Here is a 72,089-nt window from a genome sequence, read left to right as displayed (position 1 = left end):
TAGCTGTGTAGAGCGGAGAGGATGGGAATGGATGAGATATGAGGTAAGAGGCAAAATAACCAGGAGCTAGACTCACCATCTCGAGCATATTCAATTGAGCTATACGCTATTCCCAATGGATAACAGATTAGGTAGAAAACGCATTTCCAATGAATGTGGAGACAGAGCAGTAGAGTTTCAAGAGGCAGTATAGACAGCCTTGTGGAAAAGCCTGGAACTGTGTAGACCTAAAGCCTCAATTTTAATTACTCTGTCATTTACTAGCTCCATCACCTTTGGAAAGTTACCTACTCTATCAGTTTTCTCACTGGTAAGATAGGATAGAGAATACCTCGACCAGAGAGTTATTGTATAGATTATGTAAGCTATTGTTTGTAAAACCCTTAGCCTAATGCTTTGCATTTAGTAAATACAATAGTAAATGGTTATTATTATTGTTATTATTGTTAATAATATTATTTTTTAGAGAACCTTACGGTAGTCATAAATTAGTGAATACATTATAAAACAGAATGATATAGAGAAAAGAGCTTGAGAGATCAATTGCAAGAGGAGAAATAAAAAGAATTTGATGAAACTTGTGATAAATTGAAAATAAATACATCTGATCATTGTTCTTTTTAATAGTGTTAATTTTGGTGCACCAAAAGATATTTTTAATATCTTTGATATTAAAATATTAAAATCAAAATATTAAATAACATTAATATTAAAGTCAACATTAAATCAAAATATTATATAACAAATATTGATTTTTAATATTTGCGATTTATGGTATTAAATGGACTATTAAATTGACCAAAATGTTTAAATATTTTGGTCACTTTAAAAAATATCTTGCTATATTTTTTTAACTCACATTGATTTTAACCATTATTCTACTGTGTGCACTGTATAAGACTGAAAATTTGAAACATCTAAACTTTCAACAAAACTTAATTCTTTGGAGCAAGCTGAATATCCAAAAATGTGTGGACTGCTTATACAAAATATGGAACAGTACAAAACAATGTGTACAGAATAATCCAATTTTGTTGAAGACCAGCATATATACATCCTGTCTGTCCTTCTGTTCTGGCACTGTCAGTCTGTCCATCTTTCTTAGATATCACCCATATACACAGAGAAAGGAGGTGGGTGGGATTTGGGGTATTTTCATGTTCTACTTTTGTGTGTATATATTAACATTTTTTCCTATAAACATTATTTATCTGTTTCAAAAAGCAAAATCTTAAGCCATTAAAATGTCTTTTTAAACAAAAATTGTAATGATTGTTTAATAGCCCATTCTATGAATGTTTCATAATGTCAGTAAATATTTCCCCTGTTGAAGGCCGTTAGGTTGTGCTTTGTTTTTTTGACAACTCTATTTATTATCTCTATCAGTTCTCTAATTTGGAGTCTTTTTGTATCCTTTCCTCTTTTATTTACTGTATTAGTTTTCCAATGTCATAATTTACTAGGCCAGGTTCAACATAAGCCAGGAACACTCATTGTCTGCTAGTGAAGGAATTAACATCTAATGAATACGAAATCCCAGTACAGACCCTGAGGGCACCATTAAGAGACAGCGCTTCAATAATAGCTTCAGTAAGTCCATGTTATATAAAGATCAAGTTGGACTAATGTCCGTAAACAGCAAAGAGCATTAATTTGAGTCCCATTTGTACTTACTACAAAGAATAAGCATTTATCAGCTTAAGTAAAAGAGTCTGGGACTTGCCAACTACTTTCTTTGTGTGAATACATTAAATATGGCAGACCCTTGAAATAGCTACAGAAAAAGAGGGAACAATTCATTTAACACGAATTTCAAAACCTCTACTTAGCATTTCTTTAAACAAAGCCCCGGCCTTAGTGAAGAGGAGATAAAGAAACAAATGAACAAGACATAGTCTCTAGTTTTAAGAGGCTCTTTGTCTAGCAAAGGAGACAGTCAACTAAACAACATGCTGTAAAAAAATGCATTAGTGGAGACCTAGTACCTATCAGGCGTTGTTCTATGTGCTAAGGAAACACAAGCATGTTCAATTTAACACGGGACCCCATTCTCAATGAGAAACCAAACATGTAGATACATAGCTACAAGTTAACATGGTACCCCTGACAAGGCATGATGAGAAGACTCTTCACCTCCGTGGTATTCTTTTCAAAAAACCATAACCCCAGTCTAATCATGAAAAAACCACCAATGAGGAAAGACAAACCCAAATTGAAAGACAATCTAAACAATAACCCATCATTGCTCTTTGAAAGTATCAAGGTCATGTAAAACAAGGAAAATTCTGAGAAATTATCATAGTCCAGATGAGACCAAGGAAACGTGATAACTAGATGCAATACAGGATCCTGAAAAGAAAAAAAATGCATTATTAGATAATGTGATGAAGTCAGAATAAAATAATAAAACTAAAAGGTTTAGTTAATAGTAAAGTACTAATGTTGGTTTCTTAGATTTGAAAAATGCACAACAATAAAGCAAGTTAATAACATCAGAGGAAGCTGAAAACAAGTGAGAGTTATGAAGGAACCTTCTGTATCTTTGCGGTTTTGCAGTAAACTGAAAATTATTCCAAAATAAAATGTGTATCAAAAAACAGATGTGGTAAGTGATAATATAAGGTATTTATAATTATAAAGTTGCTAGGTTTCTCTTCAGTTCTACAAAGTTATATACAAAGAGCCAAGGGAACATCTTGGTGTGACTAACTCTACCGGGAAATTCAGGAAAAAGTTCACCAAAGAGAGAAAATTTGGATGAGTCTCCACGGCTGACCAGGAATTTGCCGCCCACTGAGGAGGGTGCAAGGCTTTTCAAGCACGAAAAGCAGATTAGTGAAAGAAGATTGCATGTTTGAGAGACCTGGTGGTAATCATATTGGCTGCAGCTCTAAGAGTCAGGGTGTTCAGAGCCACCTTACCCATTAGGCCCAGATCACAGAGCCAAGGGCCCACCATACTTTTAGAGACCCACAAAATGTCAATTTCTTTTAAAATTAGAAGAAAACAAAACACATTTTAGGTCTATGAAAACATTTTAATATATATTTTTAACATAATTATCTTTATAACAACATAGTAGTAAAATATTTTAATTTTAATTTTTCTTTTTTTAGATAGAAGGGGCCCAGGAAATTTATGATGTGTCCTGGTGGTATTTATTTGTATCATTTTGTACTGAGAGGCTGCCTTTTTCCAGAAGAAAAAAGTGAACTTTTAGGTCACTGAAAATATTTTAATATATAATTTTAACACATTGATCTTCATGTTAATAGTCATAAAATATAATTTTTAATATTTTTTGGAGGAAGGTGCCTACAAAGGTGAGAGTTCCAAGGGCCTGTGAAAGTCAGAATGTGTCCCTGATAATATCTTATAGGTGTCAGCTTTTATTGAGAGGCCAGCCTGGTAATAACAAATTAAGATTGAACTAACTCAACGTACTCTAAGGAGATATTTTTAGATGTTACCTGAAATATAAATCAATGCAATTAAATATAAATCAATGCAATTAAATAATTTGTTAACTGTTAGCTACTGAGGGAAATTAGAAACATAACAAACATCAAATATATATACATATGATCATTCTGAGAAAAAAAAAAGCCATGCATTTCAAGGAACTTCTCCCTATTTATTCTCTGTATCATCTCCTTTTTTCTTCGACTACTCTTCTAGTCCTCATTTTATTTATTCTATGCCTTAATCTTTACATCACTGCCTTAAAAATAAGGAAGTAGTTAAGGATTTAAAATCAAATGAATATGTGAGTAATTTGCTTGATTTAAATTACCTTGTGTCTCATTTATTTATCAGTAAACACTAACATACCTAAATATGCATAACGGTTAAAAGAAGAATCTAAATTAGTTTACATAATATAATCGTTCAATTTACTTATTAACACGCAGAAAGCTGATACTAACACCAGTTTATATAACTTCCTTCTCTAAGAAAAGCAAAGATTATACATTCTGTGTTAACCACACATGCCCTTAAATTGTGGTCTGAAAACATTGACACCTCCAAAATGTACATGTGAAGTGGAGAATTTCACCATACACTTACTGGTTTCTGTGCTATATAGAGCAGATTTCATTATTTTTAAATAAATTTCCTTATTTTTACCAGACTTAGAATCTCTACCTATCCTTGTCTTTCAACAGTGAAACCAAAACAGCACCTCAGAGCCGGTCCTAAGAATAGAGTGAGTAGATAAAAATGTCTATGGAAGGTTCAATGGCTCCCTCCACCACCTCTAAACACTTCACACACACACATGCACACGTGCACACATACACTCCTTTGCTAAGACATTGTCTCCAATTAAAATGAAAATACTACTATAAAGGGGAAAATATTCAGCCTCAATATTTATATGCCCACCTTCCAGTATACATATATTTACAATACCTTTTCTTGTAAAAATGAGAAAAGAATAAAGAGAGACTGATGTTACCGATCCTGAAGGGTTTCCTATAAAGAAGAACTGGCTCAAAAATAAGGAATAGTAGGAAAGCTGATTCCTATTCAAAGTTTCCTTGTGACTGGCCAGAAGACAATGTCAGCTATTAAAGGATGAGCTGCACATTACCGAGGAAGGAGCACCGACTTCAAGCTCGGTGCACGAGAATTTGAACCCCGGCTCAGCCACTTAGTAGATTGGGCCACCTTCAGACAGACCACTTGGCCTCTCTAAGCCTCAATCTCCACCTCTGAAAATGAACATGACTATAATTCCTACCTCAAGAGAGTCTTACAAGGGTTAAATAAACAAGTAATACATGTAGAAAGCCCTTTGGAAACAATATTCACAGGTAATTATTTCCATTATATCTATGATGTGTGTATGTGTATGTGTGATGTGTATATATGTAGTGTATATGCATGTATACACATATAATCCATGAATATTCATTGAATATATGTCTATATATTACTTACATCTTGATCACACGTTATAAAACATATACAACAAAACCAAGCCCACTCACACAGAACAATCACCGCCTGGAGTGTGACTGCCCCTCTAATGGACTCTCCATTACCAAGTAGGCAGCAGTAAGGGAAGAAAATGAAAAGACCTTGGAGCCAGCAGATGTTTGTGCTTTGGCCAGACGCCTGCTGATTCTCCACTGTGCTCGGTCCTTGCTCTTTTCACTGCTCGTTAGCACTCCAGTCCACGGGAAGAGCGGGCTTTTCCAAGGCTTGCGTTAACCTCACCGTCTCCAAATTGTTTGCACACTTTCCTGCTTTGATACGATCCAAAATCTATTTCTCTCTGAAAACTCTGCTGGGCAAAGCACAACTGTAACTCAGAGTCTAGTTTTTAAAGCTCGACTCTCAGCATTAACCCTTCCTTCCGCTGTAGTTGGAGTGGACTTTGGATTCTATCTAAATGTTCAGTCGGCATACACACTAGCCAAAAGGAAGCGCCAAGGAGGCTTCATATTCTTGCCCACATCAGTTAAGAGTTCTTTCTCATACTCCTTCAGTAACTGTGTGCCGTGTTAGCACGAATCCTATTCTATGATGACCGCACTTATTTTTGTTTCATTCGCAGTGTTTGGAACCATTTATGCAAGTGTTATTATATCTACTGAATAACAAGCAAATGTTATAGACTGAATGTTTGTGTCCCCCCAAAATTTATATTTTGAAATCCTAATGCCCAATGTGATGGTCTAAGGAGGTGGAGCCTTTGGGAGGTGCTTAGGTCACGAGAGCAAAGCCCTCATGAATGAGATTAGTGCTCTTATAGAAGAGACCTCAGAGAGATTCCTTGCCCCTTCCACCATGCCAGGACAAAACAAAAAGAGGGCCATCTATGAATCAGGACACTGGGCCTCTCCAGATGCTGAATCTGCCCGTGCCTTGATGTTGGACTTCCTAGCCTCCAAAACTGTCAGAAATATACATTTGTTGTTTATAAGCCACCCAGTCTATGGTGTTTTTGTTATAGCAGACCAAACTGACCAAGACAGCAGAGTTCACATTTATCTAGAGTTGATACTGAGCTTCTGAAATACTTTAATCCTTTGACTATCATTTTTTCCCCTGGCCTTTCACTTTTTACATTTTTTCTGGCCCATTCAGTATCCCAAGACAGAAAAATGGAGGAGGAAGGAAGGGACAGCTTTTCCATTCTCCAGCAGAGGGAGTGAATGAGACAATGACATGAGTACTCAAAATGACAACACTCCTATTTTCTGATCTAGAACTTCTCAAACTTGCCTGATTATTTGAATCATCTGTGACCATTGTTGTCAGCTGACTCCCAGCCTTCTCCCCCCCAAAATAACCTAATATCATAACCTGCTGGGGATGAGCCTGGACTTCTGTGTTTTGTTTTAGTTTTTAGATTTTTAACAAGTATCCTAGGTGATTCTTTAATCAGGCAAATTTTGGAAATGGCTCTAGTCTAAAGGAGGAAAGGTTGATCAGACTTTTTCCCTGTGATGAATAACTTTGAATGTATTGAATATGTATTTTTTGCTAACCTAGCGCTAACAAATACAGTTCTATTTGTATTTCTAATTTTGTAGGGAGGGAGATTGGAGAAAGAGGAGTGATTTATCCAGGAATATCGCTTAAACTCAAGTTCCTGAGTTCTATGGACAGAGACCCAGGGAAAAACAGCGGGAGCTTTTCTTGATACCTGAGTTTAGACAGTGACAGAGAGAAATGATGGACTCCACATATTATGGTCTGTAAAGAGCTACCCTGGAGAGCATGAGAGGTCACCCTCCACCAAAGCTGAATGAAGGAGAGATTGGAATGTGGCTGTGTGTTGTGCTATGATACTCATTGCTTCCTCTGTAGCATTTTGGGGAACTTAAAAGAATTTTCTTGAGAGGTAAGAGATTGAAAAAATAACTTACCTTTGATAAAGCCAGAGCTACCCTCAAGGAATGCTGAACTATGCTGATTTAATGTAGCAACAAGCTTTGTGAGGAGGGGAGTAATCCTGGATGGACACCAGAAACACCATACGTGTATACTAAGAATATCTTGGAACTGTCACCATTATCAGCCCAAGATATTCTAGGAAGCTGCTGCCATAGAAGTGAGATGAACTGCTGAGAGGATCCCCCTGGGCTGCTGAGCAACTGCTAAGGGAGGGGTCTCTCGAAGCTTCCAGTATGTTGTACTTCTGAGCCACTGGCAGGAGCCCTTGTAGAGTGGAGCTGCAGTTGGAAGTCACACGAAAAACATCAGATCAAGAGGGTACTAACTGGTATTATCTGGTCTCTCCCATGTCATCCCAACTAATTATGGACACCCTGGAGGAAATGAAAAGTTCAAGATAAACCTTACGTAAGTGCATAATTCCACCCATTCTTCAGTCATCAAATATTTATAGAGCCCCTGGATGTTGCCAGAACATTTTCTGGGTGCCAGAGGTAAAGTGGTAGGAAGGAAGTGGATAGCTACATTTTTACCAAGATGGAGCTTCTTCCAGATAAGTACAAGAGAGAGGAGGAAGGAGTACTTGTAAGTATGGACTACATACCTTAAAGTGGATGAGGGTGAAGGTGCGGACCAGTGGTGTAACAAATGATCAGGAAAAAAAGTGTTATGAGCAATAAACTGAAGGTCTATTGGAATGAGGACATTAGACAGAGCCGAATGGATAGAAGGTGGTGGGAGGAGGATTCTTAAAATCAAGGTCTAGAAGTCGTGAATTTATTGTGATGAACAAGGATGTAAGCACAGTTGAGGGAGGCAGAATGTGGAAAAATAATTTACTGAAAGTGAAGAGGTCAAAGAATAAAGAGACCAGAATCCCAGCTATATTGTTCATATGGATACTAAATATGGCTTAATTAAGCAAGCTAAGTGGGTCTGAGGGTTCTGGAACTCTCAGTTACAGTCTTGAACCAGGCAAAGATATTCTGTCTCCAGAGGACTTGCTACAAAGTAAATAGTTTTCTAACACAGGAAAAATGTTAGAACACTAACGTCCATAGGTTTTTAAGTCATGACAACTTAACAGATTGACTACTTGTCTCTTAGTCTGGAGCAAGACTCAAGAACATGAAGTAACTGGAAAAACAAAGAGCAGAAGCACGGGGTAAAAAGGCTAGCTAAGAATGGCAGCTTACCCTTGGGAGTCCAGAGCTTATCCTTGGTACTCCTGAGGAGTACCCACTACCTACAGGGTAGAAAGAAGCTTTGGGAAACAAACAGCAAAGTGTAGCTGGGAGTGCATGGATCATTTGTAAAATGGAGCTAATATCTCTCTTGGAGTATGAAGTTCAGTGTGAAATAACATATGTCAAATATCTGGTGCACGTTTGGTGGTCAGTAAATATCAGCTCTCTTCCTCACCTTCTCTTCTTAAATAGAATGCATATTTGTGTTCCAAGATGATTTTACCAGCAAACACACACACACACACAAATGTTACTCTGAAAACACAGACAAGACAATCCGTTATCATTCTATTTCCATGCATTCTTACGTAACCATTCGTTTGACTGGGTCTTCAGAGTTAAATATATTAATGGTCTGGCTTCCTTTTAAAGGCCCCTTTGGCTTCAAATAAGATTTTGCAACAACGTGTTGAAGGAAAGGAGCCTTACACAAACGAGAAAATAGTGCATGATTCCGTTTATACAAACTTATAAAACAAGTTAAACCAATCCATCATGGAACATATCAGAATAGCAGTTGCTTTTGAGGTGGAGGTCGAGAATGAATGGAAAAGAGCACAGGGGAACTTTCTGAGATGATGATAATGTTCTCTATCTTGGTAGGGGTCTGGGTCACAAAATTCAGTCAATGCACATTTGAGATTTGTGAATTTCATTGTATATAAATCAAAAGAGAATCTGTAAACAAATATCCAACTAGTGATATACGTGCTGAAGTATTTAGGAGGAAACTAATATTCGCAATTTACTTTGAAATGCCTCAAAAAAAGATGGATTGATGAATGGATAGAAGGGTATATAGATATGTGATAAAATAATTATAGTAAAAATTTACTAGTAAAGTCCAGGTGGTGGGTATAAAAGTGTCCACTGTAAAATTCTTTCAACTTTTCTGTATACTTGAACATTTTCATAATAAAATAGCAAAAAATGTAAGATATTCTCTCACTTGTCCGTTCCTGGTATATATCCCATTTTTTGAACAAAATGTTGAAATTCTTACTGATGAACATTTCAGAAATGGCTACATCTAAGGTTGGAACGAATGCATTTTCATCAACAGAGAAACAAATGTTCAGCCCTTAGGTAGTGCATGTGAAAACACACAATATTGCAGGGCTTCTTGTCACTTCTCAGTAGTTGTCAGCCTTTCAACTCCACATCCCAGGTGCTCAGCAAACTGTAATTTCTAGAGCTCTCTGACTGAGGGCACAGAGAGCCACACAGCTGACCTCACAGAAACGTTATAGACATCTGCCTTCCATAAAAAGGACAGAACAAACTAAATGGATCCAAAAAGACCAATATTTTAGTTGTTCAGGTGGTCAGGTTTCACGGCTCCTGCAAATGCAACACATTTTTATAAATACAAACACACCCTCCCCAAACCAGTTTGTAGACCAAGGAGTCTTGTGTTGCAGATATGCAAAATATTCTATGTAGTAATATCAGTTCCCCAAAGATGTTTTTAATTGAGCACCCTAACTTTTAAAAGTAAAAGAGGAAAGAAATGATGTGTGACACTGGTGAGGAATTTATAACTCCTTCCTCCTAGAAACATACTTTTCACTCCACCCTCTCCTGTTTTTCCCCCTTACTTCTTCTGATCTCTTACTTTGAGAATGCTCCAAGGCTCAGTTTGGGGCCTGTGCCTTTTCCTATTTACATTCACACTTAAGGTGATCACATATAGTTTCCTAACATCTTAAATGTCTTTTAAGAGCTGATGATCAAAATACATCTTTTCAGCCCAGACCTCTTGCATGACTTCCAGACATGTGTACTCAATTGTCTATTTGGAACATCCAATTGCATGTCTAATAGTCACATCACACTTAATATGTTAAAACTAAGCTCCTGATCTTCCCCCAAATCTGCTTCTCCTAAGGTCTCTTCTCCATTTGTGTTAACAGCAATTCCATCCTTCCGGATGCTCAGGCAAAACTTGGGATTCATCTTTTCGTCCTTTCTTTCTCACACACCCCATATCTTATCTCTCAACCAAAACTGACAAATCTACTTTTTCAATATATCTAGAGCCCAACCACTCCTCACACCCTACATTGATTGCCACTACCTCCATCTGAACTACCATTATTTCCCATGGGAATTATCTCAGCCTCCTCAACTGATCTGCCTGCTTCTGCCCTTTCTCCCCTTCCATCTATCTCACTCCAACAACTGGAAGGATCTGGTTGGCTATGAGTTGAAGTATCTTACTCTTCTGTTCAAAATAGTCCAGTGGGTTCCTTTTTCACATAAAATAGAATCCAATGTCATTGAAAGAGCCTACAAGAGTCCCAGACAATTTAGTCCCCCATTCCAACCTAACATCCTACTCCCCTCCCCTTCATTCCCTCATCTCCACTTATCCTGGACTTCTTGCCATTGAACACTCCTCCTTAGTGCCTTCATTTCACATTGGTCATTTCCTCTGCCTGGGGCTCTCTCATTCACAAGGCTTGTTCTCTCACTTCCTTGGGGTCTTTGCTCAAAAAAGTCAATGTAGCAGTTGGTCTTCCCTGACTGTCCTATTTAAAACTGTCTGTGTCTACTCCTCCCCCAGTGCTTCCTACCATCTTCTTTGTTTTATTTTCCTCTGTAGCACTTATCACCATCTAATACATTATGTATGTATGTATCTCTTTTCTGCCTTCACTGCCACATTAGAATATAAAGAAGTTCATGAGGGCAAGACTTTTTGCCTATTTCATTCCCTGCTGTAACCCAGCCCCCGGAAAACTAGGTGTAAACACTTACTTTAAATGTTAGATATTAAATATTTAAATATTTTTAAATGAATGAATAGATCAAGAACTTAAACTTACAAACACCACACCATTTAAATCAATCAAGAATAATCAAGAATAGCATACAAGACCACAAATCTCATCTCCTTCTGTTTCCGTCTAGTCATATCTGTTCTAACAACTTAATTCAGTCCCACTCCTACTCTGAATAAGAGATCTGGAGAAGAAGGTTATTCACACACATTCCTTAACTCCATATCTTTCTTTATCTTTTTTTATTATTGATACAATTGATAACAGTTTGTCTTACTTATCTATCCAAGGAAATATCTAGCCTCTATTTCCCTTGATTCTAATCTCAGGTGATCATATGCAACTCTAAATTCTCCAGATAATTTGTTTGACTTTGTCACTGTCTTAAATAGTCCTAACCCAATTTGATGGTCAGAACTTTTGGTAAATATCGGTAGCCTTCAGGAGATAAAGGTAATTCATAGCAATACATCTCATTCTTACATCATTGCTAACAGATGGTGCTTGGCAATGAAAGCAAGTCTCGTGCAAAATATTCATGCTGTATATTGGTAATAACACCAATATGAAGACTTTTATTAGCAAGTAGGCACAGACCGGTAACCTGTTTGCAGTTCAGAAAAGGTGTCTTTTTGTGCTTTTTGACACATCAACTAGCACCTTGTATGAAGGTTGGTTCAAAACTGGGCACTGCCATGTTCTTAGACAAGATGAGCAAGACTTGCAGTTGGATGGAGAACCAGGGTCCTCTTGGCAGGGGAGCTGTACAGCACCAGCAAGTTCTTGACCTCAAAGGCTGAACCAACAGAACAGAGTAAGGGCTGTTGAGCTTGCTGATTTTTATACAGTATTCATCAAGGGCAGTAGGTCTGTTGTTTAACTCCTCACAGATCACATCTCCTGTCTGACAACACCTCTAATTCTATCAATCAAAAGGTAAATAGACAACATTGTTAACTTTTTCAGTATATTTACACATCATACTACTTAACTAGAATATTCTAAATAAATCGGCACAAATACAATATAACACTCAGCGCAGATGTATTCCAAGATTTAATCAAGCTTGATAAAATATCACCATTCAAAACATCTCCTTTAAATTTTTAACTCCCACAACTTTATTTATACCAAAGGCACCCAAAAGGCTACTTGGAACTTGGCATACATTTTGATAAAGGAAAAAGGACTAAGGTAAATCATAGATGTATGGGAATTTTAGAATTGAGGAAAATTAGGAGACTTTCCCATCCAGACCGTTATAACTATAGCTGAAGAAATAGACCGAAGATGCTAAGAAATGTGTCCTAATTCGCAAATTGACTTGAAGTGTAACCGGACTGAAGAGTCCGATTGCCCAGGTTCCTGGTCAGCGTAAGAGAGGAATTCAGACAATAACACAACAGCAACAGCAAGCAAGTAAAGATTTATTAGAGGAAAGGTCAAATACTCTCCAAGTGAGGAGCAGGCAGTGCCAGAGAACGCATCTGCTCTGTCTTGGGTTAGTCTTAGTTTTATTTGAGCTGTTTAGAGGGAATTAGCATTAGCTGGTTATCCGCCAATAACGGTTTTCCTCCACCCACACATCAGGAGGAGGAGTTTTTGACCTTTTAGGGAAATCTCTGGAACTGTCATGGCAGTCATCGCCCATGGAAGGGGAGCTAATGCATATGGAATTTTTATGTAAATTCAAGAAAGGTCAATGTCCTCTAGAGGTGTATAACAGAAATCTTTGTACGTATTGTTTTTGTACTTGTTATCCTTGTCTTTGTGGTGGAAGGTCTCAGACTCCAATGTTATCTGTATCTTGTGGATGCCAGCAAGATGCTTCTTTGATGTAGCGAGGTCTCCAGCTGTGATTCCCCTGCTCATGTTTGGGTGCCAGTAAGACGCTCCATTGATGGAGCAAAGTCTTCACTATGATCCCCCGCTCATGTCTACCTAGCTACCTATCTCAGAAGAAGAACACAATCTAGAATCCAGGACTTTGATTCCAAGTCTGCTGGGTTTTTTCCAAAATCCTGCAGAACGTTGACATATTTTCAGAAATGCTGAGAAAAACCCTTGGTCAAAAAGAAATCTATTAATTCTACTATTCGTTAATTTATTTTTCAAACACTCACTCACCCATTCTACCTTTGAAGACTTGCAAATGCCTGCATCTGATCAGATCAAGTATATTAAAATCCACCCACTAGAAAAAGAGAGACAGTAAGTGGTCAGTGAACGTGTTGTATCATTTACTCAGTGCTAAGTTTTCCTTTGTCAGACGATTTCCTGAACATCTGGGCAAGACAGGTCGCTTGGGGGCCATTAGATGGAGGACTGTAAGATGGGAAATTGCATTGAAAAGGAGGACTGGAGTGTACACAGAGAGAAACCCACCTTCCATCAGTGGTAAGCCCAGCCAGTGTGCAAATTCATCCCCAGATATCAACTTTCATGTGCAGGGGCTGCAAAGGGCTGCAGACTGAATTTGACATATAGAGATTATTTTATTGGACCAGCACAACATCAGAAAAATGTACAAAGTGAATTAGAAGCACCACACTGCTGACTTTTATCTTTATTTTACACATATCTGTCTTATCTGACTAGCCCTTGCAGGCATTTGAGTCTGTAGCTTTTGCGCACAGCATCATGATTAAAAGCATGTAGAGAATTCTGAGTGAGAATCTCAGCCCCTCCAAATGCTCTTTCTGTGACCTTGGGCCAGTTCTTAACCTCTCTCTGGTCCAGTTTCCTCACTGATGACATAGCAAAAATGGTAATAGCACCTACCTCAATGTATTATTGTGAGGACTACCTGAGGTAAAGCACTTGGAATGTTCTCAGTTATGTTAACGTCTGTTGAGCTTTTACCATGTGCCAGGCACAACATTAAGCAATTTATATGCATTATCTCATTTATAAGATGAATATTATTATCATCTCCATTATATGCATAAGGAAATGAAGGCTTAAAATTTGTATTATTCTTCTGAAGCTTACACAATTAGTAAGACGTGGAGCCAGGATTTGAACCAAAACAGCCTGACATTCAGAGCTCAATTCTTAACCAGTAAGGTATGCTGAGCCCTCAGTTAATTTCACTTAACTTTAACATACTTGCATGTCATTATCATTCAATCCCTCCTGTATTTCCCAGACAACATGTGGCTTTGAATCTCGAATGTTTCTCTATGATGAGCAATAGCTGCATTTTTATATGAGTCAACCTGCAAAGCTATTCTTTTTCTCTCACTCTTTGCTCCACGCACAACAACTGATGACCAAAAAATTTCATCTGAGCCTCAAAAGTCATCATTTTTTCTGCATGATTTCCTTATTTAAGAGTTATCTAGGTATGTGCATTTAGGTGCAAGAAACATTAAGGCACAATATTTTCATTATAGTCTTCAGATGTATAAAGTTTTCTTCTACAGAACATGTCAACTACCTCTTGCTCAAGTCACTTAAATAAAGATCCTAGGAAACAAACATACTGGGTCATACAGAATTTGAGCTCAAAAGGAGGAAAAATATCTTGCTAAGGAAAGTTGTTATTAGACAAAAGTCTGGAAAGTCTTTCAGTAGTGCAGAGCTACTACTTCGTAAAAAGTAAGAAGAAAATTTTGAAATAAGATGAATATTGTACCCTGCACTAGCTTGAAAACTTAATCAACTTCTACTTCATAACGCTTTGATTTATAACTTCTTTTCTAGCTTAGCAGATTCTGTGGTCTCATTATTTAAGGAGTTTATAGTTATCTTTGTCATCTCCAAATTTTAAAAGATTTCTTACTTATATAGTCTAAATAAAACATTTACCAGCAATTTCCACCTTTGTAATAACTTTATATCTGGAAGGACAAAATTTTTCATTTTGTTTTTAAACCCGATCATTTGTAAATCAGAGCTTTCACATTGCATGTTCTCTGTAAAGCTGAAGAATTGTTTTCCATCTAACTTAGAACCATTCAACTTGCCTAGTAGAATAAGTATCTTTTGCTTTCTAGTGAGAGCTTCAGAGTTTCCTTGGTAGAATCCATCTGTAAGGCTTTTGTCAGCTTCTTTCCTGTTTGCAGATTTCAGGCTAGCATATCATAAACCCATGCTGGCAGTAAGAACTCCCACTGTGTTACAAAATAGCTTTCCATGTGATTTTTTCTCTTCCAGCATCTAGGTCTTTAGGAATTCTCTGGGAATCAAAAGGATGGCACAGAGGTATACCCTCCACATGTAAAACATGTTATATTTGATTGCTCCCAGATATTAAAGGTAACTCAACAACGAAACAGGGGAATATGAACAGCAAATGTTCCATGTCTTCTAAATTAGGAAATTTCTAGTCCTTCAGCCTAGGAAAATTTAAACAAAAAGGTAGAATCACAGAGCAAAGCAACAAAGACACTGCAGGAGATTCTCTGATGTGCTGTCCTTCAGTTGATCAAAACCCTTCCCTTGAAACCCAAGGGATTAACCAGCCTGTTGAAGGTTTTATGGGCAGTACATAGTCAAGGCAAATTTGAACCTGCGTCTCCTGACTCTTAACATAGAATTCTCTTCTCCCTCCACATCATGCCCATGTGACAGATTCCACATAGCTCTAGCATATGGTCTCTCCAAAGCGAGATAAATTAACCACTTACAGTAGCTCTCCCTGTGTCAGCAATGTTAGTAAACCCTGGACTCCACAATAAAGTACCGACACTTTTTCTGCCTTTAATTGGCAATGAGTTCCAACCATTTATGGGCACTTCCAAGAAAAATCTTTCTGTTGCTGCTCTACAAAATAACATAGGTTTAAAATATGTTTTATTGCTAAAACATTTTTGAAACTGTCAACATTTAAAAAATAATTTCAGGGTGTTTGGAAGACAAAACTCCATGATCCACAAGGAATGGCTCTCAAAGCTTATGAAGCTCTTTAAATAGCTGAGACCTCCCACTGTTTGTATTTTGTTTGTGATCCTGGAGACAGATTTGTTTCTTCTCTTCAGCCAGCTTATTGCTGTTCTATGTTTGACATACAGGGGATATATACTACTATCTTCCTCCCCAGTGAAATATATGGGAGGTGCATACTTATAAAATCTTGCAATATATACTTTGATTTTCATCAAGGGGTTTTATTATTGTTGTGATGGCGATGATGATGATAATGATGTTTGGGAGTTCTTTGTAACTAGTAACAGAGTACACACAGAAATCCGAGAAACCAAAACCAAAAAGAGGATATATTTTTATATTTCAGAAAATAAAGCCTTCTACTGTTAGACAAAGTGCCTTGGGCCACTTTTGTGTATTTTTTGCTTTGTTTCTTTTTACTATGTGTATTTCTGCTTTTTAGACATAACCTAAGATCCTTCTTTATTTTCAAAATCTGAGTGTTTTAAAATACTTCCATTTATGCTTATTTTTATTGAGCATCTAAAATCCATGCCATCCACTTTAGTTTTCTATATAGAAGTTATACTCATGGAAAAGCTGTCTGTACATTATTTGTTGCTTTAAATATTTCTCCTTTTTATTATAGTTTTTGATTAATTCTTAGTATTTGACTCAGAATGCTTAATATTCTGCTTTGACCCTGCTCTTTATGAGTTCAAACAAATATGTGATTATTCTATTTTTAAAAGTATGTTTTGCACTATCCAGAAGAAAGCACAATTACAATGATAAAAGTCCTGAACTTTCACTTCAATTTAATAGTCAAAATCCCTTTGTGACATCCTGACACATTTGAACAAATAAAAGTTAAAAATACTCGTGAATACCCAACAATAACCTCCCACACATCATGGGAAAATGAAACATTGAAGGCCTCAGAGTCAGGAAGCTATTGATCCAATCATTGTTGAGGTTTTATATCCTCTTAATATTTATTTTGAAAATCTCAAAACCACTCATGGTCTCTGTTTTCTTACGTATTACATGTTGATGGTAATGCTTTCATTATCTCCTCAAAGAACTGTAAATGCAATTTATTAAGTAGCACTCCTTTTCCTGATATACCAAACCATTCTTTACATTCATTCAAATATATATTAATCAAAATCAGGTTTTGTTATCTCTACCTTATAGAGGAAGAGACAAAGGTTCAGAGAAGTTAAATAGTCCTAGTGGTAAGTGGCAGAATCAGGGTTTATCTTGATAGTCTGATGGTATGCTCTGATCCAGCATGTAGTGAGTTAGGGGAAAAAATCCCAAGTGTCTTTTGCTTTTATTTTGCTTTATCTTTTTTCGTCTAATCTATATCTTACCAAAAAATAAAGTTTCCTGAATGTTGATAAGAATTTTCCAAAAGTATTCCTGATACACTGAAATACATTGGCCCGTATTTAAACATCAGTAGGCATTTCTTATGCTACAGTTTGATGTTCTTTCATAAGTTCAAAGGATCAAAATTCACCATACAATCAAGAGGGCATGGCAAAACACGAATCTTCTCAAGGAAGAATTTCTGCTCAATATTCATTCATTATTCACTAAATGTTTACTTAATACCTACTATGTGCAATGAATTCTAGAGCTATTTAAAACATGGTGATAAGATATAAAGTTTGAGAATTGGAATGTTCCATTGTAATCATTTAGTTGAATGAAACGATTAGTTTCATTCAACAAATGACAAACTGTTTTTTAAAAAAAATCAAGGCATTCATTCAAAGTCACCTAGATTCTAAGATTCTTACATCTAGATCAAGAGTGCTGCCACAGGAAAGGTCTACCTGTTTTCATAATATTTGTTGTTTAATACTTCTCCTTTATAACATTTAATGCCAGCAGGCCATCACATCACATGTTCAATTTAAACTCAGCCAGATGATTTCTCATGTATGAAGACAACAAAGAGGCATTTGCAGACACTAAAGGATAGAATGAACATTTTCTCGAAACATAACTTTCTTGATACAAATGCATGAAGATATTAGTAAATCTAAGAATACACAAATGACCACTCTGCTTTTAATTTTATTTATTTATGCCCATATTATTTTATTTCCCTTAGTATTTTAAAAAATATGAATCACACATGCTTCACATTCCTTATGCTTCACAGGGAAACATTCTCTATTGAGGTGCTCTACTTACACATTGCTGAGTCGGCCTCCTTCGCTGTTCCCAGGACATCCACAATCTACCCCATGGACTGTGGCTCTGGATTTGAACTGCCTTAAATGTTCAAGGCAGTCTAGTCTCATATTCTTATCATATGTAATAAAATATAATCACACAATGCCCATAAATAATAAGGTGTCAGCTTCTTGTCAAAAACGCATAGGGAATAAAATTAGTTTTCTGTCCTATACAAAAGCTTATTTCTTAGACTTATTGATGAAATATCAAACTTTTGTTAAAAAGTCAAATTATTCTCTGGGAAAAGTTTCTTTATTGTTTGAAAGTCAAATAAAATTCTTTAAAAATTAAAGGTAGTCATCACAAGATATTTTTTGTGTGTTCTTTTGAGTTTTGTTTTTGTATCTTACATTTAAAGACAGCACCCAAAAAATTAGTACTAGCTTTGAAACATACTGTTACTCCTTTATGTTTTAGCATTTTACTTATCACTCATTAAATCCCACTTCTGTTATGCTTAATCCTTTCATGCATATGGCTCTATTATGACCAAGGCAATTTCATTCTTTCCACTTCCTTGAAATGTAGAGCTACATGTATTAGATATCCCCCTTTTTAAAGAAATGAGACAATCTGGAATAATTAAATGACTGATAGAAATTTAAAAATTTTATTACTGGCAAAGTTCACATCAGACTGAATTCTCTTGCTTCCATATTAATATCTCACCTGTTCATGGAATGGGCTTTTTATTCCCCTTAATTTCCATCCAATCTTAAATCTTCCTTTTTACAGAAAATCTTATTTGGGTCATTATCTTTGTCTTACCTTTATCATGGATCCTGATTTTTCTGGGGAGAGCGGAAGTATAACTTTCAAAAAGAGAAAATCCTCTCTCTCATTCAAAAGTACAAAATGATCACACATAAAAATATTTTACTTAATTCATTTATTGATAGAGAGACAGGAAATGTTATGATTGATTCAGACAGCATTTTAATATCTGGAATATTTATGGGATGGTAAAATTCCTGGATTAGATGCAAAACTAGTATGTGTCCCACGGGGCCATAAACTTTGGGCTGATCTGTTCCATCAGAGACAAATTATTTGTATCATCTCCCCTTGACAAAATTTTGTAAGTTAATATTCAGCTGCACTAAGTCTGGGGCCTTTGGTCAAAAACAAACAGCTGGTCAAACTGTCTAGACAATCCTTGGGCAGCGTTTGCCTCCCTGTGACGTTTAAAGTACATGCCACCCATCCCTTTTGTCTTATTTTCCACTTTCACATATTTTTTCTTAAACTTTTTTTTTTTTATAATTTTATTTATTTATTTTTTCCCCCAAAGCCCCAGTAGATAGTTGTATGTCATAGCTGCAGATCCTTCCAGCCGCTGTATGTGGGACACGGCCTCAGCATGGCTGTAGAAGCGTGCGTTCGTGCACACCCGGGATCCGAACCCGGGCCACCAGCAGTGGAGTGCACGCACCCAACCGCTAAGCCGCGGGCCGTCCCTCACATATTTTTTCTGCCAGAAGTAATCTCAAAGCCATGCAGGTTCTCTCAAAATTTAGGAACAATTTTTTATGTGTGGTCAAAAATGTATAGGTTTCTTCCTGAAACTAATGCTATGCATTTCCAGCTCAGATTCTTCATCCTTTTCAGCAATTACACTCAGAATCTATAAAAATAGCAGAGGTGAACTGATTGAAGAAAGATATTTATTGGATTTCACAGGCTTGTCATTGAAATGAACTTAAAACCATGCACAGCTGATAAGTCACAATTTCTCTCTAAAATACTTAGAAGAAAAGCAGACAAGAAGTGAAAGAGTTTGTGTTTGTGAACAAGAAGTACTTCCTTTAGAAAGCCCACAGGTGAATCAGCAGTCATAACGTGAATACTTCCGATAGGAGTCCGGTTTCTTTAAAGGCCATAAGATGGCTTAAGACTGTTTATAATCATTTGTATTTCTCTGATAAAACTCAACTCCGAGAAAACTTAGAGGTAATTGCTTTCACATCCGAAATTTGGGTAATGAATTGCTGATTGAAATTCAATGACTTGCACATCTGATTTTTTTCCCATGCCAGTTTCTTTGAAGATGTATTGATGTTGAGAAAACGATTCAAAGCTTGGAATGCAATTCGACATAGTATATGAAATTTTCAGTTCATTGAAGTAGAATGGAGCTCAAATATGTGATTGGTATTTATTATCTATAGGCAGGGGAATGTCTTCCCTTCTCTTTTAGGTTTTAATGTACAAAGTATTTTGACTACTTAGATACATTTCTTTTAATTAACTTTGAAGATAAATTAAATCAAAAATATTTGCTAAAATTATTGGAAACTTTTTTTAACTACATTTGATAAAGAACTTGACTTCCTAATGGACATCACCATAGTAATAGAGAATACTATTATTTCTTGCGGAAAAAGTTGAAAATGTATTTGCAAACAATCACTCCTCATAGTTTAAAATATATTTAAAAGTATATACGCGAGTTTTATTCCTAATAAAAATAGTCTAGGAGAAAACTCTAAATGATTTTTCTACTCTTACAGAGAAATGCCAGTGAGTGGGCCGGCAGGAGAGACATGAATGCTATACAGTGAAGCATCATTAAAAACACAAGCCCCATCACTACCCCTCTCATGGGGATGGTTGTTAGTCCCCAAAATTCTTCTTCCCACTCCCAAATTCCACCTCTTGAACTCCCCAAAACATTGAACTTCACTTTGCTCGTCTGCCAATCTTCCTGGATCTTTCTGTTTCTTCTTCTAACATCTCTCAACACTCTTGTTACCCCCCAACACACACCGAGGCTAGGAGCTGGAAGGAGGGGAATTCCAGGTGGGCAATGTCAGGACACCCCTTACAGAGAAGAGAAGAGGCGAATTATCATTATATATACTTTTATATTATATTATGTTATGTTATATTATATTATATTATGTTATATATTACATTATATTACATATTATTTTTCTCCCTGATACCCATGGAATCATTTCAAGTGTATTTTTTTTTCTCCATGGCCATTAAGACAGAAAAAAGCAGAAAATTGGCATTATTTCCCTGCAGCCTTCCTGCTCTAGTAATCACGAGTTCTCTTTAACTTCCTCCATGTTGCATTGCCTTGTGGCCTTTTTATATTTGTTCACACTACTTCTTGTGCCTAGAAAATCTTTCTACTATTTTTCTTTCATCTAGCTAACTCTCATTCTTTAAGCCTCTACCAAGTCACTTCCTCTGTGCCAGCCATGCTGAGTGCCCATTCTGGATGCTCCCATAGTTAAGTAGGTTAAGATCCATGGTTGATTAAAAGTATGGCCAATGGTCCTTAAAAAATAAACAATAGCTCTTTTAAAAGATAAAGAAATGACAATGCAAATACTATATATCTGACATTGCCAGTTATGGCCAAAGGTTAAAAAAAAAAAGGTATGTGCATTCTGAACATTATACAAAACAAAAGCAAAAACAGTACGATAGAGAAAAGAACGCGGACCATGGGCCTAGTCCCGACTTTCACTCTGAGCTCCATCATTTCCCCACTGTGTGATATTAAGCAGCATATTGACCACCGTTACAGTGTTTTTCAACCTTTAAACGCGGAAAATAGCGCACACCTTACATAATTGCCATAAAGAGTAAATGAGACATTGCCTATAAGGCAACTTGCTCATTTCATTTCCTGACACATGCTGAGTATAAAATAAATGATTGCTTCCCCACCCTTACCCTAAGGTTAGGAGGAGTTTCCTTTTGGGCTCTTATTTCTTCAATAGCTGTCTATATTGTGCTACAGGAATAGTTCCATTTAGACAAATATTTCCCCAATTAAGATTTAAAAAAACACATATCAGTTATATGTCATTGTTTAGAGAAAAAGTCTAGTTATCATACTGAATGTTTTCCTTTTCTAACCATTTGTATATTATTCTGTGGACACCACTGCTGTGACAATCGAGTGGTTATTACTGACCTACAGTTATATGTACATACCTTCTTCAGCAAGATGCTAAAAAAGTGAAAGCAAAAATGTTATTTTCTTCTAAGGGACCTAATTTCAATAAAAATATGGGTTGAGTTTTATATCTGCATCTCAACATCCGCAATCGCCATTACTTCCTTAACTGCTGCCTGGAGTGCCCTCAGCCGTCCCCATGGTGCCATAGCATTTCCTTTCTGGCCTACACAAGGGACCTTTATTTCTGAATCACTCATCAAGGAGTTAAGTGAATAAAACCCAATGTGTTTGTGACACTTTGAAGCAAATGTTTATTCTGCTATACGCCAGCTGTCCAAGCAGATATTTGCCTCAAATTAATTTCAATGACAATGTTAGGTTTAGATTTATGTTATTTTTACTGGAATTTACTTATATAATTCAATATTTATTAGACTGAAAAGTAGAGTGACCAAACTACTTATTTTTCTTCTAGAAGTCTCTCAATCTCCTTCAAAGATAAAAATCCTCTCATTCATTCTTCTGTAAATATTCTGATTGAAATTTTTATTGGCAAGAAAATTTTCCAGGCAACTTTCTTATTAATCTATTAATGAATATGGTTCTGACAGATGAAGCTTTTCTTGCAATTAATATTTTTTTGCCTACAAATAATATCAACTCTTTTCTCAAAAGGAAATGTTCTTGTTGCCAACTCAAGCTAATACTCCCTTGACTTCATTTCCCCACTGGATTTCTTAGAAGAGAACTCTCTGGTCTCTTCCTTGCCCTTGGATCCAGTCTTTAGTCTAAATATACTTCATCTTCAACTGGGTTGGCTGTGCACTGGGTCCAGAAGGATTTGCAGAGTTAAGAAAAAGGCTTTCAATTGCTTTACCCGCAAACAATAACACATTTCGAGTAGAAACAGGAGTGTGGCTCTACCCCAACCATGGAAAGTTCCTGCTGTGAGTTGGGTGCGTCGCATACCACACTTTGTACAAATGTAGCACAGAAGCCTCCGGAAGGTTCTCCCAGCAGCAGTGAGCACCAAATAAATAAGGAGAAACATATTCTTTTCTTTTCTCCTTCTCATTTTCCTTGTGCAACATTTCAAGCATACAGAAAATATAAACATAAAATAAGCACCCAAGTGCTTATAATCCAGCTTTATTAAATCTGAACATTATTCCATCTTTTGTTTTTCAAGAAAATAACACATTGGATATAGATGAAGCCCTCCATGTGCCCTTACCAGATGCCACTTCCCTCTCTCCTACCCCTATGATCTGGTTCCTGACTTTAGTGAGTATTTTAGCTTCCATGTTTCAAGTGTATGTAATATAAATACAACTATATACACTTATTTTACATGTTTTAAAACTTTATATAAACTGTATGATTCTATACGTATCATTTTGCAACACAAGTTTTTTTTGGTTAGCATTATATAGTTTTAGATTTATCCATAAAGCTCATTTTAAATGATGTGCAGTATTTCGTGGTACGAAAACACCAAAATTAAGATGCCCATTCTCCTGCTGCTGGGGATTTTAGAAACTTCAGATTTCTTTTATACTAACAATGCTGCTATGAACTTTTTTGTGCATGTCTCCATGTGTGCGGCATGCGAGGATTTCTCTGTGTTATATTCCTAGGAGGGAAATTGTTACCATGCGTTATGTACAACTACAGTCTCCAAAAACTAGAGAATTCTTGAAAGCAGTTGTGTAAATCTCCCCCAGTCCCCAGCAGTGTTTGATTTCTAGGGTTCCTCCACCACAGTTATGAGTGTCAGATTTTTTTGTGTTTTTTTTCAATTTTATGTTTATGATCTAGTAGGTCATTGTATTTGTAATTATCATTCTTCTAATTATAAATGAAGTCCAGTATCTTTACTAGCAATTGATTTGAATTTTCTTTCATATCTTTTGTCCATTTTTCTATAGATTTTTTTAATATTGATTTTAGGATTTCTTGATATGTTCTGTATGCAAATTCTAGTCTGAGGATCTTTTGCTTTTCTCTTACCCTTGGGAAAACCACCACTATTGGAAGTGCCAACAAAAATAGTACATTTCGTCCTATTTTCCTAGTTCCTCCTCACTATTTCTGCTATTGCTTTTTCAAGAAAAGTGGACAAGAAGGAGAGAAGATGATTAGAATAAAATCCCCCAGCTGCATTTGCTAGTCTTTTCGTTACCTTCCTTCTGACTCATGAAAGTTAAGAATATTTCCAAGGCCTTCGTTACAACCTTTTGGCTGAATATAGTGATTACAGATGACTGAAAATCTCCCAGAAGCACAAACAAACTCTATTTCTCCCACTACACCATGGAATCAGAAAATAATATAGCAAGAAAGGACCTTCGAGTTCATTTAGGCTGAATATTCTATTACATAAGCGAGCCCCTAAGACCCAGGGGTGAGGTTCAATAAACCCAAACTCCGATCTGCTACTTCCTTCACTCTCCACCACTTTTCTCTGCTTGTTTTTCTTTGTAGTGGTTATAGCTATAATTATCCAAAATTTACTAATTATTTTAATACATACTAAATCACATTGGCTATTTTCTGCCTCCCCCACTGTCATGTAAGCTTCCTGATGACAAGGACACTGTCTTGTTTTGTGCAATTCTCCAACACCAGGAATATTAGTAGGTGCTTATATGTTCATTTAATGTATCTAGTGCCTACCTTGTGCCAGCTATTGTGTTAGAACCTGAGACTATATAAATTAGTAAGAAAAAATTCTTGCCCTTAAGGAATTATTGGTAACTTGTCTGCATTCACAGTTAGTTAACTAGAGTTTCAGGACAGGAATTTGGTTCCCCTGTCCCCTGGTCTAGTGAATGTACCCACATTTCAGAGAGGTGCCACAATGGAGGAGCAAAGGAAAGAATCTATACATGGCAGCAGGTTGGGCGAGTAGGATGAAGTGTTAAATGTTTTAAATTTATTCAGAAAATAACAACGTGGAGACATTCAAGGTCAGAATTTATGGATTGCACTAGTCAGAATAAAGGTAGGAATGGATTTACCATGTAGTTAATGAAGTTTAAGCTTCAGAGCCCCTCACCTACTGGAGTCCCTTCCTAGGCCCCCTGGGGTGAGCCCAAGAGATGGATTCACACAGTAATTGGTGTATAATTTGCAGAAGTCATCAGTTCAGACCAATGAACTAAACTTTCTGTCACACTTTCCTTCCTGCTGGGGAAACTGGTAGAAGACACAGGGATTTTTGGAATCTACTAAGGGGATGTTGAGTTCTGGGTTTTTTAGTTTGGAACTCATGCAATATTTTTATGCAGTTTGTAGTCACTTTAGTGTATAGTTAAATGATTGCTAGCTGCTCTGAGGTAGTAGGAAAGACTTCCAGGAATACAGTGAGCTGTGCAGACCTTCCCAGCATCGTGACCTAAGGTACAGCAGCCACACTAGAACTCATAGTGGAACACATAATAGCCCCACAATGAGAATTTTCGTGAGTCTCATCATTTCAATCAAGATTTAAAATCGATCCCTGAACAAAAAAACTTGGAATGCCTGAAATCTTACAGCTTATATGTAAAAGAAACGTGATAGATATTTTCCTAAATGTGATATCAATCTTAAAAATGGGCATGGCAATACCAATAGGAGTTGTGAAGCTAAAACAAATTTTTTGAAACCATTGAAAATAAAAATTAAAAAACACATAACTCAATCAACTATTCTAGAAAAAATACTTAATTTTCTTTCTATTCTCTTTATAGAAAATGATACCAGAGAAGCATTGTCGTATGAAGCCACAGAAATCAATCAGCTGAAAAAATGTACATAAAGGTATATGAGTGTTTCAGGGAGATAGATAAAATATGATGCTGATTTTCTGGTTTCGTGATGTTTGTTATACTTTTTTTTAATTTGTAATTTGTTGAAACTTTTCATGCTAATCAAATATTTACCTTTTATCTAATTCTGTATTTGTGATTTTGTATTCTTTTTTCTTAAAGAAGACTCCTCCCCATCTTGAGGCTCTGCCATCCCTGAGGTCCAGGTGGTCATCTGCATGGTCTGGGATGTGTCCACTACATTCTGGCTCCAGTCTGAGGGAAGAGAATGTGCTGGCTTAGGATGACAACCTGAAAGTGGCATATATTACTTCTAACGTCATGCCATTGTCAAGAAATTCCTCCAAGTGGTTCTGGGAATGTAGTCTTCTCCATAAAACCATATTCTCAGCTATGACTCTATTACCATGAAAAGAAGAGATTTTGAGGGATGACTGACAGCCCCGCCATATATGACTCATTAGAAAGGGATCGTAGAGACCATTTCCTTGTTGTCTTACCCACCTCTCCTGCCACATCCTGCATCCTGCACAGGGATGCTCCTAAAAGAGTCAGACAAGTGGTCATCTAACCTTCCCTGGTTATGAAAGATTCACTAATCCTCAAGAAAACCTCCTTCATCTATCAGATCTAATTGTGAAAAAATTATCCCTCATATTTGTGCTGAAATCTGTTTGTCTATAATATCCAAACATAGACTATGTTCCTAGGTATTTGGGAAATACAAAATACACTCTACCCTCTTTCATATGTAAATCCTTTTCATATGTAGTGTAATACCATGAAACTTGCTCCCTGACCAAATTCTACTTCTTTGAGTTTAGACATATCAAGTGTTTTCAAATATTTCTCATGAAATAGCTCCAGAATTGTTACTCCCAGGGAGATTCAACTCCTTTCCGAATAGAATTCATTCTTTCAACTCCCCTTTTAAAATGTGGATGAGATCTGATAGTATACATACAGAGGGACAGCTACTCCCCTGCTGGATACTCTAATTCTCTTTATATTGCCCCAGAAGTGTGTTCCTTTTTTTGTCAGCTCTCATTGTAGTAGGCTCCTTCTAAGATTGTAGAAGAAATCAAAATGCTATGATCTTTTTCGCAAAAAATACTGGTGAGTTAGCATCACTACCATATAGATGTGCTATTGCAATTAGCCCAAGTACAGCATTTCATATGTACCCTTGTTAAATTTCATCTTACCAGATTTGGTCCATTGTTTCTTCTTCTTAATATATTTTCATATCATGAATCTGAAACCAATGACATTAAATCTCAGCTTTGTATCAACACTAAATTTCACAACCATGCTTTCTCATTGATAAACAAGTTGAGTGAGAAAGGATTAATATGAGAGCATTAAGAAATATTATTATTATTATTATTTTTGTGTGTGAGGAATATCAGCCCTGAGCTAACATCCATGCTAATCTTCCTCCTTTTGCTGAGGAAGACTGGCTCTGAGCTAACATATATTGCCAATCCTCCTCCTTTTTTTTTTTTCCCCAAAGCCCCAGTAGATAGTTGTATGTCATAGTTGCACATCCTTCTAGTTGCTGTATGTGGGACGTGGTGTCAGCATGGCTGCAGAAGCAGTGCCTCGGTGCGCGCCCGGGATCCAAACCTGGGCCGCCAGTAGCGGAGTGCAGGCACTTAACCACTAAGCCATGGGGCCGGCCCAGAAATATTATTTTAAAAAACTTCCTTCCTTGCTGACTAATGAGTTATGTAAAAGGAGATGAAAACATGTATTTACCACTTACCGTGTATCAAAGGTTTTGAATATGTTGTATCATGTAGTCTCCACAAAAAGAAATCTAAAATACAGGGATTATTTTATACTCTACAAATAAGGAAGATTGGACTCAGAAAGTTCAAGTAAATTTCCCAGAATCATAAAACTAGAAAATAGCAGACGTGTCATCTGTATTATCTCAGTTTGGTGAGGTTTTCAAAAAAAGGAATCAGCCTCAGTTTAAAGTTTGTAAGGGTTCCTCAAGTATGTTAATATCTTAATCTACTAATATCTACTAGTCAGACAGGAGTGGAGGTAAGGAAAATAACAACTCTGAGTGGTTGTTTTGTCAAAAATTCTTCCAAATTGTATCCACAGAAGAGGAAAGATATTATGGCACTGAACTACCTCCATATTCTGACTTCACAGTGTTGCCTACCCTAGCATATACCATCAGTGCTCCGCTCACATGTCTACACATCCACAATGAAATAGAAGACCTGAACAATACTATAAACGAACTAGACCTAACAGATACCTATAAAACACTCCACCCAAAAACATACTCTTCTCAAGTGGACATGAAACGTTCTCCAGGAAAGATCACTTATTAGGCAATAAAATAAGTCTCAATGAATTTAAAATAATTGAAGTCATACAAAGTATATTCTCTGACCACACAAAAATAAAACTAGAAATCAACAATAAGAGGAAATTTAGGAAATTCACAAATATGTGGAAGTTAAACAACAGGTTCCTAAATAACTAATAATCAAAGAAGAAAAATCATAGAGTAAATTAGAAAATACTTTTAGATGAATGAAAACAATAACACAACACACCAAAACTTACGGGACACAGTGAAAGCCATGCTTAAAAGGGAATTTATAGCTGTAATGCCAATGCTAAAAAAGAAAAAAAATCCCTCAAATCAATAACCTAACATTCCATCTTAAGAAACTAGAAAAAGAAGAGCAAACTAAATATGAAGAAAGCAGAGGGAAGTAAGCAATGAAGATTAGAGTGGAAATTAATGAAATAGAGAACAAAAAAATAGAGAAAACTCAACAAAACCAAAAGCTGAGTCTTTGAAAAGATTAGCAAAAATGACAAACATTTAGCTAGACTGATAAAGAGAAAGAAAGAGAAGGCTCAAATTACTAACATCAAGAATGAAACATGAAGCATTACTATTGACCATATAGAAATGAAAAAGATTACAAGGAAATCGTATAAACAATTGTATGCCAACAAATTAGATAACCTATGTAAAAGGACAAGTTCCTAGAAAGACACAAACTGTTAAAACTCAAGAAGAAGTAGAGTATCTGAATAGACCTATCACAAATAAAGTGATTGAAGTAGTGTCAGGAGAGAGGGAGAATCTCCCTCTGCCCTTTTCCTTAAGGTTCTTATGGCTGGCCAAATAATTAATAAGACAGGTTAGCAGGAGAAAATAATACCAAGTTTAATAACATGTACACATGGGAGAAAGCAGGGACACTGCATTTCTCAACACAATAGCAGAAATTCTCATCTTAAATACCATGTTCAGCCAATGACAAAGGAGGATGTTGGGGATGGGGGGAGTCAGTTACAGGAGATTACCACTACAGCACAGTAAACAAGAGTAAGGTTATTATGCAGATTTAAGGGCTCACTTTTTACATTGATAAGTTTCTAGAAATGAGGTCATTCCCCCTCTTCCCAATACAGAGAGAGAGATACCTTTCAAATGGAGATTTCCCTTATAAATGTACATGTTTGTCTGGCAACTCCTTGCAGGGCCATCCAGAGAATGTGGCCAGAGAGACATAAGATGGGCTTGTTGATGGCTTTTCTATTGTAACATCTATTTTACATTATATCACAGACATCAGATAGAAGATCTGTTCCAGGAAGGAGTTACTATGTCAAATTTTTTAGGCAGTTAGCAGGCAGGTTAAATGTCCCTAGAGAAAACAAGCAAGGTAAAGAGATAGATTTCAGGGTGGCCAAATCTTGATCTCCCACAACATCATGACCAAATTGGATTTATCTCAGGAATGCAAGGATCCTTCAGCATATAAAAATCATTCAATGTTACACAACATTTTAATAGAATAAAGGACAAAAACTACAAAATCATGTCAACAGATGGAGAAAAAGCATTTGACAAAATCTAACACCCTTTCATGATTTAAAATAACAACGACAAATTAGGAAGAAAAGGGAAATTCTCCAAACTGATAAAAGACATCTACAAAAGTCCTCCAGCTAAATTATACTTAATGTTGAAAGACTGAAAGCTCTACCCCTAAGATGAAGAACAAGACTAGGATGCCTGCTTTCACCAATGCTCATCAACATGGGGTGATGTAGGTCAAAGGGCACAAATTTTTGGTTATAAGAAGAATATGTTCTGAGGATCTCACATACAACATAGTGCCTACACCTACTAATATAGTATTGTATACTTGGCAGTTGCTGAGAGTAGATCTTAAGCATTCTCACCACATGCACACACACATGCACATACACACACACAGTTAACTATATGAAGTGATAGATATTTTAATTTTGATTTTGATAATCATTCCACAATGCATATGTCTAGTAAATCATCATATTGTATACCTTAAATATGTACAATTATATTTGTCAATTGTTCCTCAATAATGTTTTTTAAAAACATTTTTTTAAAAACTCACATTGTATTCCAAGTTCTAGCCACAGAAGAAAAAAAATAAAATAAAAGATATCAAGATTGAAAACAAAGTAAAACTCTCTTGATTTGTAGATGACATAATCATGTATTTAGGAAATCCTAAGAAATCTATAAAAAATCTTAGAACAAATACTTGAGTTCAGTAAAGTTAGTGGGTACAATATCAAAGAAAAATAAGTTGTATCTCTATGCATTAGCAATGAAACATACAAAAACAAAATTAAGAAAACACACCAATGGTTTCTTAATGAACTACTTATGACTGTAGGGCTCACTTGTTGCAGAAATGTGTTTGGCCCACAGGAAGAGCAAGTTAAAAGTCTGAAGATGTTAGGTCCCTGAGAGCAACCCATAACTAATAATGGAGGGAAACTGGTGAATAAGTAATTCAGCATCCTTGCCCCTGAGGTGGACCAATTCTGAGGCAGGTTCACAGTTTCCCAGTACTGTTTTGCACCCAATTCCGAAATGCGGGTTGTTTTTCCCCACACCAGGTAATTCTCCAACACCTGGTGTGTCATACAATTCAAGTCAACTTTGACACTATCTGCCTGGAGATAGTGTCAGATGCCACAGGTTAAGGGCTCAGTCCCTCAAAACTATCCCCCCACCCCACTTCAGACACCAGTGACAAGCCCAGGTTATCTCCTGTGCTTCTGATCTACAGGCCATAGATGGGAAGTTCCAAAGACCTCCTCCTTGGGTTCGATTAATTTGCTATAGCAGCTCACAGAACTCAGAGAAACATTTTGCTTACTAGATTACCTGTTTATTATAAAGGGATATAACTCAGGAACAGCCAAATGGAAGATGCACAGAGCAAGGTATGGGGAAAGGGCTTGGACTATCCATGCCTCTTCCAATCGAGCCACTCTCCTCAAATCTCCAATTGTTCACCAACTCAGAAGATCTCCAAACCCCATCCTTTTGGGTTTTTTGATTAAATCATTGGCTGTTGGTGATTCATTCAACCTCCAGCCCCTCTCTCCTCCCTGAAAGTCGGGAGAGGGGGTAGGACTGAAAGTTCCAATCCTCTAATTACAAGGTTTGTTCTCCTGGCAACTAGCCCCCATCCTTAGATGAGGTCCACAAGTCATCTCATTAATATAACAAAAGTCACCTTTGTGCTCTCATCACTTAGGAAATTTCAAGGGTTTTAGGAGCTCTGTGCCAGAAACGAGGATGAAGACCAAATATATATTTCTTATTATAAATCATAATATCACACCCAGAAGTCTCCAGGGGGATTAATCCCTAGTTTCCCATATGGTAACCTACTCACTAACACACATTGTGTTAGGCAGAAATTGTGTCGGGCAGAAAAGGGCTTTTCTTTCATAGGGAGTAGTAAATAAGGCTAGAAATAAATGGGTGTGGGGAAGACGGATGAAGGAGATGAAAATGTGGTGTGAGCTGACTATAGATCAGAGAATGTTCTACCCTGGGGTCAGCCTATTTCTGGGATGGGACCTTAAGGAGGGAGGGGCTGTAAACAAGCACAGGTTCAGGGTGGGTAAAGTTAAAGGACCTGGGGGAAAGAGAGCAGCTTAACCAAAGTTTGCTTAACAAGCATTTTATTCCAATTGATCATGGGAACAAAATGGTTCAGCCAATTATTCAAGAGGCAAAGAATGGGAACTGGGAGGGTTTGTGTCTGACCTTGTCATAGGTAAGCAAGAGTGGCATCCACGAGTCCTATCTAAGTCATATGTGCAATGCTGGTTTCTTGCACTTAGTGGATTCTTGAACACAAAGCTTTGTTGTTTTCCAGGATCACAGGACTCAGGTCAATTTCAACGTTGTCCTCACTTTATCCCTTTTCAGCCTTAGTTCATCCACCTGCAAAACAAAACAAAAAAATGTACCTAACTTATAGTTACAAACTTTTTTTAGCAGGGAAACTCTTCTTAAAAGAAAGCTTACATGGATGTCCTATACTCAAGAGATAAATTTGAAATCTTCTGCTCTGGTGGAAGAGAGAGTTGGAAGCTTTGCCAGCTAATGCAGTATTCAATGCACTCCTTGGCCCCCTGCACCCTGTGTCCCTGTAAGGGGTCTAGAACTCCTATAGCATATCCAAGAATTGACCAAGATGGCCTCAGTCAATTAGCTAGACTAAGCTTTAGATAGACTTATTACTGACTCTAGGCCTTGACCTCTCTCCTCTAAAATCATTGACTTTAGAAAACTTGTAATTGTATATTCTTCCTCTGCTCCTTTACAATGTATATAAATATTCTCCCAGTCTCATGCCAGTTTTGCAACCCAGGAATGACTTTCTCAAGGAGCTGGGAGTCATCTCTTTGAAATGTAATTATTGAAGGAGATAGGGCCCCTATCTCCCAGTCTCTGTGGGAGGGTAGGTGTTTAACTTCAATAAATGCCAATTAGCAAACACAGATGGTATAATAACGTTGACTAACCTCCCTGTAATGTCCTCCAGTACTTTTCCACTAACTCATCCCAGCACTGAAAGCCCTCTAACCATTTCTTATTTTTTTTGGTGAGGAAGACTCTCTCTGAGATAATATCGGTTGCCAATTTTTGCCTGAGGAAGATTAGCTCTGAGCTAATATCTGTAACATCTGTGCCAATCTTCCTCTATTTCATATGTGGGTCACTGCCACAGCATGGCTTGACGAGTGTTGTAGGTCTGTGCTGAGGATCCAAACCCAGGCCACCAAAGCAGAGCACACCAGACTTAACCACTTCATCACAGGGCTGGCCCCCATCTCACCTTTTGTTCCAATGGAATTGAGTTCAATATCACTCCACTATTGCAATAGTCTTGAATAAAGTCTTCCTTGCCTGTGTAACTCTGTCCAACACAATTTTTCTTTGACACAACTTCTAGATTAAACTATTTGCATGTATTCTTGCTGCTCTAACATTATATAAAACATGAAAAATCAGTGATGGTTCTGAGTTCTGGATTCAGAAAAATGTAGAAATAAAGACTAAATTAGTTTTGCTCATTAAAAAAAAACAACAGTAACTAGAATTTAGTGAAGATGTCTTAAAGTGACCAGAGAATCACAATAATACTCTCCTCCCCTCTTTTGCTTCTGAAATTCCTAGAAACCTATACATTCACTGCAGTTTTTTCACAATCTGTGTGTGAAGTCTCATGGTCCCTTTGTGTCTCGCTACTCTGACTTACAACAAAGAGGCTTAGGTGCTCACTGTAATGTTCTGTCTCCACATTCAGGATGAAGGCTAGAAAATTCCTCTTGAAGATTACTTTAAATACAGGAACATTTACTAAGCAGACCTTCTCTTCATCCCTCCCCACAGACTTCATTCAACAGGATACTGACATCATAAATATCCCTCCTTTAACTGCCATATTTGCTGCTGCAACTCCAATGGTATGAAACTAAAAATGAATGGAGAAATAAATAAATAAAACAAAACAAACAAACAAAATCAACCTGCAGCTGCAGCAAAAGATCCTCTGAATTCCCAGAAGGAAAAAATGCTATTTCTTTATTATTCATTCCTTTCTGCCCAGTGTCTCCCCAACTCCCTTCACCACCTTTAAGATTTGCATATAAATGGCATTCTTTTTATTTCTTCAGAGTTCATCAGCCCCTTGTTGCTTATTCCCCATCTGAAGTCTAATCCTTGCTTTGAAACTTCACAATTGGTTGCTGTGGAAATGATTATGTTGTCACAAATAGAGGATTAGAGCTTCGGGTGGAGAAAAAGCAGCAGGAGCAGATGAACTCTTAACAAATAGAGATTCTGGTATTGTGTAAACGCACCTAAATAACAAAAAGAGAATTGTCATGGGTGGGGAGAGGAGAAAAATGAGAGAAATCAAAACGTGATTGCTAAGCATTTCTAAACTGGAAAATTGTTAGCATTTACAAGTGAGAAATCATTTTGCCACGAAATCACAAATTAGGGGTTAAAATAAAAACACTCCATACACCCATAGGGAAAGATTAAGTTCCCTTTTTTTTTTTTCTTGTGAGGAAGATTAGCCCTGAGCTAACATCCATGCCCATTTTCCTCTATTTTGTATGTGGGATGCTGCCACAGCATGGCTTGCTGAGTGGTGGATTGGTCTATGCCCAGGATTTGAACCTGTGAACCCCCCGGGCCGCCAAAGCAGAGTGTGCAAACTTGACCACTACACCGCTGGGCCGGCCCTAAGTTCTTTTGGATTCAGGGACTCCAAACATAAGTGAAAGACGTAGAGAAAAAAATAACAGAAAGAAATTGAGACTAATACACAGAAATGTTTGCAATTCTGATCCCCAAAATAATTTGCCAAAAAAAAAAGTCAGTTAGCACTAGCATCAAAGTTGTCACTGCCATTTAACAATATTATCTGGAAATATAATATCGGAAAAGTCACTGCCAAGGTCAGGCAACAGCTCACCATGAAATAATTGCAGTGCATTTATATAGGTTTAGAGTTGCAACCTTGACTAGCAAAAATATAGAAGCCAAGAGTTTCTTTACTCTGCTAAACAGACCAACCAACCAGAGAAGCTTGAGAGGAAATCATTTGGGGAGCTTGATTGGTTGGTGAACGGGATAAGGTCATCCAAACAAGCAGGTTTGCAAATTGTAAACCTGCAGGTGCTCCCAATCTCTGCTGAAGGTCACAGAGAAGGTCTTGAAGAGATTGATCGCAGTGTATAGAATTTGGAGTTGCTTTTCTCTTTCCCGTTACTTTTCTTCTTAACAGTGGTGCCTTCTCTCATTTTCCACTAAGTTTTTAAAGAGGATAAATACCCGCATTGTATGATTGCTTTTGTACCTTTATACGGGAGTCCTTCCAAGGGGACAGGGCTGTTTGCACTTGATCCACAGTGAATGTGAGCATCTCTCCAGTGCACATTTCACCATAACCATAAATGCTTGCCTGGAATATTCATCTCTTTCTATAAAGCCAGTGTCAAATGGCTCTTGTTTTCTCCCATTTGAATAAAACTGCAGCACCAGCAGCTTTTAGAAGACAAATTGTCAATACTTACCAGAATGTTCAAAAACATCAGTGAAGCTATATCTGAAGCCGTAAAATGACATTCGAAGCCATCTGAAGATATTGGCAATCAGAGATCCAAGAAATAGAAAATTACTGTAATTATTGGCCCTTGTGCTTGAAAATATCAATTCTCTTTTTCTTGCCTAAAATTGTATGATCTCTTTACAGGTGAGATTTGTAGGATACGTTAAAGAGAGAAGCTCTTTGTTAGTAATCAGATAATATTCCTTTTAAAGAGGGCAAGAAGGAGACAACGAGACTGAGGAAATAAGCCTTTGCTCTTGGGAGCCTTAAAAGAAAATGCCCCTGGTATATATGTTGTGCCTTCCAAGTGGTATCTTCGCAAAACTGAGAGCTGGACAGAGAGAAAGTTATGAGATTTGACCTTTGATTCTGGGCACCAGAAGCTAATGTCTCCGGGTCTGGGCTTTTAGCACCTTCTGCAGGGTCAGACCTGACCCTTAGAAAGGAGAAACTGCCAGTCACACTGCTACAGACTGAGACCAGAGAAGGAAGGAGAGCAGAGGGCGAAAGCACACCCACCTGTTATCAGACCGTGACCCTGGAGTAGTACTTGCTTCAGATGATGTCTTGTCTTCATAGACGTGTTCTGATGTGGTTTTCCACTAGATTTGAATATGTTCTTGACCCCTACTCCAGGTAACCTCTCCTGGGAGCTCTGAATGTAGTCACACTCTGAACAATGACAAATGCAGATGAGGGAGCAGGCTCAGCCTTCTCCTTTCTCAAGGAAATTAAAGACATTTAAAATGAAGCGAAGAGAAGACAAGAACCTTGGCAATGAACTAAAGGTAAAGAGGGGAAGAAGGAGCTTGCTCTGGTGTCCATCACAGTGGCGTGTTTCTAAGGAAAGGAGAAGGTCTTTCCTGAGGTTGTATGAAATCAAAGAAAAACTGTGTCGTCCGACACATAGAACACGAAGAGCTGCTCCCGGCAGCTTAGATGACAGAAAACTGGCAGTTTCTATCCATGTGAATAAAGCAAGTTAAACTCATTTACAAGAGTCAATCAACTCTTTTTCAACCCAATTCCGCAACTGTACGAAGGACCGGAGTTACTGCACTGGCTTATTAACACTTTTAGCAGAGAATGTCAGTCAAATGAGGAGCGGGGCCTTTATCTTCATGCTTTCCTCTCTGTATCGTCTCTGCCTAAAATGAACTGGAAACCAAGGCTCCTTTCAATAAGAAACTTCAAAAGAGTCTGTTTGAAGCGTAGCTCCCAAATTAGGTTCTTCTCTAGACTTAGGATACGAAACACTTCGCTGGGATTGTTAAACAATCCACGACAGATACTAATGCCCTTTATTCACTCAACAAATATTTATGAAGAGCCCACACTAGGCTGGGCACCGTGCGAGGTACTGGGGGAACATAAGTGAGGAAAATGGAGGCCAGCCTTTGTGAGTCTGCATTTTAGTACAGGACACTGATACTCACATGTAGATGCATGGCTAGTCAGCGGATGAGAGTTTATTCAAGTTATATGAAAACTCTATGTACTAACTCTGGACCAGTAATTGGCATCATTCAAGCCCCAGGTGTTCTTTCTTTTCTTCCTTTTTTTAAATATTTTATTTTATTGAGGTCATATTGGCTTTTAACATTGTATAAATTTCGGATGTACATTATTGTACTTTAGTTTCTGTATAGATTGCATCGTGTTCAGCACCAATAGTCTAGTTTTTAATCCATCACCAGACACACGTGACCTTTTATCCCTTTCACTCTTCCCCTACCCCCTTTTCCTCTGGTAATCACAAATCTGTTCTCTTTATCTATGTGTTTGTTTATCTTCCACATATGTGTGAAATCATATGGTAATTTTCATTCTCTGTCTGACTTATTTCACTTAGCAAAATACCCTCAAGCTCCAACCATGTTGTCACAAATGGCGTGATTTTGTCTTTTGTATGGCTGAGTAGTATTCCATTGTATATATATACCACATCTTCTCTATCCATTCATCCGTTGATGGGCACTTAGGTTGTTACTTGTCTTGGCTACTGTGAATAATGCTGCAATGAACATCGGGTGCATAAATCTTTTTGAATTGCTCATTTCATATTCTTTGGATAAATACACAGCAGTAGAATAGCTGGTTCATATGGTATCTCCATTTTCACTTTTTTGAGAAATCTCCACTCTGTTTTCCATAGTGGCTGCACTAGTTTGCATTCCCACCAGCAGTGTATAAAGGTTCCCTTTTCTCCACATCCTTTCCAATAGTTGTTATTTCTTGTCTTGTTTATTATGGCCATTCTGATGGGTGTGAGGTAATATCTCACTGTAGTTTTGATTTGCCTTTCCCTAATAATCAGTGATGTTGAACATCTTTTCATGTGCATATTGGCCATCTGTATATCTTCTTTGGAAATGTGTCCATACATATCCTCTGTCCATTTTTTGATTGGGTTGTTCATTTTTTTGTTGTTGAGTTGTATGAGTTCTTTATATTTTTTGGAAATTAACTCCTTGTTAGATATACGATTTGCAAATATTTTCTCCCATTTGGTGCATTGTCTTTTTGTTTTGTTGATGTTTTCCTTTGCTTTGAAAAATCTTTTTAATCTGATGTAGTCCCATTTGTTTATTTTTTCTTTTGTTTCCCTTGCCTGAGTAGACACGGTATTCAAAAAGATACTGCTAAGATTGATGTCAAAGAGTGTACAGCCTATATTTTCTTCCAAGTGTTTTATGGTTTCAGGTCTTACGTTCAAGTATTTAATCCATTTTGAGTTAATTTTTGTGTATCATGTAAGACAATGGTCTGCTTTCATTCTTTTGCATGTGGTTGTCCAGTTTTCCCAACACCATTTATTAAAGTGACTTTCCTTTTGCCATTGTACGTTCTTGGCTCCTTTGTCAAATAATGGCTGTCCATAGATGTATGGTTAGCCCCAGGTGTTCTTCAAGGATCAGGTTCACTCAACTAGGACACAGATCAAGAACCTACTATCTTGAGCCAGATGGCCCTGATTGCCACAATTTTAGCAGCACAGTGTGTGAGTAAGAGCTCATACCTTGGAGCCAGACTCCAGGATCCAAATCCTGATTTTGCCACTTAGTAGCTGTGTGATGTCAGACAAAGATATTTGACTCTCTGGGCCTCAGTTTCTTCATTTGTAAAGTGGGTATATTAGCCCTCCTCCCCATATAAGATTGAAGGAGTTATTGCATGAACTTTGCCCAATACATGATGGATTCTAAATGATTATTGTCATGAGGATCTAAAAAGTCCAAAGCACAGACATTCTGGTTTTTTCTACGGAACATGACAAAACCAATGTCCCAAAGGATCAAGATAAAGCTCTTATATTTCTTATGCTTCCTGCCACTTCACCCTCCCACCCCACACCTCCATAATCACCCCATGACTTCAGATCCTTACTTAACTCAGGAACTGCATGCTTCCTTTTTTCTCAGCTGTATGCTGTTTTTTTAACATTTAATGCTTTTCTGAGAGAGTGAAGACAACAAAAAGGACAAGTAAATTAATTTGACTTTAAAATTCCATCTAAGCTATGAGATACAGCTTAGAATGTTTGCAGAATTAAGTCTCACTGCTTTAGACCTCACACACATAGAATCCTATGCACTCTAGAGCAGGCAAATTTTTGGGGGTTACCATGTTCTCCTGAAGGTCTTTCCAAATCAATTACAATCCAAGGAGACTTGTGATTATATTCAGTGGGAATGCAAGGCAAGGGGAAACATTCTAGGGAAAATAAAGAATATCTCAAATGATTTCATAAATAGCTTCACAGTGTTCTGTTTTGTTCAACTCTGTCAGTGAGGGCTAACTGTGCCCTCCTGTCACTTGTCTGTCCCACAGATATAACAATATATCATCCACTAGTTTTAAAGGAGATAAATATTTCTGCTGGTAGAGGACCCTTCATCCTGCTTCCACAAATAAGCAGGACGGAGTTCAGCAACTTTTTCTGGAGAGCCCAAGGGGACCAACTCCTTTGCTGAGACTTCCAACACCATCTGCACCATCCACACTTTTCCATAGATTAATCTGTTGATATTAAGACATACTCTTGGCAGTCTATGTTTCCCTCTTCAAATCAAAAAGAAATATTTTCATTGTGCACTCCCCTTCTTCTTTTTATCTAAAGAATTGAAGTTATTTCCCATCCTCCATTTCTATGATGTAATGTCCTTCCTTAAGACAAGATAGGGGTGGGTGTGTGTGTGTGTGTGTAAAATCTCCTTGCACATTCATAGACAGCTAAAATTTCATATGGTATTGTCTCTTTACAAAGAGCTTAAGAAAGAAAGACAAGAGAAACCCAGAAAAATCATCCATTCGGGAAAAAAAATCTTACAATAAACAACACTTTCTATTTCTATTCTTTTGTTCTCCGTAATTGAAATCATTAACATAAAAACCAGATTTATCTTTTGTAGTTAATCTGCTCTGGCTGTAGTTCCCTCCTGGACTATTGTCTCTTTGTTGCTTTGCATCCCTGGCTAGAATCTGTGTGGACAGGGTCTTTCACAAAGCCCCCTTCAGCATGGTGAGCCCAGAGCATCAGCTGCTCAGGGCTCTGCACACTCCAGGCATGTGCAGAGTAGAGAGAGGGAGCGCAATGTGCCAGATTGCTCACCCTGAGTTACCCCAGGACCCTGCAAGTCTCTGATCAAAACAAAGCTTGGAATAAGATTCCTTGGCTATTCACTCCACACTGACAAGACAGGCACCAGCGCATTTCTGAAATTCACAAGAGTTGGCTTCAGTGGCATCAGTCACTGCATGACCCTGGGGCACCATTCACATAGACTGGAAGGTACACCACCAGTCTATGGGAGCCCTGCCAGCCCAGCCTCCCCTTTTCCACCATTTGGCTCCACAAATGGTGTCACATGTCCCACACCCGTTAGCTACTCTCTTTCCTTGCCATTTGATGACACTTGTTCTTGAGGAAAGATGTGATATTAGCAATTTACTACAGTGAATATATAAGCTGATGTTAAATTATTCAGAGACATTTTAAAGCTCTCTAATTGTAGACTAAAAGCTATCATTGGCTCAAGATATATTATTACATTCCTCCTAAGTGTCAGTCACTGTGCTCCATTCTGGAATTAGAAAAACTACATTTGTAGAGTGCTTGAGAAATTTACAAAAACCCTTTCATAGTTCTATTCAGAATGCAAAGAGTCGCGAGCTAACATAAACGATTCTTTGCTTTGTTTCTTTCATAATTGGAGTACAGTGATCATTGTTCTATATTTTATAAGTTTAAAATCACAGGGGCCGGCCCCATGGCTTATTGGTTAAGTGCGTGTGCTCCGCTACTGGTTGCCCGGGTCGGATCCTGGGTGCGCACCCACACACCGCTTGTCTGGCCATGCTGAGGCCACATCCCATATACAGCAACCAAGAAGGATGTGCAACTATGACATACAACTATCTACTGGAGCTTTGGGGAGAAAAAGGAGAAAAAAAAAAGAGGAAGATTGGCAATGGATGTTAGTTCAGGACCGGTCTTCCTCAGATTGGCATGGATGTTAGCTCACGGCTGATCTTCCTCACAAAAAAAAAAATAAATAAAAATAAATAAATAAATAGATTGGCATGAATCTTTTTTTAAAATAAATTAATAAATAAAATCACAAGATTCCCTCAACCAGATTTCCAGTGCAAGTAGACTTGAAATGGTCAAAAATAAACATTCTAACTTGACAGCAACTCTGTGAACTGGAAAGAACCATCAAATCAATAGTTCTCCAATAAGTGAGGAGAGAGAAGAAAAAGTATGGTGTTATCCATCAAAACAAAAATGCTAAATATTATGTGAAAGAGTCTTTTGCAAATGGCAATCTTATATAAGATCTTACCATATTGGATGTAGTTTTTCAAGAAAAAAAATTTTCTACTATTTTCCAAGCACTGAGATCAGTGCCGTGAATGTCAACTGAAGAAAGACATTATCTTGGATTTTGAGAAATTTAGTATATATTGTTATTTGATTTTGCAATAACATACAATGTAGATTGACTGAAACATTTATAGGGTGTGTTAAATTCCCCAAATATCACCAGATAGCCTTAATTGAGGAGTGAGGAAGAACACCGTTGGCAGTCTTAGTAATGTCTCAAAAGGGAGAATTCAGAAACGGGATTATTGGCCTTACAAATCAAGCTTCAGTTCATTTTAAGGCAGGTCTTTCAAAGTAGGGAACTGAGTGGAAGTGGGCAAAATTTTTGATATGATAATTTAAGATTAGTGCACACAAGACCAAGAAAGCAAGTGTTGAGAAGGAAACTCTTTGATAAGTGAGCTATTTGCCCGGATGAAGAGTATTGTCTCCAGTAAACTGATCTATAGGAATTTCCTGAAGCAAACACTGAAGATATTTACTGGTTTATGGTGTCTGTTTTCCAGGCAAAATTTTCCTAGAGCAAACAATGAAGTCATATCCGCCTAGGTATTCCAAAGTCTTACCTACCTTTATTGACACAGGTGATCTCAGTTCACAGGTGTCTTTTGGTTTTCAAGGATACAGCTGTTCAAGTAATAGACATTTTTTCATAATGTATTTATTCGTACTGTGGGAGATCAAAATTTGGCCACCCTGAAATATATCTCTTTACCTTGATTGTTTTCTCTGAAGGACATTTCACCTCCCCCACTAACTGCCTAAAGAATTTGACATGGTGGCTCCTTCCTAGAACAGATCTTCTGTCATGATGGCTGTAAGGATAACGTAAAATAGATGTTACAATGGGAGGGGCACCAAGCCCCTTTTATCAAAAAACTCTATCTCTCCCTGACCACATTATCTATAGATGACCCTGAAAAGAATTGCCCTCCTGCCCTCTGAAGTCCCAGGCCACTACCCACCCCCAACACGCTCCTCGCCTTTAGCTGCAATACTTAAGCAAGCAGCTTAGACAGAAGGACGAGTTGCTCATTTCTGAGTTTCTCCCATGTATACATGTTATTAAACTTGGTATTATTTTCTCCTGCTAACCTGTCTCGTTGATTATTTGGCCAGCCATAAGAACCTTAAGGAAAAGGGCAGAGGGAGATTCTCCCTCTTCCCCCGACAGTTTTGGCGTATTCGCCAGGAGCCACACTGGCTGGCAAGTTGCCTTCTCTGGCTGGAAGACCTGCCTTCTCCCTGGACTACTGCAGATGATGAGATACGGGAACGCCTGACGAAAGCCGGCAAAAGGTAAGACTTCTTACCACGTCAGCCTACAGGAATCTCTATCTGCGGAGTCCGGCGGAAGGAAGTGGTGAGAATTTTTTCTCTTTCTAAATTTAGATTGGCAGGAGAAAATATTTGGGAAACTAGTTTCTTGTGCTTTTAGTGACTCTTGGTTTAAATTTGGTAGAGTACTCTTGGTTTTGATCTTGATCCCTTTTCCTCCCAGAGAAGTCTCTGTCTTGTTCTGTGTCCTGAGAAAACTTGGCTTTGTGACCAGTGAAAATATTCTCCTTGGTCTCCACCATACGGAAGGTGCATTTACCGGGGTGCACCTTGGTGGCCAGTCGAGTAGACTGGGGTTCCGAACTGTCTCTTTGTCCGGCTGTGCCAAGCTCTCAGGGGAGTTTGTCATAAAGGGCCCAGTCCATAAGGGCTTTTGTCGTCTTAACCTTCGTTGCTTGTTAGTGCTGGAAAGATCCCATTCCAGTATCGCCTGCCCGGTGTCACAGATTAGCGGGTCTGTGACTGGAGGCATCCCACATTATTGTGGGAGACCGGAGACACCGTTTTCACTACACCATCCTTACCGCCTGTGCAACGAAGGTCTTTACTTTTTCTGAATATCTTTGGGAGTGAATTCTGTGGATCATGGGGGCTACATCATCTGCGCCCTCACCAGGGACGCCTCTTGCATCCATGGTAGATTTATTCTAAGCGTGGAAAGTTACCTCCGGGTCTTTCCTCAAAAAGGCTTATTGGTTCGAGCCACTATTGGAATAAATATACAAATGAAGATCCTACTCGTCAATGGCCAGACGACGGATCCTTTGAATTGGGAAAACTTCTAAATTGGGGGAAAAAAAATGTTTTGAGAGCTCTCACATAATTGTTTAATTGGTACCTAAGAAAAAAGGCCAAGAAAAGGAAGGGAAAAATTTGACTAGCCTTAAGACCTTGACTCAGGTTACAATTGAATTGAGAACATGTAAAAGTGCAAGTGTTGATAAGATTATAAAGGTTGGAATGTTTGAGCTAATTTTATATAAAGAGGTTACATCAACTTTGCCTGAGTATGTTTTAAAATGTCTGACTGGGAATGCTTCCCTTGTCCAAAATTATAAGACCAAGACCTATTGATAAAAATCTTAATGATAACTATGTTTAAAGGTATAAGAAGTGATGAAATTTACATGAAATTTTGTAGAAAAAAACTGATGTTATTTCTATTACAGAACTGGTTAACAAAAATAGTATTTTAAATGATAGCTAATTTTATCTAATGTCTTATGAAGTCTTGTAGGCAATCTAAATAATTATTGGGAATAAGTAACTAAATAGTTGTGAAAAAGATGAACGTTGGGTGAACTTTAAACAATAATTATGTGTTATGGTGCTTACAGCTTCCAAACTCTTTTTGGTGACAAAACTTGAGAGTGTTCCTAAGTTTTATGATAAAAATTCTCTGAGTACCATCATTTCCAAATAACATAAGATATTAGACATTGATTGCTAAATGTACATTTGTCTACTTTTGGCTTTTCATTACAGGAAAACTAAAAGGTGTTTTGGGTCTATTGGTAAACATGTGTTTTATTAAAGGATTGTACTATAAAGTAACATATTTCTATAAGTTATGAAGTGTTCACAAATTTTCCAAGCCACAAGATACTAATGTAAAAAAAAGTTTATAATTGTGTACTTAGTTTTTACTTAGAAATTAAGGTTTCTAAATGTTAAAATTTCTAATTAATATATGTGATTGAAGCTTCTAAAAAATTAAGAAAAATATGTCTGTGTACAAGGAAAGTAAGATGTATAAAGGTACAAAGAATGGAAATCTTTTGTTTGGTCGATTAAGAAAGATAAATTTGTCCTCAAGTACTGGGAGGGAAAAGAAAGACATGGGACAAATTCTGAATGTAAAAAGAAAGCTATAGAAGGTTTGTGGAGGGAATTCTGGAAAAGGAGTTTTATGCATAGTCAAGTTGGCTAAGATTAAAATGAATTTAATTAAGTAAATGAGTTTTAATAGCAAAAGTAAGCTGGTACAAAATTATAATTTGGTCTTATTTCTCTTAAAAGGATAATTTTCTTAAACTTGATAAAGAGGTTACAAAAGATTTTTCTTTACCTTTGAGTAAGTCTACCTAAAAGACAAAAAAACCTGTTAAAATAATTTCCTGTGTTCAAAAGACTGAGGTCTCTCTATTAAGGCTTTTTGGACTGTTAATGCTCTGTTTGCTTTGACTGTTTATATTTTTGACAAGCTCCCCAAAATTCATATCTTAAATAAATTCTTTACTTTTACTTTTTTTCTTTCAGAATTTTCAAAGGGCTCTGGAACTTCTCAAAGAAATTTGCTCTCTTCTTATAAGGGGAAAGATACTAAACTTATTAGGCTTATTCAGTATGTTAAATTACATGGAAAGCATTGTCAGACAAGTGATGATAAGCCTGCTTAGATGATATTTTGTGGGTAAATGTTATTGAGATAGGTGTTTTAAAATTGTATAAGATTACTGAAATTCTGATCTGGCCTGGTTATCAGTCATAATTCTGGTTATTATTATTTTAAAGTGTTGTATGTCACAAAATTAACCAAATTTCTTTGTCAATTGCCATTTTGAGGTCTTGTTGTTTACAGACTTATTTCTTTGCTCCAGTGCTTTTGCAAAATATGTTTCAACTTCAGAAAAATTCATGGAAAGGACTCTGACATTTACACTGGAACACAGTGACAAACTTTCTGACAAACTTTCTGATCATAAAACTGAACTTGGTAAAAAAATTACAGAAATCCAATGGAGAAACTGATGACTTCATGAAGCTGCTAACAAAAAGATTCGGATCAACAATGGATTATACAGGACTGAATGAACTGATAAGGATGATTATTAATTTTATGATTGTTCATTTGAAGTATTGCTGAATTTTTAATGTTTTGTTTTTTCAGATTTAAGGAAAACTTTTTCTCTTTTCTCTTTTCTCCCGAGATAGCTATGACTTATAGCAATTTGGTAAATGATACTTTTGTAAGTAAAATGGAAATATTTATCTTTTTCTCTCTACCTGATCCCTGCAGGATTTGGAAACTCTTAGTAAGTGAGTATTGTTATTTTCATGGCAATATAGTTATTTGCATAAGTTCAATAAGAATCTGTTCTTCTTATAACAGGACAAAATTGGAAACACTGGTTATATTACCAAGGCTGTGACTGGAACATCATATTTGCGATATAACCATACAGTTTTTGAGGAATGAAGATTGGACTTTATGGAATAAAGCCACGTGGAAATATTGGCCTGGTACCTTGTGTTCCAAGCAGCACTTACCAGGATAAGTAAAGAATGTCACTTATCTGGCAGGTACAAGGAACCTTGAAATATTTGGGGGGAACCTCGGAGGAGAGGAATTCACCCAAATCTGTAGGTATTACAGGCAAAGTCTGATGACAAAATCCTTGGCTTGGCTTTCCTGGCCTGGAGAGGCCTTTAAAGTTAAATCTGAGATTCCTTATAAAAAGTTTCAGCAAAGCAGATTTAAAAGAGCCTATGTGATCAATTGCTATTCTTGCTGTACTTATGTAAATAATTGGGCCAACTCTATTGGAACTAGACTTATTTTGCAAACTAGTTTTAATTTTGCTATCTTAATAAAAATGAGGGTGATTTTAGAAAGAAAAAATTATATTTCAGTAAAAACTATTTCAGTATAAATTTGCGGATATTAGATCCTAGTTTTGTTGTCTTTTGAGGTTTTTGTTTTATATCTGTTGACTGGACTGGATCCTGATTTCTTCTAGTCTCCTAAAATATCTGGCTACAGATCTCCAAACTAATGTTTTTGATTTTTTCCATCATTTTCATTTGGAATCACTGAGAACTAAACCTGCCCTTTTTCCTGAAGCCTTACAAACTGAAGCTGATGGACTTGATACAAACTTAAGAGATTACTTGATGACATCATCAGAGACATTTTAAACTGCAAAAGATGCTTTGACGCTGACATCTAAAATTCTTCTTCACTGCCTGTCCTCTGAACTCAAAAACTGCTTTACAACTTGCTCCAACCATTAACTAACTTGTTTTTCTTTCGTTTACACAGAAATGCTTCTATTAAATACTTGATTGCTTGCTTCCACAATTAGGTGTAACCTTGAGAGCCCACCTGCATCACCATCTTCCAAAAGGAACTTAAGTGAACTGATCTATTATCAGGACTAAGATATGTGTTCAGTGAGATGAAAAAAATCTACCAACTTAGCTTCTAGACTATGAAACTTCTTTAAGTTTCAAAAGGACTGTGAAACTTTTAGTTTCAAAGGCGGGACTGTGGGAGATCAAAATTTGGCCACCCTGAAATATATCTCTTTCCCTTGATTGTTTTCTCTGAAGGACATTTCACCTCCCCCACTAACTGCCTAAAGAATTTGACATGGTGGCGCCTTTCTAGAACAGATCTTCTATCATGATGGCTGTAATGATAACGTAAAATAGATGTTACAATGGGAGGGGCACCAAGCCCCTTTTATCAAAAAACTCTATCTCTCCCTGACCACATTATCTATAGATGACCCTGAAAAGAATTGTCCTCCTGCCCTCTGAAGTCCCAGGCCACTACCCACCCCCAACACGCTCCTCGCCTTTAGCTGCAATACTTAAGCAAGCAGCTTAGACAGAAGGACGAGTTGCTCATTTCTGAGTTTCTCCCATGTATACATGTTATTAAACTTGGTATTATTTTCTCCTGCTAACCTGTCTTGTTAATTATTTGGCCAGCCAGAAGAACCTTAAGGGAAAGGGCGGAGGGAGATTCTCCCTCTTCCCCCGACAGTACCTTCAAAAATTATTAAGTTCTTCTATGTGAAAGTCATTGTGGTCTGTAAATTAGGGAATGCCAAGATGAATAAAAGGTCCTAACATTGAGAAGGTTAGGCAATAAGAAATATAAAATTAAATAAAATACAGATAAAAATTTAATGCCATAAAAGAAAAAATAAGTAATTCGTAAAGGGGAGAGGGTTCTGAAGAGAAAAAGATTATTATTATCTGAGAGATTTGAAGATAGTTTTGCAAAAGAGATGATAATCTTTGAAGGCAGTAAGATTGGGTCATGTGGAGATAAAGGGATGGGCAGCCCAAGTGGATGGATGATCCTGAGCAAAGGAAATGGACATTAGTGAGAAACAGATAAAATTTGACTAATGCAAAAAAATGGGTGGAAAATAAAGTCCAATAAAGTGGAAAATAAAGCTTTAATAAGACATAATTTTATACAACTCTGTCTTCTAAGAAGCTTATTCTGGAAGCTGTATGAAATATGAAACTGTCTTCTGCTTCTAGAAATATTGCATATTAGATAGTTTGCAAACTTTTCTACTGCAAAATAGATAGATAGACCAGATAATCTGCAAACTTTTGTACTGCAAAATACCTAAACATGTCGAATAAAATATAACAAACTTTCTCTTTAATACTCAGCTTGCAAGAAAGTAAGGAAAACCCACATGGGCCAAAAATGGATGAAGCTGAATCAGCACCCGTTTACCCCTCAAGAAGGCTTGATTCTCCAAGGTCGTGCAGCTGCCAAGAGGAAGCCTTCGCAACCCTTGCAAGTCCGTGACACACACACATATAGAAAGCCTGAAGAATTGAAGGCTAATCTTTCAGGAAAAGAGCAGAGCAACAAAGCAAATCCATCTACCAGCAAAGGGAGACAATAAGAGACAGAACTCAGAACCCAGAAAGCATAACCAAACCTACATAAAACCTTATTTAACTAAACTACAATTGTGCACCATGAGATCTTCACTGATATTTGTCGGGTTAACTGCTAAACTAGGTGATATGGATATGGTTGATCATTCAGTTATTATTTCTAGCTGTTTGTATGCCTGAGTGCTTTAATTACAAAAAATTTTAAATATATCAAAACTAGAGAAAATAGTATAATAAACCCCCATAAAGCCATTACCAAGTTTCGAAAATAATCAACACATAGCAAATCTTGCTTCTTCTAAAACTTCACTCACTCTCTCCAATCCCAGATTATTTTGAGGCAAATCTCAGATATTCTTTAATTTGGTTCCATAAATCCTTCACTATGTATCTCTAAAAGGTTAAGACTTTTAAAATGTTCACATTATGGGTTATAAAACACAATAAAAAAATTAACAGTTATTTCTTAATGTTTGTTCAATTTTTGTCCCATAAATGCTTCACTGTGCATCTCTAAAAGGTTAAGACTTTTAAACTGTTTACATTATTGTTATAAAACACAATAAAAAAATTAACAATTATTTCTTAATGTTAGCAAATCGGTGGTCAAAGTTCCTCAACTATCTCATAATTTTGTTTGGTTTTATCTTTGCTTAGAGTTTGTTTGGGCCAGAAAGCATTTGATTGATGTGCATCTCAAGTTTTTAATCTCTGGTTACTGCTATTCTTTTTTGTCTTGAAATTTGTGTATTGAAGAAAGTGGGATATTTGTCCTTTAAAGTTTTTTAACATTCTAGATTTTGCTGATTGCATGTGATCGATGCTTAAGGTTAGCTTCTTTGTTTGAGAAAGAACATTCCACAGGCAGTGGTGTAGACTTCCTGTTGAATCACATCAAGAGCTACATTGCATGTGGCTGTCTTTTGTTAAGATTAATCAGTTGGTTTAGGAATTGTCAGCTTGATTTATGCATTAGAAAAATCCCCACTGGCTTTTTAGCTTGTTGATCATTCTTTGGATCCATTTTTCCATTAATATTCTAATAGCCGGCCTTTCTATTAAAAAAAGAGAACTTTTTCATCAAGTTTTTCATTACCCAGCGATACAGCACATGCAGTAGGACCAAATTACTTCTGATTATTTCCCTTTATCTACTAGTTTTCAAAATAATAAGTTAGTTTTCTGGGATTCTCCAAAAATCATCAAAGAGGTTTTTTGAAGTATCCTCTATCCCATTTGAGTGTATGATAATAATATAGTTGATGTGTTTCAGTCCATTGAATTTGTCAGGAATCATTTTGATTTTGTCTTTGATAGCTTTCTTACTTTTTGATACAATAAGACATTCTAGGCTCATCTGGTCTTTTCCTTCCTAATATCTAAAATCAGTAACTTTTCTGGGAAATTTAGAGACCACAATCTAGAAAATAAGGATGCTCATTGCTATTGGACTTGTGGTTGTTTCTAGGCCTTTTCAGTGGGCAGAGCTAAGAAACACAAACATATTTAAAGGAGAAAATATATTATAAGTTTATAGTGATAATTTCAATTGAAATTTAGAGTTCCAGGATTTTCACTTAACTTCTCTGATTTTTTGTATTGCCTTTTCTCTAATGCTAAAGCTCGTGGTCACTAATAAATGTTTGAAATTTTACAAAATAAAACCACACACAAATACACAGAAAAGTGAATAGATGAGAAAGACTAGAGACTGAAAACCACTGAGAATACTGTTCCTTAAATGTTTCTCACACAATTTTTTATCCCATGCCTCAGTTTGAGAAGGATAATATTTTATTTTCTTTTTATTATATTAAGAATTTTTAAATAAATTTTAACCAAAAAAAGAAGCATAAGATATTGTTTAAGAAAAAAATTACTTCATTCTAAACATAACAAATATAAATTTTAATCATGTGTACTAATCTAAGTGATCAATTTGCTTACTTGGGGCCGATTTTCACGTCTCAGTTGGTGAAGGACGTTTGTCTCCATTTTTCTTCATATGTACTTCAGTAGAAAGTTTCAAATATGTCTTTAATGTATCTATTTAATTAATACTGTACTATTTAATCAAAAATAGAAATTAAGATGAAATAAACAATATTTCAAATATGCATTTACCACATTTTTGATAGTACAATAAACTCTTTTGCTCTCCCTCCACACACACACACACACACACACACGCATATTTATATAATTAATCATGTTATTTAGACTTAGTTTTTTTGTATCTTACTAATCATGACAGCTACATGCTATCTTTAGCTAATACCTCAAAGCACTATATACACTTAAGGCAAGTTTTATCCTCAACTAAAATGGGAATAGAGGCAAATTTCAAATAGTCTTCTTGCTAGTTTAGAGTGTTTGAGGCCTAATTCTTGTCCTTTCTGGTTAGATTATCATTATGTTTTGTTGCAATGTGAGTGACAAGGAGCTTATACTAAGAATAGGGGACATATCTGTTCTGCCATTTTTTTGTTTGCTTCTGCTTAATTACTCATATTATCTTCTATTTACTGGGATTTTTAAGCATTTTATTTTGTGAAGTGCTGTTTAGTTAAAGCTAGATAAAATAATCTATAAATCCATGATCAGGGTACGCCTAAACTGAAACATGTGGCACTGTGTTGCTAAAAAGGAACAAGTGAGGGTGCCACTGATCACCCCAGTAGAGGAGCGCCCCTTTACCTGAGCCTTGCCGGGTAACAGGTGAGCATCCCCCGTACGGGAGGGGAGAGGGCCAGTGTAGAGCCATACATTAGATCATAGTAACACTAATCTTTTTCTGTTTTGTCTTTGAAGACAGAATAAGTATAAACAGAAAATAGAAGATCTAAATCTTCTTCTCCCATGTGGATGTTCTGTGTTCCCCCAAGGGTATATGCATCCCTAGACCTAGATGTAGGGGAACCCCACACGAGTCATTTTCATGCCCAACCTCATAAAGCACCTTGTTTGCACCCTATAAATGCCTCCTTTTCCTGCCAATTTCTTGACAGGACTTCCTAACGGGACATGCTTCTTCCCCCATCCCACATTCTACAAAACTCACACTTGAAAATCACTGAATGGGAGAGTGCTTGCAGAAGTCCTGGTGAGAAATAAAGAACTAGAAGCATTTAAAAGGGAGGAGAGTCAAAAAGAGTGTGTATGGCAGTGTAGCTGAGTTAACCTGGCAATTGATTCAATATGTGGGATCAAAGGAAATTTTTTTTTTTAAGTGTTGTAGATTCATGCCCAGGTCAGGATGGGGTGGAGGTGGTGGTGGTGGTAGCCTAGGTAGAAATAGAGGGCACATAGTACGAGTGATTTGGGAGAAGAAAGTGCCAATTCACTTTTGGGCACCAAGCCTTATATCTAGGGGCCCATTTGAGTATTCAACTGGGGAAGGAAAACTGAAATTGGTGGATGGCTAGGTCTGGAGATAAATATGTCGCGGTTAGTTCACAGATTGGCAGTAATTGAAACATATGGTAACCAAGGTAAACAATGTTGAAAATGAAGAAAAGAATGAAAACAAAGAAAAAATTATCTCTAGGGGGTTATATTTTATAGGTTGAAAGAAAGGTGGAGATATACTAGGTTATAAAGAGAAAACCAGTAAAATAGAATGTCTGCAAGGCAAAAAAGAGGGGGGGCTCAATAACGCCTAATGCAGAAGGGAAATTAAAAAGAATGGGAGCTAATAATCCATTATAATTGGCATCTTCAATATCATTGCTTTACGTATTTATCTTCTTTGAGAGAGAAATAAATTCCCATATAGAGGTATGATTTTAAAGGTAATAAGCGAGCAGGGAAAAAACATATGCAGATTTTTCTTTAAAGCAGATTGGCAATGATCAGAAGAAATGAAATGCAGATATGTTTGATCTTCACTTGATATTGGATGGAAACAGGATGAGACATCACCAAGTTTTTAGACTTAAGAAAGACTCAGTGTGATACACAAATAAAAGATATAAAAAATATAAATCATTCATTGCTGGTCAGAATGAAAACTGGTACAGTCACTTTAGAAAACAGTCTGGTGTTTTCTCACAAAATTAAACATACTCTTGCCATACAATCCAGCAATCATGCTCCTTGGTATTTACCCAAAGGAGTTGAAACTTATGTCCACACAAAAACCTGCACATGGATGTTTATAGCAGCTTTATTCGTAATTCCAAAAATTAAAAGCAAGCAAGAGCTTCTTTAGTAGGTGAATGGATAAACTGTGGTACATTCAAACCACGGAATATTATTCAGGACTAAAAAGAAATGAACTATGAAGCCAGGAAAGAAACTTGTAAATGCATCTTGCTAAGTGAAAGAAGTCAATGTGAAAAGGCTACATATCGTGTGAATCCAACTATATGACATTCTGGAAAAGACAAATCTATAGAGACACTAAAAGATTAGTGGTTGTCAGGGGTTGGGGGGAGGAAGGAAGGAGGACTAGATGGAACACAGAGGATTTTTAGGGCAGTGAAACTAATCTGTATGATACTATAATGGCGGATACGTTTGTCTAAACCCATAGAACACACAACACCAAGAATGAACTCTAATGTAAACCCTAGACTCTGGGTAATAATGATGCATCGATGCAGGTTCATCAAATGTAACAAATGGATAAATACCCAGCAGTGGAATAGCTGGATCATATGGTAGTTCTATCCTTGATTTTTTGAGGAATCTCCCTACTGTTTTCCATAGTGGCTGCACTACTCAGCCATAAGAAATGATGAAATCCAGTCATTTGTGACAACATGGATGGACATTGAGGGTATTATGCAAAGTGAAATAAGTCAGAGGGAGAAGGTCAAATACCGTATGATTTCCTTCATTAAGTAGTAGATAATAACAACAATAAACAAACACATAGAGACGGAGATTGGATTGGTGGTTACCAGAGGGGAAGGGAGGAGGGAGGAGGGGGAAAGGGATAATTCAGCACAAGTGTGTGGTGATGGGTTATAATTAGTATTTGCATGGTGAACATGATGTAATCTATGCAGAAAGAGAAGTATAACGATATACACCTGAAATTTATACAATGTTATAAACCAATGTTACTGCAATAAACAAAAAATTTTTACAAAAATGTAACAAATGTACCACTCTGGTGGAGGATGTTGATAATGGGGCAGGCTATGCATGTTTGGGGATACAGGTATATGGGAAATCTCTTTACCTTTTGCTCGATTTTACTGTAAACCTAAAACTGCTGTGAAAAATAAAGTCTGTTTAAAATAATATTAAAAGAATTTTTAGTAGAACACATAATATATGTATATTATTTATCAAACTCATATTCACATATGCTTCCTAAGAAGGAGAAGTGTGCTGCTAATCCTGGGGTTTTAATACACTCTAAGTGCGTTACAACCATGACAGCTATATATTTACCTTAAACTTCACCTACAAATCCTAAGAATGGAGCACAAGCCAAGGAGGAGGCTTCTTCAAGTTCCAGGGGAGGCAACAAGGTCTTGAGTTCCTTATCGCTTATCCACTCCTCTTTTGTCTGACAATCAGTGGCTTGAATCCGGAGTAGCCAACATTAGGAGTGTGAGAACTAGGTTGGGACAGGGATGCCCCGCAGTGCTGGGTTGACTGACCAGGAGCACTTACATGCACCATCAGCTCACTGCTGCTCATCGGGGGCTGCGCAGTTTAACAGCGATTGTAAGCTTCTTGCCCTGGTCCAGAACTTTGAGCAGCATTGTTTATACCTCACAAAATCTACTCTTGACTATCCTCTGGTGCAGTGTGTACTCTGCAGATTGTACATAAAAATCTTACTGTAAAGCTTTTAAAATGATCGAGCAATAATAGATGTTATAGGTATTTGTTAACAAAATTTACTATATTTTCTTGCTTTTACTTTCCAGTGCTTGAAAACTACACACTTATATCAGCCCAGGAAAAGCATGTTCTTTCATCTTAAATGCAAGTCCATGAAAGAGAGCCCCAAAGATAGAGGCTTGGAGATTTGGACAGCAAAAGAGAGAAATTAGTTAGATCATTGGCATTTTGGACCCGAAGTAAGAAACAAACCTTAATCATAGAAGTTATCCCTGCTCAGGAAATATTAATGGACAGTGTACTGGAATAAATGATGCAGGGAATTATGAATGAGACTTGATTCTTTTACCTGAGATATGGAGAATCAAGCAAATATAGGTGTTTAGAAAATGGAATATAAAACAGGCTGATGATAAGACAACTTAATTGGGAATAAATTAAATCTAGAATTAATAAACCAATGCACATGCATATTTTAAAGCAAATGATAATTTTGTGTGCTGTAAGCATGCCTTTTAGACACTCACAACTATATTAGTTCTAATTATTTTCTCAGAGCTACACAATCAGGTACCATGTGTCTATAACTAGCCTTCCCCAATTATAAGTATAAAATCTTTGAAGAACAAAAATCCTTCAAGTAAGGATACTATTGATTGTAAGGCTAGAAAACCAACCACACTAGCTTCAGAAAAAAGGGGACTTTATTAGGGCTTTTAGTGTGATATCGCAGGAGGTAATGTGCTCTCAGGGACTCATAGGACATTACCAGTTTTCCCTCCCTCTCTTGTCCTCTCCAACCCTCATTTTCTCTCTGCCCTTGACTCTGTTGCTCTCCATAGAATAAACGCATTCAGTTCCCCTGTTAAGTAGTTTCTGGTTTCCTCCTTGTTGGAGGCAAGGGAAGAAACCGCAATGCAGCCCACTCTATGTATTCAATCCAATCCCCGTGAACACAGATAAGCTGTGATCATCCTGGCTTGAGTTTCATGACCACCCATGGACCAGCCAATGAGATCAGGTGGAAGGTATATCTATTGACCAGAGAAGAAATAAGATGCCCACTAAACATACAGTGATTTCTTTTCTAACGCTTTAAGCTCCTGTTAGTAATTTAGTAATTACCATCATTGCTTAGCAGTGGCATTTGTCATTGTTTCTTGGGAGCCAGGTAAGGTTGAGTACCTCTGATGTGTTTTAATCTTATGTGTTTAAATTATCTACCTTAAGGGTAGTGAAATTTGCTTTCTCGGCCTCCTCTGGAACTAGGGTAGAGTAAGGTGACCAACCCTCCCAGTTTGCCCAGTACTGAGGGGCTTCCTGGAATGTGGGCCTTTCAGTCCTAAAATCAATCTAGTCCTAGGCAAACCAGGATGATTGTTCATCCTAGGAGTAGAGTGACCTGGTTTCTATGACTCTAACATACTCATAGGACACTGAATCAGAGGGGCCTGATTTACAGAAGCAAGTGAGGCACTGTTATAATCTTTTTGGGCTCCTATAACAGAATAACATAAACTAGTGGCTCATAAACAAAAGAAATGTATTTCTCACCGTTCTAGAGGTTGAGAAGTCCAAGATCATGGCGCCAGCAATTTAACGTCTGGTGAGAGCACACTTCTTGGTTTGTAGATGCTGTCTCCGTGCTGTGTCCTCACATGGCTGAAGGTGGAATGGAGCTCTCTGTGGTTTCTTTTATAAGGGCACCAAGACCACTCATGCGGGCTACGTCCTCATGATCTAATCACGCCCAAAGGCTCCACTTCCTAATATCCTCACCTTGGGGGTTAGGTTTTCAACGTATGAATTTTAGGGGGACCGGAACACTCAGACCATTGCAGGCACAGAGTCTGTTCTGGTGGGGATGCTGTTGAAGACAGTCATCATCCCAAAGCAACATTAATCAGGCCTGCAGGGGTATTATCTCCCACCCAAATCACAGGCATGAGAGATGATGTCTATACCCAGAAGTAATAATCATGCCATCATCTTCACTGGACTGGTTCTGCAGTGTAATTTGGGCAATATTCTGGCTACCTAGCCATCAAAACTGGATCTTTAGCCATCTCAGAGACTTCATGAATTACTAAATGTCCTTTAATACATTCTTTTCCTTTCTAATAGTGAAAAGGAGTTCTGATTTTTGCAAGAATCAAGACCAATACACTGTGAAAGTCAGAAAATAAGTTCATCTGAACCTCAATTTCATCATTTGCAGGATGAGGATAATAATGTCCTCCCTAGGTACCTAGAAAAGTTGTTGTGAATCTCAGAAGGGATGATATACGTGAAAATACCATGCAGTGTAAAACTCGGTAAACACATTAGATAATTATTAAAGAATCCACTAGACAGGATGGAAAGATTTTTAAGTAGTCTGAAAAATAAATGTTCTAACTTCTTTGCAAAATGATATTGAATGTATTCTTAGGTTTCCTGGGTAACACATTTTATCCTGATAAACAGATTTTGGTATTTTGATTGTATTATCCCTTATAAACTTATCCTCAAAGAATAACGTATACTTAAGAACAAAAGATAAAAGTATGTTATTTTTTTTAAAGCATCTGGAAAAATACCCATCTCTGATAGAAAGGATGCAGTGTTTGCCATCATTTTCTAATGGGAAGGTGATGAATGGATAGTCAATCATTAGGATATTAAAAACATTCACTGGTTTTACATCTGTTGCTTATATAAGATAATGTCATGACATGGCAAGATAAAAACAATGATTTCAATGCAGTCAGGAAGCCTATTTTAATATTAGTAGAGCTTATTTGGGCAAGCCCTTTTATAGACAGTCTCTTAAGAAATGTTTATGGTAAGGTCTGTGATTCAGACTGCTATTGACCACTGCATCTGCCTTCTTCATTCCAGTTCAACTCCTGTGATTCAGGCCATGAAAGTTCATTCCCAAAGGATTTTTTCATGGAAAGCCAATGCATGTAGTGGTTACCAATGGGATGATGTGCCTCTTGTATCCCCTCTTTTTTAAAAAATAGAAACTAGACTTCTTTCCATCCAACTATTTATTGAGGGAGATTCCATATTAATTAGGTGTGACCATGCCCTCCAGCCACAGAGGTGGACCTGACCAAAATGTTCTGCCCATACCAGAACATGCTCCCTTGCCTAGAGTTCACTGTCTAGAGGTGAATACTGCACCTAAGCTAGGTAATTATTATTCTTTTCCCATAAGATCTTTGGAGAAATATTAAGTACTTCTCTAGTGGCTGACAAAGTATGATGTAAAATTTGGGTGTTGCTGGTGGCTATGATTACCAGGTATCTGAGAAAGTGGATCTTTAATGGGAGGAAATGATTCCGATGTTTAGAGAGAAGCACAAACAACCTGCTAGTCTTCAAGCCATTGATTCCAGAGGTCCTTAATGCTTCATTGTAGCCCAGCCTTTCCTAAGGATTGGATCTGCCGTCAAATCACTGACAACCAAGTCTTACTTAACCCAGTGGTCTTTGGTGTCAGAAAGCACAAGATTCCAACACTGTCTTTGTTCCTGACCATTTGATAAGTCCATCCCAAGACTCAGTCTTCTCATCTGTAAAACTGAGTCAATATGTGTTCATTAGATTACTACTAAGACTAAAAATGTGATGCGAGTAAAATGACTAACGCAGTTCCTTTCCCTAACAGGTGCTTAACAAATGGTATTTTTTCCTCTTTTCCTCCATCAGAATTACTGCAACTGCTTCTGAACTTGGCTCCTCATCACAAATGTCTCCTCTCCCCCTTCCATTCTTCACGTTAGAGCCAGATCAGTCCTTTTAAACCAGCTCTGAGCACATCATTCACTGGATCAGATATCATAGACGGCACTTCTCTATATTTCAAATAACACCAAAACTCCTTGAAATGGAGTTGAAGACTCAACAGTTTCCCTTTCCAGCCGTCTCGACAGCTTTCCTCCCTATCATACCTTGTGCCCCATCTGAAACCAATTACCGACTATTACAGAAACACGCATAATTATTCTTGCCATTTCTCACATGCTGTTTGTCTAAAATCCTCTTCCCTTCCTTTTTCCCCTGTCAAAAATTTGCTTTTCCCCCAAAGGCAACCCCAAAAGTCAGCAAAACATGTAAAGACCATCTGGTAATCTACCTGGTACCCAGTAGGAGCCATCTCTCCTCTGCACTCCCATATTCCTTAGGTTGTTTTTCCTATGTGTGTCAATAAATCCATTTTCTTACCAGTCTGTGAGCACTTCGAGATTAAACTTTAGGCAATATAATACGGTATCAATATTAGTAGCTTTGGAGTCAGACATCTCAAGGTTTAAATTCTGGTTTTATTAGTTCTTACCTGAATGACCTCAGAAAAAATTTCCTTAATTATTCTGTCTCAATGTGCTCAACTGTATAATGGGATAATAATTTCTACATTATGAGCTTCTTACGAGGAATACTTTGGCTAAAGTATGTTAGTAGAATATCTGAATGTAAAATGCTCCCTGTTGTAAAAATAACTTAATTTTTAAAAAGATATTTTAACGAACAATTAGGTCATATTCATCCACTAGCTCTTGGCAGCTACTGGGAAGGTTTGCATGAATGATCAGCTGCGACAGAGCCAGGCACTTGAAGGGCATTGTGCATAGCTAGCATTAATTCATTCATTCCCTTACTCGTACATTCTTTCACCAGCCGCTCGTTTATGGAAACCAGGAGTCAGCCAGATATGTAAGTTAGTCAAACTGCACTTAACAAAATCTAAAATTTTCTGCCATAACCTGAGGATTGCAACTCAGAAACTGGTCCTTCTGCAATGTGGAACACCTCTCTGTGTCTGGAGGGAGTAATCAGACAGATAAAGAGAATGAGGTAAAAGTTACCATTTATCAACAGGTATAAGTTGATTTATGTTCATTATTTCTGTTCGCTGTCATAACAGATCTGCAAGTCAGTATAAATATCTTTATATTACAAATAAGGAAACCGGGAAATACAGTTTCCATGACTTGTCCAGTGTCATCGAGTTAACCAGGAAGCTGAAATTCGATGACAGGACTGTTGGCTCCGATGACTGGCTCCTCCTCTCTGCTGTGTGGCTTTTGATTTTGCGTCACAGTTTCACAGAATCAAAGAAGTCAGGAAGCTAAAGATACCGCTTCCTCATTTTATACAATGAGGGAAATAAGTCCCCGTGAAAACAGAGTCGCCAAAGGTCTCCAGTTAGCCAGCGAAATTCCAAAATGACGCTGCCACTCCACACGGAATAAGAGCATTGGCACTTCATATCTGCAGAATGGTTTTGATCCCTGCTTCGGCTTATGCTTTCTCTAATTAATAAGCCCCATCTGCTGACCTCACCGTCTCTATTTACTATTTACGTATAAGCCATTGTCAGCACTCTTCCTGCTCCAGGAAGAAGCAAATGAGCTTCTCCTGGAATAAAACACATGAGCCTGTTGACCCCACTCTGCCCCGAAGAAGACGTCACATTCAGAACGCCTTCTAAAAGGAGAACAGGATCCGTCTGCACCTGACAAAGCTTTAAGTGGCTTGACCTTTGTAAAGTGGAGCTTAACTTTCTCTTTCAACCTTTCCCTAAGAGGCTTTTCCTCTGGACTGGGAAGAATTATTCATTTGAAGGCTTAAGACTCCTATGGCCTCAACAGTAGTTAGGTTTAGAAATGTTTAAATATGAGCAATAGGGATTAAGTGCTACTGCAATAGCTAGTCATTTGATGTTTTAAAAGGACACGAGAAGTTGTACTGGTCATGCTCCCCAGCTGCTCGTATAACGCTAGGCCAGCTCATCAGAGCATCTCCCCACTTAACTGGGTAATGACAGGAAACCACTTTACCAGTAGGAATCATTTCATTGCTGCTTTCTTCTCTTCTGCCCTAACCTGAGGATGGCAACTCAGAAACCGGTTCTCCTGCAATGCAGACCATTTCCCTGGGTCTAGAGGGAGTGATTAGACAGAAAATGTCTTATAGTTTCAAAACTATTGGCAAATTTCTTATTAAGAGTGTGAAGTGGGAGGTAAGGATTCCTAGCAAAGCAGTTGACATAGTTTGCCAAATAGGGATGCTCATGAACAGATACTTTGACCAAGGAAATAAAACTCTGCTAAAGCTCACCCACATATTTATTATTTTCAAAAAGGAAATATAGCCACTTAATTGCAGAAAGTTGTCTTACGTGTCTTTATTTCAGGTTGGGTACTTGCAGTGATTTTTCAAGAAAAAAGAAATAGCCATTTTTAGAGGTACACAGCTGCTCAAAGCTCTCAATTTGCCTTTTTTTTTTTTTGGTTTCTAGACATAAAGTTTTAAAAAAGTAATTAGATACCAGGCACCCTCTTATAATTGAATCACAGCTGATCATCTGATTAGTAAGTAATTTGTAGGAAGTCAGTCGGGGGAACAGTGGCCATAAAACGCATTGCAGGAGGTTTTGTTGTTTTATTTAAAATATGCAATATATTTAGCAGAAATGATTTTGCATGTGTTTGTGCACTATAGAGCAACAGTACATGGCCAGGCACTGATTGACTTCACCAGCAAACATTTTGTGATATCTTGTGTAGCATAGAGTTACTAGCATGAGTTCTGGAGCCAGACTGGCTGTGTTGATTCCTGGCTCTGCCTCTGTGACCCTGAGCATCCTGCTTTGCCTTGCCAGGACTCAGTTTCTCCATCAGTAATACATGGGCAGAAGTGAGAATTAAGTTTGTGTACTAGTGTCTTAGGTCTGTTCTAACAAAGTGCCACAAACTAGGTGGCTTAAATCAACAGAAATTTATTCTCTCATAGTTCTGGAGACTAGAAGTCAGAAACCAAGGGGTTGGTAGTGCCACGCTCCCTCCGAAGCTTCTAGAGGAGGATCCTTCCTTGCCTTTTCCAGTTTCAGTGGTCCAAGGTGTTCCTTGGTTTGTAAACGAATCACTCCAATCTTTGCCTCCATGTTCATGTGGTATTCTCCCTGTGTGTCTGTGTCTTCATATGCCTGTCTTCCTTCTGTGTCTCTGTCTTCTTGTAAGGACACTAGTCATGTTGGATTAAGGGCTCACCTTACTCCAGTATGAGCTCATCTTTAATGATAGCTGCAACAACTCTATTTCCAAATGAGGTCACATTCTGAGGTACTGGGGGTTTGGGTTTCAACATATCTTTTGGGGGGACATGATTCAATCCATATCAGTTTGTTAATGTATATACCCAACAATTAATGTAATTAGCATGATAAGCAGTCAATGACTTCTAGATCCAACTACTATTGATATGCCTTGGGCCTTATGTGTTGGGGTGGAGGTATAGAAAGAGATAGTACGTAGCCCTGACCTGAAGACGTTCACATTGTAGTACATATAGTTTGGCCTAATCTGCTTATTTCACAAAGGATGGGGAAAAAAATAATAAACAAAGAAAATAAGTGAATTATTATCTCTTTGCATTTGTTATCAGACATTATCAAAACTTAAATGGGTGGTTTTGAACTCCAGCTCCAAACATTCTGAGCTCCTTTCCTTTTGCCTCCAACTTTGCTTGAGCTGCTTTTGATGTTGGGCACATCCGTTCCATATATGGGTCTGGGTCCGCATCTCTGGGGTATTTTTCAGTTCCAACATTCTATGATTCTAGTATAACTTACAGTGTGCATGTGTCTGTGTGTTTGGTATATTTCCAAACTTTCTAGTCACATTTAAGGCTTTTGCCTGATCTTGTTTACTATTCCTGTTCAACACGTCCTTAAACCACATTTGAGCAATTATATTCTGACTATGTTTTCAATCTCGATAAAATTATGCCTATGTTAGTGTTTGTTTCCTGATGACTTCTATGAAAAACAAATGCCTTTTGAAAATAATTGCTTTTCTCTTTTACTACATAAAACCTAGGAGAGCAATTATAAGGCTGTTTTGGTAAAAATTAGGTATAAAACTAGAAACCTCAGGTTTGATTTTTCCCATCTTCTTATATTGTGGGATAGATGCTATCTAAAGAATTGTTATTTCTACATATGAGAATAAAATAATTTATTTTCTTTGAGATGTATTCTTGAATTTTCTCTCTTAGCTCACAGGATACAATATTTCCATTTGAAATGCCTTAAGATGAAAACATAATTGAGGCATCCAGCAAGATTGTTTTAAGGGCAAAATTGAAAATGATGTGACTAAATTATTGCAAAAATGATGAGTTTCTATAATTCTCTATATGGCAATTTAAAATTTATGTTATTTTGTTTTTCATCCAGGCACTTGATTCTACCTTGTTATTCCTTCTTTTTAAAACATGTTAGAAAGGAGTAATGTGCTTGCAATGTCATTCTTCTTCTAAGAGCCCACCTGTCAAGCCTTTTGTATTATTCAAAGAGTTCTGGAAATTTACCCTCTCTACAGAAGTGTCCTTAATTGAGTTAAATTCAATGAATATTATTGACCACTTGCTATTTTCCAGGCAGCATGCTGGGACGCTGAAGACACAAAGAAATAAAATGTATGCCGTAGTCTGTCCAGGCTGAGAGAAAAAAAAAGAACTAATAATAATGGCTTCACTGGCCTACTCTTCCTGCTACAGTGTGCTCATCATGGTGCAAGGCCTTGAACTCTTATTTAGCATCTTTTAAGTGTTATTTCCCAGAGATACCAACAAATAAATGGTACTCCCACAGTTATTAAGGGTAAGATTCTCCTATACACAAAAGATGAATAACAAAATGAAAGATCACACAGAAAGTATGGCAGGATTTCAGAGCCAGGAGGTACCAGTGAGGGCTGGAGCAACTGAGACAGCAGAGACTTGAAGGTCAAATTCTAGCCGGGGTGTGACAGAAATGAGGAATTTGGTAAGTCTTGGGGCAGGAGTATTTAGTAAGGGGAAACAGGGCAGCAAAAGTGCCTTGTGTGAGATTACCACGGGAGCAATGGAAACTCCAGACTAGCTCAGGCTGGAAGTTCACATGCAGGAGACAAGATGTGCAGAACAAGAGGTTTGAACTCCCTGTCACAGGAATCATTGATGAACTAATGACAGAGGAATAAAATGGTGATCTAGTGATTTCAGAATATTTATTGTCTCTTTTCCATCAGTGAGAGGGAATACAACTACATGCATCTATTAAATACTCATTGAACACATTATATACACAGGGTATGCAATCAGTTTAAATATTGCACTTGCTTAAAACTTATTTCTGAACAAAGAGGACACGGCAAGTGGAAATAAATGGACTTTTGTGACTGACAGAGCTTGGTTCAAATCCTGGCTCCACCACTTCCTAACTGTGTGATATTTGTTAAATTACATAATCTTTCAAATTTCAGTTTCATCTTCTGTCAAATGGGGATAATAGTGTAACATCACAGAGTTGTTGACAGATTAAGTTAAACGTCACCACCAAGGCACCTAACACATTGGATGGGACAGTTAGTTCTCAATAACTTATTGCCTTTTGTGTAACATGCTCAAGGGACTGGACGTTCTGCAGCTGCAACCAGATGGTGGAACCCATGATCGCTATAAAAACTTCCTTTGAGGATAAAAATATTTAAAATGATTTGCAAAAGAAAGAAAGAAAGAGTTGAAATCACACACACTCTCACGTTTAGAATATAAAAACATATCAACACTGTAATATTTTTTTTTCTAAACGTATAATAAGATATTGTTTAAATGTTTTAATGGAAGTTGATGGGTCAACTTGACATCCAAATGTGCTCTGTGCATTCCTGAGACAGTGTAAGGTAGTAGAGGATCTGTGTGTCTGTGTCAGCAAAATAAGTGGCAGCTCGAGGGTAGGTAACATGGAGAAGGCTGAGAAAAGAAACCCATAAGAAGAAAACAAATAAAGCAGACTCCACAATTTGAAGTGGAGTCTGTGTAACCTCTGTGTAAAACACTGGAGGAAAAGAGAGTCTCGGTACAGAAATGAGGAAAACAAGTAACAACTGGAGTGATAAGGGACGTGGCTTCATTAACAGTGATTTAGTTTTTTGTTTTAATTAGAAACTTAGCTGTGTATCACTGGGATCCAAACAGAAGGATACTTGATTTGGGGCCCTAAAAAATAGAAAAAGTGTGGCGAGGCAGCAAGAATAAAACCCATACAGAAGGGCCCATGAGCCAAAATAAGAGTAACAGAGGAACGGCAAACAGTGCACAGCGTTAAAGCCACTTTGCGTGATGTAGATTTATGCGTTCAGAACATCTCACCCGCACAGATATTGAGCAATTACTATGGTCAAGACACCTGACATAGTGCTTCATACATAGCAATGTATGGATTCAGTTACATCCCCCCAAAAGATGTGTTTTAAGTTCTAATCCTTGGAACTTGTGAATGCAATATTATCTAGAAATAGGGTCTTTGCAGACGTAACCAAGTTAACATGAAGTCATACTGGATTAGGGTAAATCCCAAATCCAATGACTAGTGTCCTTATAGGGAGAGAGAGATTTAGAGACCCACAGACACAGAAGGAAGAAGGCCATGGGAAGACTGAGGAAGAGACTGGTGTGATGAGCTAAGGAACACCAAGCATTGCCAGCAACCACCAGAAGCTAGGAAGAGGCAAGGAAGGATTCTTCCTTGGAGCCTTCAGAAGGAGCATGGCCTTGCTGACACCTTGATTTCAGACTTGTATCCTTCAGAACTATGAGAGAATAAATTTCTGTTGTTTTAAGCAACTCAGTATGTGGTATTTTGTTAACAGCAGCCCTATGAGACTAATACGTTCTCTGCTCTAGTCTTGTGTTTGTGGGGGGAGGGGTAGATATAAGTGTGAAAACAATAAATATGATACACACTTGTTTCTGGTATTGATGAATGCTTTGAATAAAGAAGAGCAGCATCAGATGATAATTGTACTGCTTTGATAGACTATTCTTGAAAGGCATTTATGACCAGTCAGGCATGCAAAGGCCAGAATGGAGAGCTTTCCAAAAGGAGAAACAAGTTCAAAGGCCCAGAGATTTTGAAAAGGAAGAGAAAAAAACAAGGGTGATATTGTGACATAATAATAAATATATATACTATTTGGTCTCAGTCCCTGGTTTCTGGCACAGAGCTTCTAAAACCCTTAGAATTTCCTGAGTGATAGGTGTGAGAGGAGCATCTGTTGTTATTCATAAGTCCTTTGAACCATACCTGTGTTTATGATAATAAAGTGACTCTTGGAGGGTGGGGGCTGGTTGCCAGAGGAACCAACCATGTGATTAGAGGGTTAGAACTTTCAGCCCTGAGCTCCAGGGAGGGGAGAGAGACCGGAGATTGTGTTCAATCACCAATGGTCAATTATGCCTACGTAATGCAACCTCCATAAAAATCCAAAATGAAGGAGTTTTGAGAGCTTCCAGGCTGGTGAACACATTGAGTTGCTGGGAGGGTGGTGCACCCAGAGGGGTCATGAAAGCTCTGAGCCTCTTCTCACAAAGCTTACCTATGCATCTCTTCAATTTGGCTGTTCTTGAGTTGTATCTTTTATAATAAACTGGTAATAGTAAATAAAGTGTTCTCCTGAGTTCAGTGAGGCATTTTAGCAAATTATCAAACCGGAGGAGTGGGTTATGGAAATATCTGATTTATAAACGGTCAGTCAGAAGTATGTGACGCCCAGAGTCACGACTGGTGCCTAAAGTGGAGGCATTCTTGTGGGACGGAGCCCTTAACCTGTGGGGTCTGTGCTAACTCCAGGTAGTTAGTGTCAGAATTGCTTGTTGTGGAAAACTCACACTTTTGGGGTCAGAAGTGCTGTGAGTAGTAGGGGAAATAGAGTTGTCCTTTTAATGAGCCTGGTGTGTTTGTGGATTAGAAAGAAGGCTAGTTGGCTGGAATGTGGTGAGGGGAGGTGGATGGAGATGGAATCAGACAGGAAATCGGGGCCAGCTCACTGAGATTATGGGAGAGAGTTTGGAATCTGTATTGATTGCAATGGGATGGCACAGAAATGTTTAAGAAAGGGTGATAAATGCTCTAGAAGATGTATTTGTCTGCAATGTGGAAAATGGATTCAGGGGAACAAAAGAGAAAGAGGGGGATCCACGCAGACCTGTTGTACTGCTATAGGTGAGAAATTGCGGTGCTTGGTATCATGCCGGTTTCGCTGTGGCAGGCTTGTTAGAACACCCAGTGGAGATGTCCATGGGTGCTTGGCCATACAAGTTCAAGCTTGAGGAAAAAGGAGAGGACAGAGATAAAATTTAGAGTCAGCAGTGTAGAGTTTGAATTTAAAGCAGTGAGACTAGATGAGATGAAAAGAGAGCATGCAGGGAGAAGAGAAGAAGGGCAGAGATGGAGTCCAGCGGTTCCCCATCATGGCTTGGTAGATACAGAAGAGCCAAAGTATGTGATGGAGAAAGAGCAGCCAGTGACATATGTGATACAAGGAGAGCATAGTATCAGAGTACTAGGGGGAAAATACATTTCAAAGAGGAGACGGTGGTAAAGAAAATGTTACTGAAAAGTTCAGTACAATTTCTGCCCTTGGTAAGAGCAGTCTCAATACGGTAGGGTCATGAATGCTTGACTGGAGGGATTGGAGAAGAGGAAGGGAGGCAAAGAACTGGGGAGAAGGCAAATACAGTTTACTCTTCTTTCTATAGAAGAGTAAATGGAAAGGCCTGAACCCAGAGGTTTCATTTTAAAAATAAATTTTGTGAAAGCATTAGAGGGGGTAATAGTCAGTGAGAATTGGGAAATCTGTTCTGGAGCCACTGATTTCATAGCTGAGACCTGAGATGGAAACTGCTCTGTTGACTGTTTCTCCCCCTTGACTGTCTAAGCTTGAGCAATATTACAGACATCTCCCAGCCTCCCTTTCCCTATTGATTAAGCAAAACCACTCAGGAATAGCCTAAAATTTTAGAATGTTTTCCCTTTATTTTTCCCTGTTTGATCGTAGGATATGTATAATCATGGCCTTTGTTTGTCCTGTTAATATTGGCTATGGGGACAAACTCCTCTACGCAATGAGTATTCAAATCAGTGGCCTTGGGCAAATGCCATCTTCCAAAAGTTCCAACAGCTCATTAAGAGGACGAAGATTCTCATGAATACAAAATTATTTGAATTAGGGGCAAAGTTTGCAGTGGTAGTGCCTCTCATATCTCTCCTAAGTCCTCCTTCTGTTGTCAGGAACGTAGTTGGCTCTCATGACCACATAGAGCATATGCCAGGGGAGGATCATGAAATACTGCAGTGGAAGAGAGGATTTTCATGACTCATATAAGCCTCAGTTAAATGTGCATCTTTGTGATGGTGTATTGCTTGTTCCCAAATTTCTCTTAGGCTTACTATGGATAAGAAGGTCCAAATCATTGCAAATTAGCTTGGCCATCCAAATTTCAGGAAGCATGACTATTGAAGAAAATTCCAATACTGCCACCAAAAACTTTTATTTTCTGATTTCAAAAGGTGTTCTTCAGTACAGAGTAACAATAGCTTCTCAAAACACCAAACATTAATTGAGCCATTTCCATGGACTCAAATATAGAGCACCCTGTTCTGAGTGCTCTATATTTAATTATTCATTTAATAATTTCAACAGTATTGTGAGATTGGTGCTATTATTATCCAAATTTTACAAAAAAAGGTAAGAGAAAGAAGATACAGAGAGTTTAAGTAATTTGCCCGTGATGGTTAATTTTATGTGTCAACTTGGCTGAGTCACAGTACCCCAGACGTGTGGTCACATGTTATTCTGTATGTTTCTGTGAGGGTGTTTTTGCGTGGGATTAACATTTAAATTGGTGGACTTTGAGTAAAACAGATTGCCCTCCATAATGTGTGTGGGCCTCATCCGATCAGTGGAAAGCCTGAATAGAACAAAAGACTGACTTCTGAGCAAGAAGGAATTCTGTCAGCGGGTGGCTTTCAGACTTGAACTGCAAGATCGGCTCCTTCCTGGGTCTTCAGTGTGCAGTCCCACTCTGCAGATTCTAGACTTGCCAGTCTCCATTATTGCTTGAGCCAATGCCTTAAAATAAATCGATTTCTATATATCTATACACATACACACATCCTATAGGTTCTGTTTCTCTGAGAATCTTGACTAATACACTGCCCAAGGTCATACCTAGTCCACAGTGGAAGTGGGATTTTAACCAGGCTGACTGATAAACACATACGTGCACACACGCACACACTCCCTTCTTTTGTGATCAGTACTCCAATTTTCCTTTGCCCATCTACTCTTCCCTTGTAGGCAGCTTTAGAGGGCCCCTCCCTCCTCTAGTGAAGAGTTTGCCTAGGATGTTAAGTGAAAAAAACTTCTTGCTGGAACAAATGAGGATGCAAAGTGATAAGAAATGATTTCTTCTAACAGTGCTCGACTGAGAAGATCTTTACCACTTCCTCCTCCAGAGAGCACCTCAGCAGCCCTGCTTCCTACTCTCCCTAAAGTTTTCCTTAAATTACAGCAGCTTCTCTGTATTTCACCAATTTTTTTTTACTTACTTAGGGTCTTTATTCTATTCTATTCACTGTTGTCATTGTTGTTGTAAACAGAGAGCTATAAAAGACACAGGAATATATTAAGAATGTTCTGGAGGCCGGTCTGGTGGCGCAAGCGGTTAAGTGGGCATGCTCCGCTGTGGTGGCCTGGGGTTCACCAGTTCGGATCCCGGGCGCACACTGACACACCGCTTGGCAAGCCATGCTGTGGCGGCATCCCATATAAAGTGGAGGAAGATGGGCATGGATGTTAGCCCAGGGCCAGTCTTCCTCAGCAAAAAAAGAGGAGGATTGGCAGATGTTAGCACAGGGCTGATCTTCCTCACACACACACACAAAAAGAATATTCTGCATAGTGAAAGGATCCCTACGAAACGTGTTTTTGAAGGCTGCATAAATTAGATCACGGACATGTCATGTATTTAACCAATTCTCTAACATTGGTCATTCAGTTTGTTTCTAACTTTTCCATCTGTGTTCACATATACTTCTCTCTGGATATCATCAACTTAAGCATCAAACAAATGAAGATCAAGAGGATTACATTAATTTACAGTTTTTTCTTCTGTCCTTATATGCTTATATAGAGTCACCTGGTCCCTGAAGTCAGCCTCCCTCTCAATCCCATGTGATTGCAAGTGTTGTCTCACGTGATCTCACAACAGTCAGTCTCTCTAGTTACATGCAGCATCTTCAGTGTCTCCCCTCAGGTGCCCTAGCTCTGACTTGTGGAGGATCTCCTCTCAGGAAGACCAATGAGGCAGCCCCGCCATCCCCACTGCAGATGGTGGCCATTGTCAGAACACCATCGTGCATTGTAAGGGTGCTAAGTCCATGTTCTCTCAAAGCCATCAGTTGGCACTCAAGTTGCCAGAGCAATCTTGGTGCCCAGGTTGGAGCAAAGACACTATGACCCTTGAAATGAAGATGCCCTGCTTGTAGTCCTTGCGTCCAGAGTCTCCCAAAGTTGGTCATGAACTGAATTCTTTTGGTTTTTGCCCATGTCTCAGTTATTCTTAAGCTGAGGTATGGGTATGGAGCGAGAGTGGGCAATACACTGTGGAGGACAGGTCATTTCAGAATCTGGGGGGAGGAGAGGTGTGTGCACTTTGAAAAGCATATTCAGTGTTACCATCTGATTTTATATTTGTGAATAGACGTGAATTACCAATTATTTTCTTAAAACACATCATAGAGAGTAAAGCTGGAAAAAATTTCCTCAATTGTTAACTATAAGGAAGATACAGTAATTTCCAGCTGGAGGCCTATTTTTAGTAGGGCAGCTGATTGTGATCTCCAGTGGGAGCATGAGCTGCTTGCTTTATTAAAAGGTGGCTTTGTGTTGCTCCAACTCTACTTCCATCAAACTCACTCCAACCAAGGGAAGTGCCAGCCAAAAGATGTCATGCCCTGTTACTCCCTCCTCCCAAATCCAATTCTCACTTCTTCTTCAAAGCAAGAGATCTACATACATATCAATACATTCAAACAGATGCTAAAAGCATGTCAGGTCCAAATAGCTAAATTCTGAGAATAAAAGAACACTAACTTTTAAATTTTGTTTTATTTTATCCCTAAAGTACTTGCAAACAATTTAAATGGCCAAAGAGTACAAAAACATTCATAAATAATAAGTGAAACTCTAGACCCACCCAGAAAGCTAGCCACTTTTAACAGCTTTTTCCTTTTTGGTGAGGAAGATTGGTCCTGAGATAACATCTGTGCCAATCTTCCTCTATGTTGTATGTGGGATGCCTCCACAGCGTGGCTGATGAGTGGTGTATGTTCGTGCCCAGGATCCAAATCCACAAACCCAGGCCACCGAAGCAGAGCACGTGAACTTAACCACTACACCACTGGGCTGGCCCTTAATAGCTTTTTACATAATTTTATTATTTCTTAATGCAAATGCAATCATAATTTTATCTTTTGTCTCCTTTTCTAATACAAAGAGAACATATTGCACAAGGTGTCTGCATCTTGCATTTTTCGGTTCATGATTTATCTTGATGATCTTTCCATATTGGTACATATTTTTTATGGCTCCTAGTATTCCACTTAATGGAAGTAATGTATTTATTTAATCAATACCTTAGATTGTGATTTTTTCACATCTTTTATGATTCCAAATTTTGTACCAGTATGCCAGTACATCCATAGGATAAATTGCCATTGAACTAAGTCCTAGACCACCATGTATATTCATATGTAGTTTTTTGGGGAATTTTTTAGGAATATTGGCCCCGCTCTAACATCTGTTGCCAATCTTCTTCTTTTTTTTTTTTTTTCTCCCCAAAGCCCCAGTACATATTTGTGGATCAGAGTTGTAGAGTTGTAGCTCTTCTATGTGGAATGCCACTTCAGCATGGCTCGATGAGCGGTGACTGGTCCCCTCCCAGGATCCGAACTGGAGACCCCCGGGCCACCAAAGGAGAAGGCACAAACGTAATCACTATGCCACCAGGCCGGCCCCCATATGTAGTTTTGATACAATTGTCTCTCTGTGAAGGTTGTACCAATTATACGCCAACCAAATTTATGGGAGGACTTTTTTCCCCACAGCTTTGCCAAATCGAGTTGTCAATTTTTTCTATTTTTGCTAACCTGCTAGGTTAAAAAAAAATCTCATTTTCTTTTTAATTTGCATCTCTCATTATGAGTAAGACTGAGCCTCTCTTCGTATTTTAAGTACTATTTGCATTTCTCTGTGAGCTGTCTGTTTAGACACTGATCCTTTTTGTACTGGACAGTTGGGCTTTTCTTTTTGATTTCTAGTTCTTCACGTGCAAAGAATATTCGTCCTCTGTGGTGTGAACTGCAAACAGTATTTTCCAGCTTGTTCTTTACCTCTTGACTGGGCTCGCAGTGTTTTTGTCACACAGAAGTTTTTGTTTGCTTCTTTGTGTTTGTTTTCAGTTATTGTTTTCTGAGGACTGTTGCTCTTTTCCACATTTTCTGAAATTTCGTGGTGATGAATATTGCTGTGTATTTATTTTCACTTATTTTATTGGCATTTGGAGAGCCCTTTCTATCAGAAAATGAACGCCCACGAGTTCCAAGAAATTTGCTTGTATTCTGTGTTTAAAGTTTTCATTTCCTCTGTTTTCTCTGTTGTCTTTCTGGAACTCCTGTAATTCAAAAAGAACATTTGCTGTGGGGATACAGGGAGCGGGATCACAGGGGATCGATGCTCCTCAGACCAACATGGAAACAATCCCCTTGTTTCAGCCCCTGCCTTCCTGCTACATTTTATAATATCCGGCACCTCTAATTCCTGAGCCTTTTCAGCATCTATAGGGGAAATCATCTTGCTGCCCGTCAGTATCTCTCTCTGTAGGCATTTACGTTTGACCTTCCTACATCCTATAAGTCATTTACTGTTTCTTCATCACCAATTCTCTCTTCACATACTGTGAATTGATGTTACAGAGGTCTCCAGGGTTCACAGAATATGGGGTTTTGGTTTCAATTTCTTGCTCTCTTCATTTTCCTGGGTAATTTTCAGGAGGAGAAGGGAGAAGGAAGGAATCTCATTCCTCTCACCTTAGGGACCCTTTTGGCTAACAGAAACATGCTTAAGCTAAGATCCATTCATCAAATAAAAAGAAATGTTATCTATGTTGTCTGCATATCCTAAGATAATCTCCCACTCTCTGAGAAAATTATATCAACTCTGGAACAATTTCCTTTTATAAGAAATTGGTTTTAATCTCAGCTATTAATATC

This window comes from Diceros bicornis, chromosome 16, assembly GCF_020826845.1.
Source record: "Diceros bicornis minor isolate mBicDic1 chromosome 16, mDicBic1.mat.cur, whole genome shotgun sequence".
Taxonomy (NCBI): domain Eukaryota; kingdom Metazoa; phylum Chordata; class Mammalia; order Perissodactyla; family Rhinocerotidae; genus Diceros; species Diceros bicornis.
The sequence above is the reverse complement of the archived record's forward strand: the minus strand, read 5'-3'. Positions refer to the sequence as shown.